The sequence below is a fragment of the Trachemys scripta genome, chromosome 6, assembly GCF_013100865.1.
Source record: "Trachemys scripta elegans isolate TJP31775 chromosome 6, CAS_Tse_1.0, whole genome shotgun sequence".
Taxonomy (NCBI): Eukaryota; Metazoa; Chordata; order Testudines; family Emydidae; genus Trachemys; species Trachemys scripta.
The window spans coordinates 79,811,507-79,883,595 of NC_048303.1; the positions used below are offsets into that span (position 1 = coordinate 79,811,507).

The window sequence follows — 72,089 nt, forward strand, 5'->3', positions numbered from 1 at the left end:
TCAAAGGAAGGCATAGGGGCAACTTTACTACAAGTGTATGATGAACACTGGAAACCAGTGGCATATGCTTGCAGGGCACTCACTAAAACTGAGTGACAATATGCACAAATTGAGTAGGAGGCTTACCTTTGGTGCATGGTTGCAAGAAATTTCATGTGTTTTCCTATGGGTAACCAGTTATTGCTGAAACAGACCATAAGCCTTTAATATCCATCTCAATAGAGGGACTTTTTTTCAATTGAAGTTATATGGATTTGCAAATAGAATATAAACCAGAAAGGGGTTTAGAGGTTGTGGACGTTCTGGCTATAGCTTTTCATAATACTGTAGCAGAAAATTATTCAGAATCTGATATAGTGCCTGTGAACCTGTTAAAAACTACCCAGTCTCTGACAAAACGTGCACTGCGTTTGCAGCAGCCATAGCACAAGGTGAGACCTTGCAAAGAGTGATCAAACTTATAACTGTTGGTTGGCTTGGACACCAAAATATACCTAGTCCATATTTTCACTGCAAAGAACTTTCTGTGATTGATGGCATTTTGCTTATCAGGAAAAGATCAATTGTTCCTAAAGTGTTACAGCCTGACATGATTATTAGAATTCATGAAGGACATTTAGGAATTGAAAAATGTAAAAAAAGTATCAGAGAGAGGTTGTATTGACCTCAAATGAATGAGGATGTGGAAAAAAAACAGTTAAGAAATGTAAAACATGGCAAAAATTCCAGACTAAGTCTGCAAAGGCACCTGTGCTGGTACATCAGGAAGCTTTAGAAGCCTGATATAAAAGTTGTTATTGATTTATTCTGCTATGCTGGCAAAGATTATGTTTTGATTTTAGACTATTACTCAGACTTTGCAGAGATTGCTTTAATGGAAAATATCACAGCAAAGCATGTAATAGCATGCATTAAATCAATATCTACTGGACATGGTATTCCTGCAGTGGTAATGTCAGACAGCAGTCCACAATTTGTATATTTGCACGTTCAAAAAATGTGCAATAGACTAGTAGTTCAAGCATATTACAGTGAGTCAAATGGTCTAGTAGAGAATAGTGTAAAAGTAATAAGAAGGCTAGTGAAGAAAGCAAAAGAATCTAACTCAGAACCTTATTTGGCATTGATTAACTATAGGACAGCATCCTTGAGACAGGGGTTGCCTTCTGCAGAGATTCTGTTTAACAGCAAAGTAAAAACGGACTGCCTCATTTTATAGAAATGATCTTAAGAATGAACATGATGTAAAATGGTTGAAGAAAGCTGATAAGCTAAAACAAAAACTGTATTATGACATGAACTAGAGCCTTCGCAGCCTCAGGATACCATTGTATATGTGATGGAAACTGATGGGAACAAAAGACAGTAGTTGTTGAGCAGTGGCTCCTGGGTAATATGACTTGGTCACTGCACAAGTGGAGCATGCAACAGAGCAGCTGACTGATGCAGAGACAGTTCTGTTGTCACGCAGATCAACCAGACTGTAGAACACCTCAGAGACTACAGGGGAGATGTGAGAATAGGTCCCTTTAAGGACTGCACCCAGCTTAGCTAAATAGCCATATTAAGAGGAGCTGTGAGCAGTTCCAGTGCAGCCATCTAAGTAGCTCTGAGGGTATATCTACACTACAGGGGGGAGTCGATTTAAGATACGCAAATTCAGCTACGTGAATAGCGTAGCTGAATTCGACGTATCGCAGCCGACTTACCCCGCTGTGAGGACGGCGGCAAAATCGACTTCTGCGGCTTTCTGTCGGCAGCGCTTACTCCCACCTCCGCTGGTGGAGTAAGAGCGCCGATTCGGGGATCGATTGTCGCGTCCCGATGGGACGCGATAAATCGATCCCCAAGAGGTCGATTTCTACCCGCCGATTCAGGCAGGTAGTGTAGACCTAGCCTGAGTTGCTGAGCTGAATCTATAAGTCCACAGGAACAATCACTGGAGTATATCAGCTGAATGAAGCATCCACTAAAATGCAGTTTTAAAGAGACAGAAAACTATACAATAGCAATAAAACAAAGCCATACAACAAGTAATCATGTTACTAACAAATGAGTATTTAATGAATGGTGATTTGCATTTTATTACATTGTATTGGAAATGTGGTACAGTAAGAAGACAGAGTACATATTTATATGCTTTCTATTTCAGTTTGTATGAATTCTAAGCATACTTGAATGTGTATTGATCAGTACACTTCTGGTACTATTCAAATAATAAAGTAAAAAATAAAATATAGCAAAGTATGGTTTTGGATCCAGTATTGCTCCTAATTCCCAGGTGGCACCGGTGGATGAAAGCTCATTTTTAACTGCATCCTGTAAAGTAATAACTATTTATCTGTTTGACCTAGACCTTGTCTTTGTGACCTCTAAACTGGGTTATTGCCTCATGTTCTTTGTGGAGCTGTCCTTGAAAACCATCTGGAAGTTACAACTGCTCTAGAATGCAGCTGCCCACTTTCTTGGAGGTGGGAGATAAAGAGACTATATTACAGCAGTTCTCTGAAGACTGCACTAATCTCTCATTGTTTTCAGGTGGAATAGAAGGAGTTCACACTGATTGTTAAAAAACTATATATATATAGTTTGTTTCCTGACTACCTGAGAGAGAACCTCTCAGTCTCTCCCAATGTGTGTCATGACATTTGTAGCTAGAGGGACTGCTTTTACTCACAGTCCTTAAATATTGAGGGACAGAGCAATTTTAGAACCTTCAACTCTGAAATTTGCTTCTCCTATTTTCTACCAACATCTAACACCTTATGCACAAATACACTTATGCACATAGATTTGCTCACACAAGTAGTCTCATTAAGCCCAGTGGAACTACTTATATGCTTGATATTATCCACGTGTTTCCTGGATCAGGCCTCAAGTTAATTAACCTTCCAGCTGTAAAGTCCACTGGTGTGGCTTCTCTCAGACTTTTGCCTGACTGGGTGATTATGCTTTATAAATTGCTGAGTGCTGCACAAGCCTTTTCATGTAGAATATTTGGTTTGCAAATTAGGAGCCTGCTCCTGGTCCTATTCTATTATACTGTTCTCAAAATATCATCCACTGCCGAATGCATGAGTGATTGTATAAATTAAGAAATACTGGTAAAAGAGGGCTCCTAATGGATCAGATATTTACAATATCCTTATAGTTATGGTGAGTCACTGTGTAAAACAGTAGTGAAGTTCAGGTCTTATAGCAAAGTAAGCAAATTTAAATGGCCTCTTTCTAATAATCTACTAATATCAAACAATCTTCTTTCTTTCTTTAATAATGCAGACCTCGGGCGATGAAAGGAACACAAACCAATTCTTTGTGGGCTCCTTACAAAATGAGCTGCTTTATAATATGGCTTGGTTACTGTTTATTATAAGTTCTGAAATCTGTATGTTAAAAAAATGGCAGTACACTCTATTCAGAAACTTCTCTTCACTTCACAGTAAAATGTAATGGATACAAAGCTCAGCAAGAAATACCTTATTTTATTTCTGTATTGTCACAAATTTGACTGAGGGTTAGGAATAAAGACAATATGTGGGTTTTACCAAAACAGAACTCCAACTGCTGATTCTCTTACATCTATACCTAAAGGGTTCTATTGTGATTTTAGCTATTACCCTGTGATGATGGTTGTGCAAAGCCTCAGCATCCCAGCAAGGGCACTAGGAGACACTGGGCTACAGGGAGGCACAGTTATCACAAGGGGAGTATTCCCACTGCCACATCTCTTCAGTGAAGCAGCAGGCTCTCCCTTGTGCATTTGGCCAGCTCTGCAGACCAGGGTAGTGGGGACTGAGCCATGGCTCTGTCTCTTCATCATCACCTTTGTGGTATCTAATGCCCCAGAGGTACAAGCAGGGAGCAGTCCCTACACTCGAGAGTGGATGATAGCCCTAATCCTGCTTCCACTGTACTCAATAGCAAAGCTCCCGTAACCCTCAATGGTGCAGAATCAGGCCCTGTGATTCTGGCCAGCTCTTGTGTGGGAGATTAGTGATAAAAATGCTCCTTGTGCCTGCCCATTTCCTCAAGGGTCATATATGATCCACTCCAAAATTTGGAGGTTTTTGGTTCTGCCCAGCACAGTCAATGAAACAGTCAACCAACAAGTTCTCCAATTACTAGTCTTCATCAATTCATACCAGTCACAACTGCAACACAAATGTCATATTACAGGTCTGGGCAAGTAGCGCGAGTAGTATAAAGTAACAGAATTTTCTCCTCCTGATCAAAAGCCCACTGAAATCAAAGGGAGTCTTTCCATTTACTTCAATGAGATTTGGATCAGGAGGAGAAAATTCTCAGATATTTTGAATTTGATCCTTTAAGCCCTCTGATCTACTAACTCCCTCTTTGTTTTGAAAATGTACCTGTTGGTAATATGCCATGTGTAAGTCTACTTATTTAGGACCAGGTTCTGACAACCCTATTCACGTTGAGTGGTACTTTCTTCCATGAGCACACCCTCTGACTTCAATGGGACTATTTGCAGAGTAAGATACTGTTCAGTGAAAGGGAGTTAGAATCGGTTGTTGCATAGTTGGTGAATTAAAGAGCTTGTATGTTTATTAGTAATAGTTTTTAAAAGCTTATCAATGATGAATTAATGTGTCATTTCTCTGACAGAGATGATGTCTGTCTATATCTTCCAAAGAGACATTGGCATTTCGATAAGTATCTGGTTGTCATTCAGGTTATTATACTGCATATAAAACACACTAGATAAAATCTATCCCTGGAACTCCAGTCAATAGTTATTCTGGAGTAAATGCTAATGCAAATGAGAACTGAATCTAGCTCCCCTGAGTTATACCTAAGATGAATTTGGTCCATTATTCTATGGCATTTTTATATATTTTTCAAGTGCCTTGTTATAATGCTTGATACGCACCCAAGTATGAATTTGTAATCAGACTGGTTTAATACCTCTGATGTAGTGTAATGTATTTCAGTAATAAGCAATCCACAGTTCTAATGCATTTTAATATATTATAATGCAGTCTGATCTGAGTTAAAAGTAATACATTTTGGAAAATGACATTTTTTAAAGTAGAAGTAGTAGTGGCTTAATAATCCGCACTTACATAGTGCTTTACATGTTCAAAGCACTGTATAAACAATAAAAAGAAAGTACAAACTCCTTGCCTATTGACAAAATGCTGGACGTTGCCTAAGTGTGTCCCTCAATTCATGTTCACCTAAGAAAAAGTTGAGATAACTCAGCACCTTGCAGGATCAGACTAAACAATCCTGTAAAGCAGGTATTATCCATGTTTTACAGATGGGAAAACTGATATAAGGCAAGGATTAGAAGTCAACTTCTACTCAGGTCATGCACCAACCCCATCTACAGTTCTTCAGATCACACGTGCATTAGCACATTGCTGATTTCTTACTCACCCCTAGTCTTCCAACCTCCTAGAAATAGATCTCTGTTCAGTAGGTGCAGCTACATTTTAAAAAAAAAATCCTGGGGCTCAGTTTCTGCCAATACACTTTGTGCAGTCACTTACACCAACACAATATATGATTTGATAGCATTTTATGGCCACGTTGCACTCACCATGTACTTGCATAAATGACTGCAGAAGGTGCAGGTTTGCAGAGAATCTTCCTTCACTACAGACCAGCAGCAGAGACACCCTGCTATCCTGGGTAAGCATTCTTCTTTCCAACCTCCTGCACATCCAATGGAGAAGGTTGAAATATATCTGAAGGAAACACTAGTAAATGTTTCTGGAAAGTCAATCTCTGTAGTTATTTCTTAGCATCCTAAAACTATTACCTGCCTTGGGCCAGCTTCTCGGCTTTGGTTCAAGTTTCACTCAGACCAGAGCAGGGGGAAAAGAGGTAGCATTAAAGCCATCTTTACACACCCCCTCCCCAATTCTTGTGCCTCTGATCCATGGTATAAAGTAAGGCAGCCTCAGGACTGTTCTACAGTAGATGGCTACCCAAAGCCCCCAAAGATCTTTCCAAAAGCTATTGACCACTGGAGCGCAGAGTTGGCCTGGAGATGCCTTCTTTTCTTCAGGCATGTTCCTTACAATGGTCAAGGTTGGGGAGGGGGAGTGTAAGAGAAGCTATGACAGCCCTATGTTACCAGAGACTGGATTTAGTAGGGTTGCAGCAGCTTCACGCCACCGTATCAGCAGAAGGCAGCAGCAGACATGGCTAATAATCTGCTTAATAATTTTATTTTCGAGATTTAGAGTACTAAGCTCTAAGTGGCTTTTGTGTTCCATAAATCACAGCAAGTGCAAATATAAAATGGACATTAAAAAGATGCCTTACAAATGGCAGATACTGATTTCTTGCACATGGGCCAGCCCCAAAACTGGCAAGCCAAAAAGGGGCCATAAAATCCCAACATCTGCTTAGGGCCTGGGCCAAAGGCAGATTAGCCAGACCAGAGAATCGGGGGCTACAGTCTTCCTACTTGTCTGTGAAGGGTCTAACGCTCTGTGTGAGCTATACAGATACATAATAAAGTAAAACAGCAATAGTAATAATGAACAATGTACACACTCCCCAAAGTCTGGTACTGGATATCAGCAGGAATGAATTGGGGAGAAAATGAAGCCTGCTTAGGAACTCATGGGACTGATTCAAAGCATTTCTATTGACTTCAATGGGATTTAAATCAGGCCCCAGTGGAGTATTGCTCGGTGTATTTACTAGTGCTCCGAGCACCAATGGCAATTCTGTCAGCTCCTGCGGAGTTGGACTAGCAGCATAGAGCTGGTGAGGGCGGTGTAGCTTTCTGTACCCTATTCTTCTCCCTCATGCACTCACCCAAGACAAAACTGAGTGTAAAATTTGATATCTGATGCCTCTTCTATGTGGGAATTTTGTCCTGCCTTACTAGGCGGACAAATGATTTAATGGGTGTTTTCAAGCTCTATCTACTGTGATCCCAAGAGCCAGCTGGAGATATGCTCATTTTTACATTGCGTACACGTAACATGGATTCAGTGTTGACCAAGAAGCTCTCTCTTTTATCAGGACCTTGCATGTTTGACTCTCTAAATGTGTGCACAGGCTTTAGACAGCCCACATTTTTCTAAGCAGGTCACTTGTTCCCTGAGTTCTCTCTCTAAATCAGGAGTACAATGTTTATGCTTTCAGCAGCACAGTGATCACACAGATTGCGTAAGACTTTCCTCTGTGACTGAGGCTTTTAATAGTAAGATTCTCCCAGGGCTTTGTGTCTCTGCCTCCTAAAGCCTCCCTGTCAATTGGAAATGAATGAGATGTACATGTACATATTTTAAAATTTCACAGCAATATTGCTTGGTGCCTTTTGGGGTATTCTTTAAAATGAAGAACAGAACTAGGTCAGTATTATATGAAGCATGAATTTTAAAAACAAAACACTGTGCACTAGATTGAAGAAGGCAGCTGTTCCCTTCACCATTCCCGTAGTCTTAGTAAATTTAAAAAAAGGCTTTAGGTTAGGCATTAAGGAGCAAATCCAGACACTGACCACACAGGTTCTCTTTGCAGCTGTGCAGACCTGGTCTTCCCCGTCCACACAAAGAGCATGTGGAGCTGTTCAGACCAGTCCAGTCTGCACCACAAACTAGAGGGAGAATTCCTACCCTCCAACTACCAGCTTGTACGCTGCTGACCAGGATTTAGGTTTGTGACATTTGCAGTAGGACATTTATACTAATGAAGTATTTTTAATTATTATGTGGTGATGTGTGCCTGAGATTCTGAATGTTCTTTACAAACACTGAGCAAGTTCTGTCCTCCTAGACACCTCAGCAACCTCCCCCGAACTCAGTGGGACCGCATGAGTATGATTGAGAGCAGAATTTGGCCCATTGTGACTCCTTTCTCCCCTGCAAGGACCCAATAGATAAATGTTATCACATAGTATGCAGGTGTTCCACTCACTGCAGGTGTGCCTTCTTGTGTCTTGGTCTGAAAATTAGCTCTCACCTCATCTGGTGCCCCCCAACCATTGGTTGCTCATGTTGTGGCCCTTTTCTCTGTCCATGAATTGGGACACTCCCTCTTCATGACTTGACTCTCTGGCCAAGTCACTATAAAGTCCCACCCTTCCATGATAATAAAGTCCCATTGGACAACCTGTCCGGATGCTTCCTCAGATGGTCTTCCATTGCATGTCTCCAGGTCCCGTGCCACTTTTACTGTTGCTGGTAGGGCAACCCAGGCCCTCCTGCTATTCCAGGTTCCAGCCCTGGGACCCTATGACTAGGAAGCTAGGTATGCTCAGTCTCAGATCCTGTTGCTGTTGCCTGAGCTCCTTCCTACCCCACCTCTCTCTTTTTGCCTATCACTGGGTTTACCCTCAGAGCTTCTTCCATTCCCCTGGCTGATTCACTGCTCTAGCTCTCTTATAAGACTCCCTAATCCAAGGCAAGGCCCCAGGGCTTACTCTCCTCCTGACTATAACTCCTTGGTCTAGCCAACACCTTTTCCCTTTATGGCGTAACTGCAGACGTCCTCCTGCAGCCTCTTCTTTTTCTTTTCCTATCATATGATGGCACAGCAGCCTCAGCCTGTGATGCTATGACCACCACCTACTGCAATTTTTGCATCTGTAAAAGTCGATATCCTCTGATGCAGTCCTGGATCCTTAAAAAAGCAAAGTAATGCTTTTTAAATGTGATCCCACCTTCCCAGTACTCTCATCAATATTTTCAGGCTATACACTTTCACTGTAAGGCATCTCCATTTTTCATACAGAATCTTGCTCCCTTCATTGCCACAGCAGCTGCTCAACTCTTTCTTGGACTTTTCATGTGTCACGCAACCTGTCTTTGTGCTTATTTAGTAAATATAAGTAACTGTTCAGGTCACAGTGTCTTATTAGCACTCTAAATATAGTTACTTCACTTCCTTTCTCACATCTATTAAGTATACCATTATCCTCCAATTTAGGACATAATTCATAGAAACTTGCTCCAAAGTTCTTGCCATTTCTTCTTAAGTTCTATTTACTCAGAAGGATCTCTATATCAGCACCCTCATTTTTTAAGGCATTTTTTGCATCTGCCATTTCATTGCCCTGTATCCTGACATGCGCCGGAATCCACACTGTTACTATATGTACACCTAATTGTACTATCTCCATAGTTAAGAACAGTATTTCATTGATTAAGTCATTCTGGCTTTCTGAGGCTCCCTTTCTGATTACCGTTATACCTGATAAAGAGTCAGATAGGATAGCAGTCACAGTTGGACATACCTTATCCAGGTCAGTGCCAATGGTATGCCCATCAATTCAGCTGTCATAATGACCACAAAATTAGATAGCTTCATAGATCTCTCAATTCCAAATTCAAGGATACGAAAAGCCGTTCCCACTCTACTTATGTCATCACCTCTAGAGCCATCAGTATAGTTTTGACAATGCTGACCTCATTTGCCATGTATAAGCTCATAAATCTTAATCATATTTGACGGTCCTGCTCTTCCCTTTGTTTAATCACATAATTCCAAATCCACAACTAGAGAGACAACTGTCTAGCTGTAGTTTGATTTTCCATTACTAAAGATTTTAATTTCTTCCAGTCCTTCATTTTCACCCAAGTATTTTACCCACCTGTTGACTCCGATAGCATGCAGGAGTTCGTGGCACCCAGTTACTTCTTGTTTACTTAATTCCCAGCAATCCTTGTATATTCATTTAGTGCTCTTGTCTTCACTGTTTCTATTAACCATAGCCCAAAAGGTTAAATCTAACACTTTCATCCTTAAATTTATAGCCATTTCTCCAGTTGCTACCTGCAGCACACAAAATGGTGTCATAATACTTATTCCGCATGCGATTTGCAGAGTTTGGGCTTGGATTGGCTCTGATTTTTTAAGTGTTGATTTAGAAGCTGAATTAAAGACTTGGCATCCATAATTTATAGCTAGTCTTATTGATGTCCTATACAGCATCAGCAACATGTTCTTATGTGCACTCCAATTCTTCCTACAATACTTTTAAGCAGATTCATCCTATCTTTACATTTAGTCTTGATATTATCTATATGACCCTTCCAAGGTAGTTTGTTATCAAACACAATTCCTAAGAATGCAAAATTTTGAACTACCTGCCTTTTTTCTGTATAAAGATATAAGTGGTTTTCTTTCCCAATCTTCCTTTTTGTGAAGATAATTCCTTTTGTTTTAGTCAATGAGAATTTCAATCCCTGAGTATTTTCCCATTCTGAATTCCCGCTGAGTGCCTCATTAACCTGCATACCAGTCATCTGCAATGGGGTAATACCTGTTCCTGCCTGTATGTTCTCTGGGGCACCATTAATCATGTTAAACAGGATTGGGCTGATAACACTCCCCCCTGGAGTGCCATTGGTAAGTTTATAAATACTAGACAATATTGCCCCCACCCAGTCTTCTATGGTTCTATCACTCCAGAAGTCTCTTACACACCAGAACATTCTTCCTTTTATTGTAGTTGCAGATAGTTTGTACAGCAAGCCTTCCTTCCATACGATGACATATACGCTTTTGCAAAATCCAAAAAGATAGCTATCAAACTCTCTGTTCCTCATGGCTTTTTGTATTTCTCTTTCTACTCTTACAATATAATCAACTGTGCATCTTCTTTCCTGAAACCATTTTGTACACAGTTTATAATTTCATTTTTTCCTACTATGCTACTTATCTCTCATTTATGATTCTTTCCATAATTTTGCCCACACATTGTGTGAGGGTAATAGGTCTATATGCATCAAGTCTTGCACATAATTTGCCAGGTTTTCCTATTGGTATATCCACTGCTTGCTTCCATACTGTGAGTAGTATGCTTTTCCCTACATTTTATTATATAATTTCATTAAAATGCCGGTAGGTGCTTAAGCATTGCATTACATATGCTCTCTTTACCTCAGGCTGTATTTTTACTTTTGTCTATAGCCTTTCTGAGTTCCTGTATGCTGAAATTTTCATTCAGTACATCATCTTATATTCTATCCAGCCCTGTAGGAGCTCAGTTTTCTTCAGCAAACATACTTTTTTTGTTCACAAAACTCTTTACTTTGATTTGTGTCACTACTATCTTTTTGAAACTCTTGCTAAAATGTCTGCTTTTCCTAAGTTAGAGTTTTCAACTTTATCATTTACTATAAGACCAGATATAAATTTGTTTTAACTCCATATGCCATTTTATTCTTTTAACTTGTTTATATATATATATGAAGTGTTGAAATCTTTGTCCATTTTCCACAATATTTCCTCCAACTGTTTCTTTGCCTTTTTAATAATTCTTTGTGCCACTGCTTTACATTTTTATAGCTCATTAAGTCCTTGCTATTCATTGTACTTTTTGATTGTTTGTATACCTTATTTCTTTCTTTACGATATTAATTCCATGAGGAAACTGGATTTCTGAGTTTGTGGCAATTTGACATCTTGCTTATAGCTAGGTTGACTATCGCTACAACTCCCTTTATTATATTATCATGAAATTCCTCTAAATTATCACTTATACAATTGGTACTTAGATACTCAGCACACTTACTCTTAAGAGTCCCCAGTTGCTTTTCTAAGGCTCCAGGTATGAATTCCTTCAGTGTTTTCAACATTACCTTGGCCGTGATATGTAATTGGCATAGAGAAGTGATCACTTCCCATTCCATTTACTTTATAGATTTCCCAGCTGTATTTACTTGCTATATTGCTTGTTGCAATTCTCAGATCTAAACATGAAAAGGTTCCATCCATCCACCTAATTAAAGCTAGTAGGTGATTCACTATTGAGCATTACCAGTTTATGCATGTCAATGAACTGTTTGCCATTATCATCAGTTTTCCTGCTTCCCTACAATTCATTAAGGTTATTAAGGTCTCCTCAAATAATACATGGGCCTTTGACATCCTTAACTAACTCCTCCAATTCTGGATTGTCTAGTTTTTCACATGGGTTGTAAACAATATAAATTCGTATAAAGGTACTATTATTCTGCAGAAGAATCTCAGTGTTGTACTCAACACTTAAGTTCTATACATCTATTTCAACATAACTAAGACCTTCTCTTTATAAATATACAGAGCCCTTCACCTCTTGATATTTCTCTATCACGTCCGATTCATCATATCCTGGAAGTCTAAACTACGTTTTCTCACTAACCATGTTTCTTGTAGATATATCATGTCAGGTTTGTCTTCCATTTCAAAAACAGTTTTCTTTAATTCCTGACCATGTCTTATTAAACTATGTGCATTCTAGCAAAAAACTGTTAGAACCATGATGTTTAAACAACACTATTACTTCCATTTAAAATTGTGTTGAATGCGGTCTATTGAGAGATTACCTATATGCAAATACTTTTCTGCTGCTTTCGTTATAATTTTAATTTTTTCAATCTTCCCTGTCTGTAAAGTACAATTAATCAATTCTATCATTAATGTTGTAAATTTATTTTTGCCTATAAGCACTACATTTTCATCTATTCTCCTTATATATTCTTTCCTGCCCTAAGCTACATATTCTTGTACCAGTAGCTCTTTCTGCTGTCACTTCCTGGCTTTTATATTCCCTATTCCAGCTCCTCCCCCAGCTGGGTTTCATGTGCAATTAGTGTTTATCAATCCCTGGCTTTGCTCCAGCTGCATCGTATAAAATTAATTGGCCCCTTCTGGTCCACATTAATACACTCAGGGTTTGTGTGGGATGGACACTTTGTCACACATGGTATCCCTTTCAGTACAAAGATTAATGGCCCAAGTATATACAGGCAAATCTCCTAATAATTTCAATAGGGATGTAGCCTGAGTAAGGATTCCGGGACAAGAACCCATGCATGTCAGTATAGGGACTTATCAATCATCTCCAAAGGAAAGATTAATTTTTTGGGTAGGGGAGAATCACACACATCGACCAAGGGAATATTTTGGACATGAAATAAATTGAAAAGAATGGGCATCTAAAAAAAAGGACGTTTTCTTAAAAGCAAATGACTCTGATTAGAAAAAAAATCCACTGAAATGCAGTTCAACAGTTAAATCTCCAAGCCGTGATTGAAGTTTGAATGTGCAAAAAACTCACAGAAAGTCATAGCTCACGAAGGGCCTGCTCCTGCTCTTTCTCCCTTTGAAGTGAATGGCCAAATTCCCATTGATTTCAATGACAGCAGGATCACAATTCAGATATGTAAACTGGAAAATTATTTATTACAGGCTGTGCCTGCATGCCAATACAGAAACAGCCAAGCTGAATCTGGAGAAGTACTATACACGTCTCTGTCTGATTCAAGCATACAGGGCCAAATTCCACTCTCACACTATGGCAGATTGCACCAGTGGAACTGAAAGTCCAGGTTGACTCGCTGTATTATAAAGCTCCTAGAGTACGACACTTAGCTATGAAAGGGTGCTTATTGCTGAGATGGTTACTCTAATACCACTGGGGCTCAGAGTCACAATTTCTTGTCAGGAAGCAGGTGGGGGAAGGAGGTAGGAAGTTATCTGTACCAACCCTATATCCGGTGCAGATTGCTTCCTCTAGGCACATTAAAATGGCCATAATCTGGTTAAATCTCTACTGTGACACACACATCTACTGGAAAAACCTTTCATATCTGTGTTCAGCTGGTGCCCATTAAGATTAATCATGGAGTCATGCTGAAAATAAGCAAAACAAAACCTCACGAAATAAATGTCATTGAATTCCAAACATCAGACCAGCCAGTGCAGCCACAGTGAGTTTATCTTTTGCCCTCTTCAGCAGGCATGCAAGGCCTGAAAACTAAACACCTGCAGACCCATTGTGAGGGGCAGACGTAGCATAGAAATGTTGCTCCAGTGTACTTAGCACCACCTGCACCCTGCAGAACCAGTGCTCCACAGCGGCATATTCACAGGCATCATTCATTGGAGGGATGGGCACAAGGCCAGTTCTTTCAAGACTTCACACACCTACATATCACAAGCTCTGAATGAAGGGTTGAGGGTAGAATATACTGGTGCTCCAAGCCCTGACGCTGGGTTATGGAGAGGTTCCTACCCCCCAAACTGCACAGACAGCCTGCTTTTTTGGTGGCTTTTGCAATGGGGCCTGGGATTTGGCCCTGAACAAAAAAATCTTTTGAATGCTAAAATGGGCATTTTATTAGTATAGAAGTGAAAGAGAGTGATAGCCTTTAGATCAGATTTTCACAACTAATCATGAAGATTTACCAGTGCAGGCCTAAAAATCTATTCATTCATTTTAATATGGTGACACTTCATAAAGAAAAATGAAACTATTTTACTCGTCCGCCCAAAATCCCAAAAACAAACAAACAAAAAGCCTCACTTGCTTCAAGTGAGTGGAATTTTGCAAGGCTGAGTTAGCTCATTAGACCAAAAAGTGATTTTTATTTCATTTACAATAAATTATTTTATTGCATTTTTCCAATAAAGCTTTGCCGTAAGCGGCCAGTTCCTCACCTGATGTAGATCAGCACAACTCAGGTGACCTGAATAGTGCTACACTGATTTACACCAGCTGAGGACAAGTCCAAGCATAGCTTGGCAAGCTTTATAAAGCTAAAAGGAAAGTGCTTGCTCTATATTTAGCTACTTAGAGACAGGGAGGTGTTTGTGCATAGATAAATACATACAGCAGTTTTAAAATTACAGAATACTAAATGTTTGGAGGAACTAAAATAATTAAATGCAAGACTAATTGTACAAATAACATTGCAATTGGTAAAGTGACCAGAAAATTCCAACCCTTAAAAACATATATATGTTCCACAGTTACTCAGTAGGTGGCACTTAAAAGCTTAGATGAGCTTTGCAGTCGCCATTTAGGTACCAGCAGCAGCTGAAGCTGAAGTCAGTCCATCTCTGAGAGCAGAGCGTGTGTGTGTCTGGAGGGAGATTGCAACCAAGCCAACAAAAGCATTAACCACGGCCCAGGCACACACAGAGAGAGAGAGCGGGAGACAGACACACACTAGACTAGGACCAGAGCAGCAAGAGTACAGGCAACAGAACAAGGATCAGACAGCAGCAGCCAACAAGACACAAGAGAGAAGCAGCCGGCTGAGTTACAGCTCCTTTATTTAAAAACAGACAGCTTTCTCTCGGAGAAAACCCACAACAGAAAGGCTGTACTGCTGGTACTATGACAGGCAAAAACTGAAGAGCATTTGACGGAGTTGTGTTCCTTCTCAGGTAATCTTCTTAAATCATTTTTCTACTCAGCATTGTATAAGAAACATTAGCTATATATTAACAGTAGGTGTTTTTTTTTTCTTAGCCAAATCCAGCAGTCCTTCCTGAGGCAAAAGTCCCTCTGAAGTCAATGGGAATTTTGCTTGAGTGAAGATTGCAAGATTTTGTCCTAACTGCATGTCTCATGCAGATGACATGTTATGTTATAAGTAATGGTTGGGGGAAAAAAAGACCAGAGCTGGTGACAAGAGTACTGGCCATCTGTGGAAAAATATTTCTTAGTGTACTGGGATATCAGTAATAGCTTTGTAACAACATTTGAAAAAGATTTTCATTCAAATATGATGGGCTAAATTCTGCCCTCATTTACACTTATGCAACCCATTGGTTAAAAAGATGTTGCTCTAGTTTAAATGAAGACATTTAACCATATATGATGGAAACGGGGAGGGGGAAATGTTGAGAATGAATCAAATAATAAAAAAGATTTTCTCTTTTCCTAAAGCAATAGAACTAAATTTTAGACAACTCTTGAGTATTCCTCTCGCAGGCTGGCTATTTTTATTTTTACTCAACAGCTCACCTTATTCTTATTGCTTTTTCTCTGTAAAATGTGGGCTGCTATATATGCTGAAATACACAATCACAATGGTGTGTGAGTTCAGGATAGAGCAACAAGATTTAAGTAATATCCTTAAAAGTATTTTTTTAAATACACACACATACACACAGTTATATGCACTAAATATTTATTTGCCTATATGTATATACACAAACTATATATATATATAGTCCATGTATGCACACTATATATATATATATATATATACACACACACACACATAGATAGATATCATGAAATGATAAATGAAACTTTTATGGTTGATCTTTATGGCTACCTTTGCCAGGGTTTACAGATTTCACTGAATCGAAAGTAATTACAGATCCTACAGTTTGTAGATTTGGGTCAACTGGCCATTTTGGTGTTTCTTCACTGATTGACGGCTTTTTCTGGGGTGTAGGGAACTACCACCCAGGGTTCTAGTTACATTTACTGCATTTTATTAATCAGTCCTTGGGGACTGACAGGTGTATCATTGCTAAGGATTGTTAAATGAGTAATACCACAAGATTCCATCCTATCTCCCATTGTATGTGGTCACTTCTAACCACAGGAGAATTTCAGTGGTTCAGCTGTACATCTATTGCCCTACAGAATCCTAAAGTCTGGGAAAACATTTGAATGATAAATCCAGCTATTTTATCCTCAACCCTAGGAAGACAGAAGTCTTACTGTTCAGTAGATGTTGTTGATAGCAGGAGGTCTCTTCTTTGTGTCCCTATTTGTGTAGGCGTGTGGTCACAAAGATTAAGAACCTTGGAATCACTTTTAATCATGTCCTCTGCATTGAAAGCCAAGAACCGAAGTGATTTTCCCCCAGTTATGCTGCACTTTTGTTTATTCCAAGATGGTCTAATAGCAGAAATGCATGCCTTTGTGACCCTGAGGCTCAATCACTGTAATAATCTCTTCAAAGACCTCTCAGCAAAGATGCACCAACATTTGGAGTTTGTTCAGTAGCATGACTGCTCACCAGTTTGAGCTATTATGATTATATTACATCTGACCTGTATTCTCTTCATTTCTATTCTTTAAAGTAGTGTATTCAAATGTGAATTGGTACTGCTTGTTTTTAAAGCTTTTGTTGGTTTTGGCTCTGGCTATACATTCAAGACCTGTCTGCTCATTGAACTTTGTGTGAGAAATATTTGTGCTCAGACACATCTGACCATTTGAAGGTCCCACCATTGTGTCCAAAGCTAGCAGATGACCACAATTTTGTTGTGGTATGATGCGGAATGCATTCCCCATTGAAATCTCTTTTGTTTCCTCCCAGCACCCTTTTAAAAAGCACCTTACTATCTTCTTGTTCAAATGTGATTTTACAATGACCATTTGAGGGTCTCTATTTATTCGCTCCCCATCAATTTATTTTTAACAAGACCCTTCATTGTGTGTGTTGATAATTCAAAAGGGGCATCATTTTATTATACTGTATTTGTTTGTATTTTGCTGTGCATCTCCATGAACGTTTTTGCAGTAGGGGCGAAACTTCTAAAATCAGTGTACACATTTCTGCACTTCAGCCCCAATTTGCATATATGCATCACAGCATTTACACTCTTTAGTTGGAACTGCACTCACGTCAGAAGATTTGGTCCAATAGTTTACCGCCTTTACCGTATATTGACATGCTATTCAGTTCTCCAGATTTTTTTCTTTTAATACTTTTCATGGTGCTTTAATTAAGCAAGCATCAATGTTACAGACTAGATCCACGAGGAAAAACAACCACTGTGCATTTGTGAAGGCTGTTATATGATTTAGAAATATAGACTCTCCCCCCCTTCTCTTTCTTTTTAAACACACATTCTAGTAAAAGGCACTTCGTCCACAGCAAAATGTCACCTTTTAAAAAACAAATTCAGTCTATTTGGTTATCTTCAGTTTCAGCATAGCAAGAAAAAAAATGGGGTCAGCAAACAGCTGTTTTCTGGGGTTATATCAAAGTTTCACACGCAATTAGGGACCAATTAAATTATCTTACTCTAATTACTGTAAAGACAGCAAATAAGAACTTCCAGGTGAAAACATGTCTTTAAATCTAAATTGAACCTGGATCTATTTTCTGTTTGAGATAATTAAAAAAAAAATCCAAACAATAATCCCTTTCCCAGATCTTATACAACGCTTGAATAAGATGTAAAGAAAAAGAGAAGAGCAAAGTTCATCAGCACCTTAAAATGAGGACTAAGAAACTTATACTAGTGACATGAAGACTCTAATTTTCCTCTCATACAATGAAAGTCAGCAGCAGCTCCTCTGGAGGAAATTAATTTAACACCAGAGGAAAACTGATGTAACAGAGATCAATCTCCCAGATTTCCTAAAGGGTGGGAGTGCTGCCAAACCCTGTAGCAGTGAAATGCTGCCTACCTAATAGTTATTGCAGTTAATGGGATAGTTTCTGGTTGAGACTGGATCGGTGGCACTGAAGTGCTTGCATCTTTTTGTATTCCTGCTTTAAGATGGATGTGCAGGAAGGCAACAGCATGCAAAAGGCAAATCCATTTCTGGGTTGTACAAGGTGCTTCCATTTAATGTTCAGTAACTCTGACTTAAAAATCAATGTCATGCACAGTTAAGATAAAAATAAAATAAAATAATGTAATTGTATGTTTTTCTTCTCCAAGCAAGTTTAACTAGGTTTTTATCTTATTTGAAAAAGTCGGTAATTTCAACAGTCAAATATCAGCTACAGCTGATAACTGAAATATTGTTATATTAAAAATAAGTCCCAGTGGAGAAAAATGGTCTCCTTAAAATCTGTCAAATTCCTTCAACCAAACATTGAAAACTTCAACAGAGAATAACTGGGAAAAGATTTTTTTATATATAAATATTTAATTTACTTATTTATATTTACTTATCATTTAGTCTTAATGATACTATTTTGCTCTTAATTCATGTGTCTTCTTTCTTGGTAACGTTGGCCGAAATGAGAAAAAATATAATGAAACATACATATACAATATTTACCTGAAACACAGAGAAACCACTCAAAGTCTAAACTAACAAACTGGTTTTTATTATTCTTTTATTTTTAGTAAACAAATAGTCTTCAGTCTTCTGAAATTCAGGAGATGTCAAAAGGAAGAGTCGTGGGTTTTGAAAATAAATGTTGAAAGTGTTTGCTTTAAAGTAAAGAAAAATATAAACTTATAAAACAAATTCAACTTTGCCGGTTCACTCCTGCAGTTTGGCAGAGAATAGATTTGTATGAACAATTAGAAACCCCTTCAGAAACCCATTATTGCTATACAACAGTCTACAAATTATACCCAGATCTTCTCTTAAAGCCTTGTTTTACAAACAGCTTCAAAATCTAGTTTAAATCACTGCATTGATTGTTTGGTATTTTGTCCAGGGGTTTTATCTAGTGAAATTCAGATATTAAGACAATAGGCCAGGTTCCAATACTTTATGACACAGATAGTATAATTGACTTTAATGGGACTATTCTGGAGTAAGGTTCTATTCAACATGAGTAAAGGTATCAGAAACTGGCCCAGTGTTCATGGTAGTCATCACTATCTTCCTAGCAATAGAAGATAAAATTTGTTATGGTTTTTCATAAGAATGAACCAAATCCTGTAGTCCTATCTCTAACTATTCTGCTTCCAGTGAAGATTTGGACCAATAGTTTTTTGTCGTAACAGTAAAATTAAGCTATTCAGGACTAAAGGACTGTGCGGTTAGAATAAACAAAACTTTTGTAGTTTTTCTGCTATTCCCTCTAAGGAAAAGAAAGTAGTCTGAAGTGTGTGTGTGTGTGTGTATAATGTATGTATAACAGTACATAGTTGCCAATTCTTGTGATTTTTATCATGAGTTTCACAATATTTGGTATTTATCCCACTCTAGTCAATTTGCCTAGATGCATAAAGTTACACATATTCATAAGTGTTTGCAGGATCAGGGCCTAAAATTTAATCCTGCAGTCCTTATTCTGACAAAACTTCCACTGAATAAGGATTTGACAGACTGGCATATAATAAATAAATTTAACAGCATTGTATTTGATTTTGTAAGGGCCAAATCCTGTTCACTTACCTCAACTTCAGTTTAACTGGAATTACTCCTGAGAGAAAGGCAAGCAGGATTTGGCCCTAAGTGTTCAATGGACTAAAGTGCTGATTCAGCATGGTACTTAAATGTGTGTGTAACTTTAAGAATAGGAGTAGTTCCATTAAATCAATAGGATGTCTCGTGGTTAAAGTTAAGCCTGAGTTGAGCTAAATCAGAGCCAAAACTATTAAAGATCTTTTTTTTTTTTAATTTACCAGCTTCAGAAACTAAAAATGAACATGGGGTTTGTTAAACAGATATTGGACTGGTACTCATTATTCTGGATAATATTAGTTTGCCTTTTGGTTTTGTCATTTTATGAAATCCGTTCATATTTACATATGCATTTCAATAGTGCTCAATCCTCCAATGCATGGTGCACTCTGGTCACAATCTAACAAAGCACTTAAACATGTCCTTATCTTTAAGTCTCATGCTCATAACATGAGTATCATCTTTGACTTGGACCTCTCTCTTGGTCTTTACATCCAGACTATGTCTAAATCTTGCCAATTCTTTCAGCATAAGATCTCTAAGATATGGCTTTTACTATCCATCCACACAGCTAACACTCTTGTCTAGGCTATAATCATCTTGAGTCTCAATTACTGATACATGTTTCTCTCTGACCTTGACAAACATAATCTTGCCCCACTCACATTCATCCAGAATGTTGGAGCAAAAATCATTTTCCTACGCTGTTGCTTTGACCATGTCACCCGCCTCTTTGAATCCCTCCATTGGCTCCCCTTTCTCTATCACATCAGCCAAAAGCTGCTTGTTTTTACTTTCAAGACCCTGCATGGCCGCACCCCACCCTACCTATCATCTCTGATTCACCATCAAGATGTTGACTCCCACCTCTCGTCAGCCCACAAGGCCAGCCTCTATTGCCCACTTTCAAACAATCACCTTCATATTTTCTCTCACGCTACCCCTCATGCTTAGGAGGTGCTCCCCATAAACATCCATAAAGCTACCTCATTATCCTCCCTCAGAACCCTCCTTAAAACTCTCCTCTGCCTTAATGCCTATAAAAATGCCAACAAATAGGCTGCTGGTATGCTGAGACCACAGCCTATCATGCTGACCAATATCATCTTTGTTTCCTTGTATTTCCATCTCTCTCCATGTGATGTCTCTTACACTTAGATTGTAAGCTCTTTGGGGAAGGGACTGTCATTTTGTTCTGTGGTTTTACATCTCCTAGCACAATGAGGTCCTGGTCCATGACTGCAGCGCCTAGGTGCGATGGTAATATGTGGTAATACAAGTAACAGCAATAACCACAAATGGCCTGGTCCTGGGTTAATAACTACTCAAGATTTTATTATTACAACAATATCAATTTAGAATACTTTTTTCATTTTACTGAGGGAGCCCACCCAAAAAATGTCTTCTGTACAATATTTCATAGGTGTTCAAACAATTTTAAAGACACTAATTTGGAATATCATTTCAACCTTTTTTTAATCATACAGGTGCAAACTTTTTTTCTACACAATTAAACTAACCTCAGGAGAAATGTCATGAATTGGAACTGATTGTTCTGTGGATATTTTATCCTTGAAAAAACATAGAAATTAATGACTGCTCATTGAAAACATGCCAGTTACTTTGCAAAATCAGAGCATAGCTTCTGTAATCAATGGATGATATAGCTGCTGGGTTCTGCCTCCTTTTAATGCTCGTTTGTCTTTGAGACAGCAGTGTAGGGCTCCTGTTTTTAAAAAAACACTGTTTTATTTGCACATTTTGGGACAGATTCTTCATTGCAGTATAACCACTATATTTTGCATTGTGGATGAAATCGGCTATAAAGCCAGTGCATCCAGCCTGAAAAGATCATCCCAGTTCAAGAGAGATGCTCTGGTGGCTTGGACAGGCTTTATGTTCTCCCCTTCCTTGCTGGTATCAGAGCAAGGAAGATGGGTGGTAGCTGAACAAGAGTGTGTGTGGCCACTCCAATTCATAGGTTTTATTTAAAGGGATTATGCTCATCTAGTCCAATCTGCAAAATACACACATTTTTACCTGTGGTTTTGACCCCAAGGGGCTGTTATCAACCCTTTGGCTGCTCTAACTTAATACAGGGGGACCAATGCCACATAAATCAGTGAAGTTCACAAGTGAGCTTCAAGCAACTTTTGTACCCCCTTCCTTTCAATTTGCATTGTGTGCATTCAGAACATAGGTAAGCCTTCTGAGTAGTTTGCGTTTGTGCATTTTATAAAATATGTGGAGTAGAAGACATTACTTATTCTCAAAAACCAAGCAAAAATTATTGAAGAGAGCATCCCAGACAGAAAATGGAATGTTTGGGCCCAGAGCCTTATCATTTTGATTTCCCTATATAGAAATTAATGCTGTCCACTGAGAAACCAGATTATGTTACTACCTCTGTCTGGATTCACACGCAAGCCAGTTAGTCAGTATTGCCTCTCCCATTTACTGCAATTTGATTGTGACTACCTTTCATCATGAACCTTGACCAACCCCAATCCTACTTTTGCTCATGGTCCCTGAACAAAAGGTCTACAAACCTCCACCCAATCACTGATCCAATTAGTAACTCCCTTCCTCATCCCACACACTTGGTAATTTTTCCAGTGACTACTTCAAAGCAATTCTAAACCCAAACTAATGATGATCTTTCCAGTGTCCAATAATAGAACACCATTCGGTCAACATGACCCAGCATATTCAGAAATAATCACATAATTTCTAATCGCTGCACCCAATAACCTAGACAAAAATCACTGATTTCCTTTTTAATTACATTTTTTTCACTCTTGCCAGCTTTTTTGCTAATGCATGCCTTATACCCAGTATTCAGGAACAATGTTCAATCAGACTAAGTGATAGCTCTGATTTCACAAAGTACTTGTAAGCACATACTTACTTCCATATCTATGCAGCAAAACACTTTTGCAACTGCTTAAATGCTTTGCTGACCTGGGACCTAAATCACTTGAACAGACTCTCTCTTTATTTCTATAACCTCAATACTTTGTGGGCACCAACCATCTGACCATTACCTCCTCTCCATGATATACCAACAAGAATATCAAAGGGTATTAAATTCTAGGACACACAAAGAAGATTTGGTATTAGTTGATCAAACAACATGCTCATTATTCTTAAAGATGTTAATGTAGAATTCTCTGGCTTTAATTTAGCTGAACACGAACACTCCTGTGTATTTTCCCTAGCCCATTGAATAATACATAGGAGTGCCTGCATAAACAAATGTGCTTGGGAGATCTCCTATCACTTTTTTTAAGAAAAATTAACAAATATTGACCAATGACAAAACTCTAAAGCCTAATGCATTTTTAAAGATACTAATCCTCCCATTCCCAGGGTGCCTAACCACATGCTCTTTCCACCCAAACATCAGCACTGCTGCGGTGGTTATCCCAATCATGCATTAATATATCTCAAAAGAATGTAATTACTCAAGCTGGAATTGGTGAGAACATAGGGGTTGACAACTGTACTTATGAAAAGTACCAGGGGATCTTTAATGACCAGGGTTTTTGTTTGTCATCTGATCTGAAAGATGACATCTCCAAAAACTGTGCCCCTCTCACCACGCTGTCATTCTCTACTGGCTCGAAGGACACCTAACAAGTCACCGGCTCCCTTTCCTGCTGCATCTTGAGGTTTTCAATCCTCTTGCTGATCCTGCTTACTAGCTTGTGAGAGCTGACAGCATAAGGTAGAATGGCTGCAGGCAAAGAGAATGCACAGCAATACCATTAAGAGGTTCCTGGAATACATGTCATTCTAAATTCTATATTGCATAGCAGGCATTAAGAAAACCCAGAGAAATCACAAGTCAATTGGCTTAATGATTTTTTTGCACCACTTAAATGATCTGAACAAAGCACAATCATACCATAGCTTTGAAGTCCCTCTTCACATCACCACATGAAGGATTTTGTTACACTTAATGTCAGACACCAGGAGATGCCCCTCCTTTACTATACAGAAGGTTAGCTCCAAAACAGTTGAAATACATATGAAATCTACACTTTGCAAAGGTATATTAATAATAAATAAAAGAGACTTTTTTTAAAGACCTTAACATCCATTGTCCAATAGCCTCCTGGAGAGCATGGAGTTGCAATCATGGAGAAAAACTTTAAAACATGGTAGATATCAATATATGGATTAACAAAAAACAATTCTAAAAACAAGGCAACTTGCCATAGTAGCTAATCAAAGCAGGAGCTGAATATGACAAAACACTCAGGCAACAATTTTGTTTTCTGTCTTTTCAGGCAAACTAAATGCATGAGAGAATTTTAATTACTTTCATTAGGTCTTGCACACTATACACCATGTCTCAACCTGATGTGACTTCGCTAGTAGCTTTGTATTGTACTTAAATGCTCTGAAAAAAGACAAAAGTTATTTTGAGTTAATATTTTCTCCTGGCTGAGTTTCTGCTCTAACATACAACTACATTGCCATTAGCATTGTAAAGATATTCTTTCTGCTGATAAAAATGGCATGAACAATCCCTCTGCCAGATCTTCAGCTGGCATGAATTGGCAGTGGAGCTGTGGTTTGACTTCAATGGCGCTATGATGATTTAAACCCACTGAGGATCAGGCCCCATATATTTACAAAACATTTTACAAACACCACTAGAATTAAACATGCTTTTGACAGGCACAGAATCTTTGGGTTGTAAGAAAAAAAAACTATTTTAGCTGTTACATTTTCCCTTTAAAAGTGTTACGTTTCCACCTGGGGCAAAAAAAAATTAAAATTCACTATTTTGTCATGAAAACAGGAGCAGAAAAATATCATTTTTGTCATGGAAATTTCTGTTCACTGATAAATATGGTGAAATTTTGCCTATTATTTAACAACCAAATGGTCATGAAAACCTCTGCTTATAACTGCTCACAAGTGAGGTCCACTTTAAGATAGTTTTGGCCATTTGCTGTATCTTCTCTTTATGTTTCTGCCTTAACCTGTCAGCTAGACTTTTTTCTAATGGATTTTAATACAGCAAAAAGACAGTATCTAGATATGGCTATATTAAAATAATAAATGTACAGTTAGGCACAATTAAGCATACAATTACGTACACAAATATGTAGATCTATTTTCACTAGTATGATAAAGGCCACAATCTTCAGATCTACCCATATGTTTGTGCTCCAAGGTAGATGTTTAGATTCTTTGGCACTAAAAGGGAGTCAGTAGTACCTTTGCCTTCATTGACTATGGGATGATTCGTGTGAGTGCACACTACAGAACTGGAGAAGCCAATAAGAATTCCATTGGCAGAGTGCTTGCAGAATCTGGTTACTTATTTACATCCACTGAAGTGCCACCTTCTGAAAATATTAAGGTGCTGGCAAGCAGAAGTGCCTGCCCGATTAGTGACATATTTGCTTGTTTTAAGCATGCAACTCAATATGACAGGTGTATACCCAGAATGGTCTCTGCTCTCTCTCGGCTACCTGTATTTGTGTCTCAGCAAGTGTATCTGCATGTCTGACTAGTGTGTTATTTACATTTATTTCATGGTCAAGAACAGTCCTTGGAATCATCTTGTACTTTCTGGGCTGCCTATTCCTTAAACATGCAACCACTCCGTGGCTGTCTTACCACTGAAGCAAAATTTCTGTCTTCTCTAGTCCCCTTCTAGATCAGAAAGACTATGAAAGCAAAGTTATTCACTAAACACACATTTTATATAATTCCATCTCTAAAATTCTATTTGGAAACTGATGAATAGGGCTAAACTCATTATGACAGATGGAAATGAATTAATCACTGTACTGGAAGTTTCTGGTTGCCTAGGACCCAGTGATCATCATCTGATTACATTCAATATGGGCAAACACAGGACCCTTCCAACCAGTAACGCACACATTTTATACATATTGTATACACACACAGAGAGAGCTCCAAAAGGGCTAATTTCCCAAAGCTGAGGAAAAATATGAGGAAAAACTGACTAGAAGGAAAATATTAATGAAAATTGAAAACATGAGTTCTAGATGGCCCAAAATCCACAATTCCACAATCAAGAAAGAAGACAACGTTGACTGAAAGCCCATTCTGGTTCAGTGGAAATGTGAAGGCAATAATTAGAAATAAAAAAACAATATATAACAAACAGAAAAAAGGGAAATGAATAGCAATCAATGTAAATGAGAAGTTATGAAGTATAGATAATTGATACTTAGGATGAAGACATAGAATCATGGGACTGGAAGGGACTTTGAGAGCTCATCTAGTCCAGTCTCCTGCTCTCAAGGCAGGACTAAGTATTATCTAGAGCATTCCTGACAGACCTGCTCTTAAAAATCTCCAATGATGAAGATTCCACAACCTCCTTGGCAATTTATTCCAGTGCTTAAACACCCTGACAGTTAGGAAGATTTTCCTAATGTCCAACCTAAACCTCCCTTGCTGTAATTGAAGCCCATTGCTTCTTGTCCTATCCTCAGCAGTTAAGAATAATATTTTTTCTCCCTCCTCCTTGTAACAACCTTTTATGTATTTGAAAACTGTTATCCTGTCCCATCTCAGTCTTCTCTTTTCCAGACTAAACAAACCCAATTTTTTTTTTATCGGGGAAAAGTCCATGGCTAACAGGAGTAAGAACAAAAGGAGATTTTTAAAGTATATTAGGAACACAAGAAATCTTAGAAGTAGTATAGGTCCATTACTAAATGGAGATTGTATAACTGTTAATAATGATCCAAAGACAGAAGAAGTGTTCAATAAATATTTCTGTTCTGTATCTGGAAAGCAGGAGGAGGATAATGTGCTTAGATCACATTTGTACTTTCCAGTCTATTAGTAACCAAGGAGGATGTTAAACAACAACATCTACTAGGGATAAACATCTTAAAAATCAGCAGACCCAGATAATTTGCACCCCAGAGTCCTAAAAGAACTGGCTGAGGAGGTCTCTGGCCCACTGATCTTAATTTTTAAGAAAACACATGGGGAAATTCCAGAGGACTGGAAGAGTGCTATCATTCTGCCACTATTAAAAAAAGGGAAAACAGGATGGCTTGAATACCTAAAGGCCTATTAGTCTAACATCAGTGGAAAAGCTGATGTGGGATTTTGACTAATAAAGAATTAAAGGAGAGGAATATAATTAATACCAGTCAACCTGGCTTTATAGAAATAGGTCTTTTCAAACAAACCTGGTTTCATTCTTTGAGATTACAAATTTGGTTAATAAAGGTAACTGTGTAGATGTAATAAACAGACTTCCTTAATACATTTGACTTAGGACCACGCAACATTCCGATTTTAAAAATTCGAACGATAAAGTATCAATAAAGCACATGTTAAATGGATTAAGAACTGGATAGCTGACAGATATCAAAAAAATAGTTTCCAATAGAGAATCATCATCCATAGGGACTTAGGGCTTGGTCCACACTGGGGCGGGGGATCGATATAAGAAACGCAACTTCAGCTACGAGAATAGCATAGCTGAAGTCGACGTTTCCTAGATCGAACTAAGTTTACTTACTGCGGGTCCACGCAGTGCAGGCAAGCTCCCCCGTCGTCAGCGCTTCCTCCTCTCGGTGAGCAGGAGTTCTGCAGTCGACGGGGGAGCACTTCTGGGATCGATTTATCGTGTCCAGATGAGACGCGATAAATCGATCCCAGAAGATTGATCTCTAACTGCCAAATCAGGCGGGTAGTGTGGACCTAGCCCTAGGCTCAGTGATCTAGGAACAAAGAATGCAGGCCAGACATACAAAATGGGGGACTGTACCTGGGAAAGCCATGACTCTGAAAAGGAGTTATGAATCATAGTGGGCAAGCAATTCAACATGAGCTCCCAATGCAATGCTGTGGCAAACAGGGCTAATGCAATCTTTTGATGTATAAACAGGGGAGTAGTGAGTAGGAATAGGGAGGCAATTTTACCTCTGTGTGTGAAATTGGTGAGACCAATACTAGAATACTGGGGATACCAGAACAGCATATATATTTTTAAAATGATGTTGAAAAATTGGAGAGGGTGAAAAAAAACTCTCAAACATGATTTGAGAGCGGAGAAAGTACCTGGCAGTGAGAAGCTTAAGGAGCTCCATCTGTTTAGTTTATCAAAGCGAAGACTGAGAAGTGACTTGTCTACTTGCATGGGAAAAAATACCAAGTACCAAAAGAGCTCTTCAATTTTTTGATCAAAGGGATAACAAAAAACAATAATGGAAACCGAAGCCAGACATTCAAATTGGAAATAAGGAGCAAATTCTCCATCTCTTGATGTCTTAGAGACATGCCTTTCTGGATTATATGCTTTAGTCAAACAAGTTATTGGGCTCCACGCAGGGGTAACTGGGTGAAATTTAATGGCCTGTAATACACAGGATGTTAGACTACATGATCTAAGGGTCCCTTTCTGGCCTCAAACTCAATTAAACTATGAACTAGCTTTCCTTTCTTCTCTGCTTCCTCTTTTAAGGAAATTGTCAGCTCTTATGCCTGCATAAGTCTCACTGAAATACAGAGAAGTTTTGTATCATTCAGGGCCTGACAAACACCCATTGAAGTGAATGGGAATTTTTCCATTTTTTATAAATGGGTACTGTGTCAGTTCCAAAGTCAGCAAGATTTATCCCTTAGATAAACCCATGATTATAGCCAAACTTTCTCTAGTTCTGGAACTACCTTAGTTAACTGAACCTTGGATCCCTCTTTACACATGGAATACATTATTATTATTATGACCAGATTTATAGTTAATTGCTTAGGGAGAGATTTTTGGTGACAGGTAATCTTGCTGAACTTCAAGGTTGACAGAGAAATCACTACCAAGTATACCGTGCATTATCATCCCTTTGATAGATTTGATAATATGATTCTTTTCTGGTAAATGTAGAGAAATATTAGCATGCCAAAATTACAATGTGCAATAGATAAAATCAGAATTATAAATCTTGAATTCTAAATGAGCATGCTCATTTAGGAAATAAAACAATATTTTTGAGGTAAAACCAAAGCGGTGAAAACCCCCAAAGGCAGACTATGAAACACTTAGTGCTACTAATGAAATATTAGCACTTATCCATTAGTTTTAAGTTTTGCTTCTGAAAGATATGAATTGTACCACACTGGAAACAAATTCTCTATCCACAGGGGAGGTGTAGCGTGGGCAGAAGGATAAGTTCACACACACTGGTCTCCCCATCAATATGCTTCAACAATGACCTGAAGTACGTCTATGGGTGAGAGTGTAGCTCCAGCTCCCTAGTCAATTCAGTCTCTTGGTAGACAGACTGTCAACAAGGATGTCAAACAGATGGGGCTATGTACATTTGCCTAGTACTAGTAACTGGACTTAAAGTTACGCATTCAATTTGCAAAGGCCACCAGTTAAGCACAAAATAGCAGTAATTTTCATGCTTTATCAACCTGCACTGGGTTGGAATCTAGAAACAATGTTGAGATGAATTGCTCTATAACCCATGATCAGTCCTTTTGAGTCATTATGTATTATTGATATGCCATTACTTCAGTCATTTTCTCATGTCTCTTACCATAGAAGTTATAAAGCATCTTCCCCATGGAAAGCTGTATTAATATTTTGTTACATTTTCCTTCCTAGGTTTTCCCCCCTAGTTGAGCATCACATACAGTGAAAAGCATGCCTGAGCAAAGCAATGATTACAGGGTGGTGGTGTTTGGAGCTGGAGGAGTTGGCAAAAGTTCCTTGGTCTTGAGGTTCGTGAAAGGCACTTTCAAAGAGAGCTACATTCCTACCATTGAAGACACCTACAGGCAGGTGATCAGCTGTGATAAGAGCATATGCACTTTGCAGATTACCGACACTACAGGGAGCCATCAGTTTCCAGCCATGCAGCGTCTGTCTATTTCCAAAGGACATGCTTTCATTTTGGTTTTTTCAATCACCAGCCGACAGTCCTTGGAGGAACTCAAGCCCATCTATGAACAAATCTGTCAGATTAAAGGGGATGTGGAAAGCATTCCAATTATGTTAGTGGGGAATAAAAGTGATGAAAACCAAAACCGAGAGGTGGAGAGCAGTGACGGAGAAGCCATGGCCAAGAAGTGGAAGTGTGCCTTTATGGAGACTTCTGCTAAGTTGAACCACAATGTGAAAGAGCTGTTCCAAGAGCTGCTAAACCTAGAGAAACGCAGGACTGTGAGTTTACAGATTGATGGTAAAAAAAGCAAACAGCAGAAAAGGAAAGAGAAGCTGAAAGGCAAGTGTGTAGTCATGTGAAAATTGCACTGTTATGAAGCAACCATGTAGTCTCATTCTTTCTGACAGAACCCAACGTGAAACCTATAGACAATGAGGAACCATATGAAACCCTATTTATTAGTAGCTGTTATGAAAGAAATACAATAGATTTTTTTAAAAGAGGAGTTTATTTGCTGTGAAAAAAAACCTCCCAACAACTCAAATCATAGTTAGAAAATAAAACCAAGAATGAAGAAAGTAGGAAAGGATTTCTAATTTTAAAGCAAATAAAAGAAAACCAATTAATTCCTTATTTACAATATACTGCACTATGGAAGAATTGGATGCCAATTACTTATGTTTATTATGCTGTTTGCATATAACTGTAATGGAAGGTGATGTATCTACATAATGCAGATTTAGAAGAGAAAGAAATGCCAATGAAGAAATCTAGAATGTATAAATGCATGTTGGATAACTTATCATAGCCTTCAAGAACGCTGGAGATAACACAAATATTTTTCTGTACAAGTCTTGATGCTGACTGTTCAGGGTTGGAGGGTGTGGGAAAGAAGATAACCCTGGAGCTACCAATTTATGAACTATTGTACATTTGGGGAAAATAAAGGGGTTATGCAGCTAAATGTGATATTGATTCTCTCCTCTTACCATATTATGTTCCTCCTTAGTATTATGCTGATGAGCAGTGTTTGAACTGAAGGATGGGAGGGGGGAAAATCTCCTTGGGTCAGCTGGAGATCGTTCCCTCCTCTCTGGGCTCTGCTAAACCGTCATTTCCAGGGATGGCCTGTACCTCTGTCCCCAAGATATTTCCGAAGACCAAATATTTGCCTTTGGAGCATGTCAGTTTATATGTGCAGATACAGAAAAATTTTCCCCCAGGGGGACATACTCTGGACTCCCTCTACAAAGGCCTCTGTGGAAATTATTCAGTTCAAACATTGCTGATAAGAGCACAATATGATTGGTAAATGAACAGATTGTTTATGAAGTTGCAGGCAGGTGTGTGTGAGAGAGAGGAGAATGATTTTGCTCATATTGCCAGATTTGCCAAATCAAACTTCTGTATAATTACTGCATCTGAATTAGAAATTTGCCTGCATCTTATGATAAACATACAGTAAACTATTAGATTTATTGCCTTTAAATTGGCAAAAGGGGGTTATATTTATTATTTAAATTTGTGGTCTGAACAACTGAGACTATTCAGGGAACCATATCTGGCAGTCTTTACTTAGAGAGAACTTTTATTGGCCCCGTCTCTAGTGGCATTAATAGAAGACTTGCCTAAGTAAAGACTACATGATTTGGCACATTAACAGTTCAGTCAAAAAGTGAGTTACAATGCAATACTAGGTTCACAATAGAGAAAACAAGTTACGACCTTTTTTTTTTTGAGAAACTGCTTTTTTGCAGTCCAAGATGGAGAAAAAGTGTATTTAATGTGAGTTATTTTGAAATCTCTCCAAAGTTTTTTTTTAAATACACAACATGAATGATTTGCTCTATATCCTACAACTATCAGCAAAATGAAGACCATCAAAGATGAAAAAAGCACATTAACTTTTCTAAAGGATATGAAATTGTATATTCTACAGTTTGAACCTTTCTGCTTTAAAACAAAAAGCGTTCACTGTATTTTTCGCAAATGTATATGTCAAAAGCATATTATTGGAAAATGCAGTCAGGTACTAGGAAAATTAGCATGCATGTTACATAATAAATGTCTTATAAGAGCAGTTTAAATGCAGTATTCACTTTAGAAATAATTACCTTGTTGTTCTTAAAATGATTTCTTGTTTACCTTCCAACTTCCAAACAGAAATGCAACCACTTAGTGGATAGCATGGGTAGAAAAGGATTATAGCAGGCCTGCTACCAGCACTGCTTTTCTCAAAGAGAGACCTTAATTGTTGTAATTCTCTCTAGGCAAAATCCTGGCTCCACTGAAGTCAATGGCAAAACTCTCACCGACATCAGTGGGGCCAGGATTTCACCCTCTGATTTAATTGCAATAGATGTAGAGAATTGTAACTCTGCTACTAATTCCCAGCTGCAAGAGCTACTGAGCCAGTTTTTCCTTTTAATCCTTAAAATAATCACATATGACTGAATAAGGAAAAGAAATGAGAACTGGAGTGAGTATAACAAACAGGCTTAGACTCTTCCTTCACCTTTTCATATTCACATTAAAATGAAATTCAGGTTTCTCTAATCAATTCCTAAACATATAAAGGATTCTGGAATTGTTTTATATTGCTGAGTGGATTCTCTCGCAGACAGGCTATTGAAAAAACCAACAGTATTTGAAGAACAGTGATGTGATGCATTTATCAGTGGTATATTTAGTGGGAATTACATAGATGTTTACTCTGTTTGTGAGCCAATAGTTTAAGTGGTTAAAGATTCTCATCTTCCTAATTTTGGACTTCATTAACAAAAATGGAAAATAAAAGAATGACTATGTTTAAGAAATATTGTTGCAGCCAGCAACAAATTAAAAAAATGGGCCATAGAGCTCAACCATTTGATAATTGAACTCCAATTGATGCTAATAGACATTGTGAATATGTGTCAAAGGCACTATTGTGTTTGACTTGTGTCTGAGAACTTTTTCTGGCATGCTACATTTATATGACAACTGTATAGAAACAAACTAAAAAGTCACCTTAGAGACAAAGAGCCTTATTACAATATTACTTACTTGCTTTTACTTTGATGAAGTTATTCATGATTTACACTAGTAAATGAGATCTCAATCAGGTTCAAAGGGTATGACTATATCAATATTATTGGACCAAATACCATCCTTGACTTCAGTGGCGAACAGAGATTAGCTGTTCTGCAGTGAGAGTAGAAATAAAACAAGTAAAACCTGTTTCTGTTAGGCTTAAGGACAATTTCCTTTGATTCCCAGTTGATTCCTCTCCAACAATATAATAAGCCATGATTTATTTCATGCTCTTGCGTGTATTAAAGCAAGGCCAGTATAGAAGCAATATTATTCATGGACCACTGACTCTAAAATAACATTTTATAACCTTGCATTGCCATTGCAGTTTATAATACTAGAATTTTCATATCTGTGAGCTGGTCAAAAATATTTGTTTTGCTATTACTGATACAGATGTTCTTTTTCTTTATAGAACAACCAAAAAAAAAAAATAGGGAAAATAAAGAGAAAATACAGCTTTGTTATATTTTGTGTTTTCCTTTGAAATGTGATACCAATATACAGAAGCTCTCTGAAAATGTACATAAACAGAGCATATTGAATGCAGTATTGTAGCTTTGTTGGTCCCAGGATATTAGAGAGACAAGATGGGTGAGGTAATATCTTTGATTGGACCAATTTCTGTTGGTGAGAGCGATAAGCTTTCGAGCTTATACAGAGCTCTTCTTCAGGTGTGGGAAATATAACCCAGCTATATACAAGGTGGAACAGATTATTTAGCATAAGTAGTAAACATACATTTCAAGGGACGATTCAAGGTGAAATGGCCCCTTCCCACCTCTCCAGTCTTAGGTGGGAAAGAAAAAAAGCTGTGGGAGTGGGGGCGGAGGGTTAGAGTAGGTTATAGATTGTTGTAATAAGCCATGAAGTCAGTGTCTCTACTTAGTCCATGATTTTTGGTATCTAGCAAAGTTATGAATTTAAACTCCCAGGCTCATCTTTTGAAGGAGTTGTGCAGATTTCCTTTGAGGATGAGGACTGAGAGGTCACATATACAGTGATCGCTTTGTGAAAAGTGTTCACTCACAGTTGCTATGGTGTTTTTGTCTTTTATCATTTTTCTGTGTGAGTTCATTCTACAGCATAGTGATTGTCTTGTTTCACCCACATAGTTGTTATTTGAGCACTTAGTGCACTGGATGAGGTACACTACATATTGTGATAAGCATGTGTAGGACCCATGGATCTTGAAAGGTATGTTGTGAAGAGTGTTGATTATCGTAACAGTGGAGAGATGTCTACAGGTTTTGCTTATGTTCTGTCAGGGTCTGGTGCTGCTTTGAGTTCGTGTGTCCTGGTCTGTAGGGAGCTTGCTTCTGATAATGAGTTTGGAGAGGTTGCAGGGTTTTTTGAAGGCCAGAAGAGTGGGTTCAGGAAAGATTTCTTTCAGGATGTGATCCCCATTGACAATGGGATGTAACTGTCTGATGATACTCCATATAGATTCCAGTGTGAGGTGGTAGATGACAACTGGAGTTGAACAGTAGGCAGGGGTTTATTGCTTATTACAGCAATCTATAACTCATTTAACCCTCTCCGCTCCTTCCCCTATGACTGGAGAGGTATTAATGGGCCCCTTCACCTTGAATGGTCCCTTTAAATGTGTGTTGTTTACTTATGCTAAACAATCTGTTCCATCTTGTATTTAGCTTTGACACTCTGAGTACCTTTCCCAGACCTGAAGAAGAGCTCTGTGTAATCTTAAAAACTTGTCTCTCACCCCAACAGAAGCTGGTCCAATAAGACCCACCCTGAGCATATTCAAGACCTGTAAGATCTACAGTGAATTTCAACACCATGAAAACATGATATTGACAAGTCAACTATTCACAAAGCATGAATTTTATATATGTATGTGAGATATTAAGATATATAGTTATCATCCAAATGTATTTATTGCCATTTCATTATCTAATATATTTTATTCAAAATTACCAATATAAAGTCAATTGAACATACAAGTTTCTATGTTTCCAGTGATGTTCTGAATATAAGCCAGACAAAATAAAGTTTTAAATTACAAATACATGCTTGGAAAATAGCCTTCTTTATTAACTTTAATAGATTTGGTTCATTCGTAGTTTGAATGAATTTTTCTTGAGAATGGGCAGTGTGAAATTCCCTGATGTAAAATTGATTTATACAAATATTTGGCAATTTCCCCAAATTTGTAGCTGTACAAATCAGACTCCTGGAAAATGTCTGAATAAGGGCAACTATTTTATGTGCATTATGTGCCAATGACCATGTGACTGCTCTCTTACCTCCCTCCCTGTTCTCTTCCCATGTCCTAAACATCTCCTGCCTCTGGTATTTGCTCCAAAGTTTTCCCTCTTACAATGACAGATCTATAATTTCTAAACAACTTACTTCCTACATATAGCCCAACCAGGTTGTGTGGACTTCAATGAGCCACTCTCCAGGTCATCAAAAGCAGAGCAATTCTGGAAACTTCTTTACATTCAATCATCTCGAAAGGCTCTCCTGCATAATATCAGTCATATGTCCAGTGACTATGTACAATTTTGAGACATATAACATGGATGCTACTATTACTCCTCCCCTCCTATGTAATGGTGCTCCCCCCACCTGTGCCAAGAAACGTGGTATGGCAAAGGAAATATAACCACATCACTTTTTAGTGGCATGAATTACAGTATAGTGCATTTGCAGCATTTTCTTATTTTATTTATTAGAGTAATATGCTTGCTTTGAAGTCTAACACTTAAGTTACCTCACGAGAGAGATTTATTATTTAAATAAGCAAATGTAGTTTCTAAACAAGCATTCATTAGTACACAAAAGACAAAAGGATTAAAGTGTAGGTGTCAATTTTAAAACAGTAAACAAAAATGCACAGTTGACGTGTTGTTCAAGTGCTGAGTTTTGAAGGTAAAAAATCACACCACTGTGAATTAATTTTGAAAGGAAACTAAGATGATTTTATCCTTAGGAAAGGATCATCCCTAAAATTCTTACTTATTAATGTTTGCTTCTGATAACACCCACAATGTGGTAGGCTTGTTCCACAGTGTTTCCATGTGCAACCATATTTCATATACCTACCAATCTCTTATTTCGGTCACCATTTACCACTCTAATTTCCTGTCAAACCATATACTCCTTGTGTGAGTATACACTGCCCTAGGATGGATAAAATCCAATTTTAAAAAAATCAATTTTAAAATTTCAATTAAATACATGTTTCAGAGTGGTAGCCGTGTTAGTCTGTATCAGCAAAAAGAACGAGGAGTACTTGTGGCACCTTACAGACTAACACATTTATTTGAGCATAAGCTTTCGTGGGCTAAAACCCACTTCATCAGATGCATGCAGTGGAAAATACAGTAGGAAGATATATACACAGAGGACATGAAAAAATGGGTGTTGCCATACTAACTATAACAAGAGTAATCAGTTAAGGTGGGCTATAATCAGCAGGAGAAAAAAAACTTTTGTAGTGATAATCAGGATGACCCATTACCAACAGTTGACAAGAAGGTGTGAGTAACGGTAAGGGGGGAAATTAGCATGAGGAAATAGGTTTTACTTTGTGTAATAACCAAGTAGTACATGTTTCCTGCCACTTTTTAAAGAAAGTCAAACCATTGAACTGGTAGAAGTCACTGGCTAATCACCTGCAACAAGTTTATGAAGAACTACACCCAATTTTGATAGCAGTAACCTCTTCTGTGGAAGCAGAGAAAATATTTTCTTCATTTCATTTGATTCAACTAATTCAGTTCTCTGACTAGCTCAAAGTTAAGAAACTGATTGGGAGTTGAAAAACCAAGAAAGCTTATTTTCCTCTTCCAATCTATGACTAAAAACTAGATGTGAGAGGATGAGATCTACTAGTTCTAAAATCTTGAATGGCATGCTGACCAGGAACAATCAGTTCAATTCACTAACTACAGTTAATACTTCCTTTGTAAATTAGTTAGCTTTAAATACCAAATATGATTTGCTAAACTTTTTCCTTATGTATCAAGCACATTTATAGTAATTTTATTTAACAATATTAAAATGCTGCTTTGTGCGTTTCTAATTGATTTTGAATTTCCTTCCAAACAGATATTGACCTCAATCACAAGAAAAACATTAATGACCATCTATACAAGATACACAATTTTCTAACACAAAAAAATGTAAACGTTAAGAATCTTGATAAATGTGAGTTAAGTTATATAATTGCTTAAATAAATGTGTGTAGATGTAGTGTGTCCTTCTGGTTAGCAAAAGGCAGCACCTTTTTTAGGATAAAAGCTACATTTAATAGCAAAATCAACATGTTTTAAATCATTACCAACCAATGAGAAGCAACCTCTTTTTAGGAAAATACTAAAAAGTACAAATACAAAACACATTTAAAATCAATTATTTAAATCAAGATTTTCTGCTTGTTGATTTAAATCATGATTAAAATTGGTGACTTAAATTGCTTTGTTTTAAATCAATCCACCATGCTCTAGCCTCATTGTAAAGGTCATGAACACTTATATTTAAATGTCTCATTTAATTAATTGCTGTCATAATTGTGTCCCACTGACATTCCATATACATAAGCATGCTATTTTCTAATCTGTCAAGTGCATTTATTTAATACATGGTTTTCTATTTTTTCTTGTCATTATCTATCGTTCTTAACATTAGATATTTGTGAGCAGCTCCTTATTAGCTATGTATCTATCCAATCCATCAACACAATATCTAAATGCCAAGCTTTTAAGGGTGCAGCCAGATATCTATAACAGTCTATGTACAAAAATGTTTTCTGAAAGATCACCGTGCCCCTGCTGTATTAAGTGTGTGCACTGGTCCGTCACTGCATATAGTGAACAAATGAAGAACTCATAGTAGAAGTGGAAGTAAAAAGATTTCTTGCCTTCCAGTAAGATATATTTAGGCCTCATTCAGATGCTGCAGGACAGGTCTAACATGCCTCTCACCAGCACAGCTTTCGCCTCACCAGCTGGCACTTCACAGAATGAAAGATTACAGAAAACTGCTACACAAAAAATTCCATTTAATTTTCACAGTTTGACTGGAAAAAACAGGATGTCAGGAACTGGAGGTGCCATTTTGAGTGCAGAGGATGTGGCAAATATTCTTCTCCATACATAGGAGGATCTGGAGGAGGGGGGTTTCCTCTAGAGATGATCCACAGCTAGATTATCCTGAGAAAGACTAAGATCATACCACAGTACCACTCACTACAACATACGCCTGAGCTCCAGCTGCACCTGCTCTTCTATCTCTAGCTTTTACATGAGCTCCCAAGTACCTCACAGATGAAGCATTTTCCTTCCCTTGACTTTAAACACCCCAGCCAGTACTATAATTAGATTGACAGCAGCAGCACAGGCAACCTGCAAGTTTTTTGGCACTATTACTGGCCACCACTGTTGCTTCCCTTCCTCATTTGGTGCAATGCCTGCTGCTAGTCAACCAAAGTGAGATTTTCAAAGATATTTAAGTATATAGGTGCCTAGCTCAGTGGTGCTTAACCTGCTTAGGGGTTTTTGTAAATCACACTAGGCAACCGCCTCTATCTTTAGGCACCTTTTAAAATCCAGCCCCTAGTAGCCCTCTGGTTCCCAGCCACCAGCCCATAATATGACAGGAACTTGGGTAGCAGGAGAAGGATATAAATAAATAAGTAGAAAAGGTCAATGCCCTCAGTTAAAGATTTTTACTTACAATGACTATTTCCTCAGGAAGCACTGAGAACAGATCAAGATGCTGACTTTATTTTCAAGTGGGGGGAATCAATAGTCATCAGACCAAACTGCACTAATGTTTGCGATGATAAGAACATGACATCATATGTGATATAGGTAAGAGGAAGGGTTATTTACTCAGGGAGTTATAGTCAGCACACAAAAATGATTACACAAGGGGAATGTAAGCCATTGCACATGCACAAAAACCATGCTCTCCAGCCACAGGATTTAGTCCCTTTCTTTTCAGGAAGAAGTTGGTGGGCTAATTAATTCATTCTCACCACTCAGCTAATTTACTTGCTGTCTTTTATGAGGACCAGGCAATCTTCAAGCTCTCACCTGACCCCTGGCCTCAGCCAGGATGCAGTTGATTAGTCACAGCTAGACCCAACATCTCTTAAAGGGCTGGCCACCCAATTTATTTATTGCTATTTCTGGAAAGCACCCATCCACATGGAGCCATTTATATAGAATCTATTTAATTTTGAAAAGATAAAAGAAATATGCATGTGGTCTGACAGCAACAAAACTTTGGCAAAATTCAACATGAAAACTGCCTACCTTCCAATTATAATTGGAGACATCAATTATCAACTAATTAGAAATTACAGAAGAGAGAAGAATGGACTTGGATCCCTCCTCACATCCCCACCATAACTGACTGATTATCATTAAGGGACCAGTCTTGGTCTGATTCGATCAGTAACTTACATAGGAACAAGGTAGAGAAAAATAAGATAGAGAATGTAGCTGAAAATACTAGGTCCTTTAAAAGTATTGATATTTCTTTCCTGGGAAGCTGATTAACTAAGGGGCAGGTGATTGGGGGGGTGTATCCATCAATGCCTGGGCCAAAGGGCTCCCCTTGGCGGTTCCCTCCTCTGAAGTTCTCACGGGGGTGGTGAAGAAGTCCATGTTTCCTCTCAGCATTTCCACAATTTTTAAAACACACGTTCTTGGAACGAGATGACCCACTTCCGAACAGATCACCCCACCCCAGAACTTCTCCCAATTGGTCAAATCTCCTCTTGGGGTGGTCCTACTAGGGCAAAAACCACCTAGAGTGACCAGATCACCACACTAAAATATCGGAACACATTGGGGTGCCATCAGCCCCACCCACAGTCCACTCCCGCTCCTCCCAGGCTCCTCCCCCACTCTGCCCAATGTCCCACCCCCCTCTTTGCTTGCCCCCCCCACCACGCCCTTCCTCATCCCCTGGCCTGCTGCTGGCTTGCTGCGTCCCTCCTCAGTCCCCACTGCTCATCTCTCCGCCCACTTGCTCACCCACCCGCCACTCGCCTCTTCACCCCCCTGCCTGCCACTTACCCCTACGATGCTGACTTCCCCTCTGCCGGGGGGGTGGTCACCTACCCTCCTCCTCTTCCTGCCCCTGCACCTCCCTCACCCAGCCCCCATTCCACCCCCTTCCCCCAAGTCCCCACCCCTGCCCTGCCTCTTCTCCACCTCCTCCACTGAGCGTGCCACGTCCCCTCTCCTCCCCGTCCCTCCTGGAGAGCTCTAAGTGCCACAAAATAGCTGTTAGGCGGCAGGAAGCACTGAGGGGGGGGAGGAGCAGGGACATGGTGTGCTGCAGGGAGAGGGGGAGAAGGAGGCGAGGAGGGGGGAGCTTGGCTGCAATTTTTCCCTGTAGGTGCTCCAGTCCCGGAGCACCCAAGGCGTCAGCGCCTCCCTCCTGCTCACCTCTTTACCTGAATATCAGGACACATGGCATCCTGATCGTACATTGATAGGGACATGGGACAAAGGGTTAAATATCGGGACAGTCCCGATTTTATCGGGACATCTGGTCATCCTAAACCCCTCCCAACTGGTAGAGGATGGTGAAAGGAGTTCTTAAAGGTGTCACATGCCAACACCTTGCTTCCGGTCATGAGTTCATCTTGACCCCGGAAGTAATACCACAGAGGGGTGGGTCCTAGGGTGAAAGGTGGGCAGGGCATGACAGGTCAGGGGACGGGCCAATGTTTGATTGATGGTAGGCCCCTTACACTACTGGCACCATTTCCCTGGGATGTCCTTCCCCAACACCAGCTGCTTTAGGAATGAGGGAGAGGGGATGTTGAATGGATGCATAGATGTTATGAGTTGAATGCTTGGGGGCGCCTCTGCAAATTGATGAGGTCATCAGTTCAGCCCTTTGACACAATAGAACAATTGTTGATTCTGCACTGGCTCATTAAGGGTTAAATTCAGATACAATTGTTAAGGGCTAAGTTATGGCCACCATGTGCAGATCTGCCAGAGGAAAAGGGGCTATAGGAAGCTTCTGTTCCCACCATGCACCCATGGAGAAACAAGGAATTATTTGGTTGCTCTGAGAACAATCCGTGGGAGTGGGAAGCCAGCTAGCAACCCTGGAGTGCAGCAGGGGCACAGCTGTACCTTTCAATAAGCTACTGAAATGTGTGACAGATGGCAGAATGAGGAACATCTGAGCTCTGTTACCTACTGCATCATAACTGCAGAGTTCCAGTACTACTTCCCAATGGAGGTTGTTGGTGATGCTTTTCCTCCCTCTTCAGTAGCTCTTGGACCCCTTCTTCTTCTGTAAGAAGCAAGAGAAGCTAGTAAGGGAGCTCAGCAGCCCAGGAGCTGAAGGTTGTTTTCCAAGAGGAGGGGAGTTGGAGAGAGGGAGCAGATTAAGCTGCTACTTTTTTTTATTGACAAGAGGGATTTATGGTGAGAGGGAATACAACCTCCCAGCCTGCAAAGAGTGCAACAGCTCTCTCCCACCTCCCCACTGCCCTCCTGTGAACAATGTAATAGCTGAGCCTGCTGCTTTCCTTCTCACTTGTCCCCTAACTAAAAACTACTTTAAATTCCTGGGATCACTTCCTCTCTGCTTCTTGGAGGGGAAAGAGAGAGAGAGAAGAGCTGCCAATATAGCAGAACAGGGAGGCAGAAGGAGAGGCTGTGTGCAATGTACTTGGTAATGCAGTACCTGAAAATTCACAGCATGGCCATGCCCTGCACAGAGCAGCACTGGAAGAGTGCAGACTACACTTACAGAACAGCATTAGCAATTGTTCTCCTTCAGCACTCTCCCCCCCCACCCCTCAGTTATTGCCTGCTCTGCCACTAAACAATTATAATTGCTGCTGGGAGCCCTACTCAGGTGGTGCTATTTAAGGAGGGGGGAGAAGGAGCACCCGTTGACCAGAGAGCCATAATAGAACCCTAGTGACTGAGAAAAGAAAGCACATGGTACACTGATGAAATACTCGGATGACACAACCATAATCTGGGAGAAACTGAGGACACAGAAATAATACAGATCTAGAGATATTCAAAACATCAGCGGAGCACAACACAATGAAATTCCTCTCTTCTTCATTCAATCCAGTGCTAGCTATTAAATGGGAGGGAGAAACCTTGGGGAGATGTAATTCTAAATGAGACTTAGAAGTGACAGAGACAGTAATTTGCAGTGTGACATGACAGCAAGAGAGACCAAGCAGTTTTGGGCTGTATAAGTAGAAGCATCAGTCACTGAGATTGGAACTGCAGCATGGAGGGCGACAGCAGCTCCTGCAGACATATTGGAAATAGCTTTCATCTAGCTAGGTTGGGTAACAGAGCAGTGGAGCCACAGCAGCATCAGTGCAGTGTAGCCATCTAAGTAATTACCCATGGTTTTGGGTGGGCTTGTACAACCCAGGCTGAAGTCTGCATTGCCATAGCTTCACTGCTCTGAAACCTGAGCTGGCTAGATTAAAGATAGCTTGGGTATAGCTACATGAACTGCACTGTAGATATATCCTTAGTGGCAAAATGCCTTTCTGTATGACTTGCATTAGACGGTATGGGAAGCAGCATTCAGTTCTGGGCACCTCTTTACCAAAAAAGTGTTGACAACCCGGAGAAAAAATTGATTTCGGAGGAAAGATTCAAAGAATTACAAGATGACAAGATAGCAGTCTGCAACTACTGGAAGGATGTTCACCAGGGAGAAGGGAGATTAATTATTTAGTGTAGTGCAAGGGGGCATAGCTTGTAGTAAAAGGATGAAATAAAAGAAGGAAAAACAATTGAACAGAATGTCATGAGTTTTTGTTGTCTTGACAAAAAAAATATTAGGTTATGAGAGATATCTGAGGAAAGTGGTAAAAGCCCATCATTGACACCTTCAAAACTAGATTGGAGCAAGCACTAGTAAATATGCAACAGGGAACAATCCCACAAAGAGAGGAAGGTGGACTAAATAATTTTAGAGTCCCACCCCTTCCGATTCTATAACTGCCTTTGGCATTGATTGCTTTCCAAATTTCTTTCTTTAAAATTCATATCTGATTTTGGCTCTGATCCTGTTTTGAAAGCATAAGTGGGACTTAACTGGTACAGATGCTTGGTCTGTGCACAGAGATGAATTTTCATCCTACCAGGATGGGTGTACAATATGATGTAGCCAATAAAAAAAATAATTGTGTTGCATTTTTCCAGTGTAGAAAGAAACAAAACCAATTAATTTCTTGGTATTCATAACATAGTATTGGGTTTGCATTATCTTCAAAAATTCACCAGCTCTTACACAACAAAAAGATGATTACTTTGAAAACAAGTACATAACTTTCCTTTCAGGCAGATTCTGTATGTCATGATGTTAATAAGAGGAACAACAATAAGAATTTAAGCCTGCAGTGAATTTTCATAGCTCAGTCATAAAAAAAACATGAAAAATATAGTTTGTAATGGAAACTCTGACAGCTTCAAATAAAATTGTCAGTCATGGCAGTGATGTAGTAGCTACTAGTAAGAACAAATTACATGAAGAACAAGAATCTATCAGGTAAACAATCAACAGGGACAGAGGGAACATATCTTCTTAGATGAAATGTTGGTTTTCTTCATACATCAGTCACATTTAGCCGTACTACAAACAGAATTACAATGACTTTAGTGGAGTTATGTCTACTTAAACCAGTGATGGATTTAGCCTTGAGATGCACAGAATGGATCAAAATCTGATAGCAAATGAAGATGTAAATGATATATATTAATAAAGTGGGATAAAATGGGTGTGGGGAAAAACAGGTAAACTTTACTAGACTGGAAAGCTGGAGTGAAAAGCAACCAACACGAGTGCAAGCTTTATTTTATACCCTGGGCAGGCTGCTTTTTTGTTACAATCCTGCAGATTTAAGAGGTGTATATATATATGGTTATAACTGTCTTTTATCAGTGTCATTTCTTTAGAAGCTAGAAATAAGTGTTGTTTTATTGGACCTTACAAGTTGAATTAGTTTAAGAGAGAAAACTTTAACATTAAAATCTCTTGCTGAAAATAGTTCTAAAGCACATTCAATGGCAATTAAAATTGGAAGTTCAACAGAAAATATGCAACTCAGTCATTGTATAGGCAGTATTACTCATCCATTCCCCCATGAATATATTTTATGCTTTGAAATGTAATTAAAATATGTATTTAATAGCACACAAAGTATGCATTTGAATAGGAATATCCTGAGCTGCTTATATTTTAACTTTTCAAATATTTTTTTTTAAATCCCATAGACCAAATTCATCCAAGATGTAACTTCAAATAAATTTGTCCCTAAGTTTCTTGCTTTGGCTTAGAGAAATGATCCATATATATTCCTTTACTTGGATAATAAATAATAGACTTTTGATTTTAAAATACATTATTTCTCCAAAACAAGTATTTAACGTCTCCAGAATGGATACATATGCTTGAGAGTAGGTACATCAAACTAAACCAGAAGAAGGATGAGCTTGTGGTTAAATCACTGGTCTGGCACTCTATGAACAAAGTTAATTTCTCAGTTCTGCCACAACCTTTGTGTGACCTTGAGCAAATCACAATCTCTCTGTTCCTCATGTGAAAAACTGAGATAAAGATAATACTCCTTTTGTCTTGTCTATTTAGATTGAATGCTCCTTGAACAGTTACCAGAATAACTGGTGGTGCTGCAGGTAACCCACCAAAACTCCTACTCTCCCCTGTAAGGTTATCTTATTTTTAAAGTGGAAAACCTGGAACACTGTTGAGAGAATTATTTGGGTGGGAGGTAAAGGAGCTCGTTGGCCAAGTAGGAAAAGGAGCCCCCCCACCCATACCATCCCCACTCACTGGGTTGCATAGTGAAGGACAAGGCAGGACATGACTGTATTTATCTCTCTGTAGCACCCTTACTATTGTCTCATAGTCTACTCAATCAATCTAGCACTAACCCTGCCATCCCCTGCTCAATGTCACCATTTCAGCCACACCCTTGTTCAGTAATTGACTCCATTCCACCTGCACTTAACCCTGCCAGTGCAAAGCTCTCCCCTTCCAGCCTAGAACCTCCCCAACCCCCAAACTCTTAGAAATCTCTCCCCATCCTCACCACATAACTATACGTCAGGAGGAGAATCCATGCTCTTCCTAGGTAACCTCTCCACACCTCAGAAACCAACCCCTTCCCTTTTGAATCCTTTCCTATCAGATACATCCAGGCTCAGAATAGCACCCCCATCTTTCTCCCCTTCTCCCATATTCACTCTGTGACACAAATCTACAGGCTCAGAACCCTTTCCACTCCTGCCTGCCATCCACCACCACCACACCAAGATCGGAGCTCCCCTCCCCTTACTTATTGTTGGGCTTGAAGAAGCTGGAGAAGCAGCACGGAGCCCTGTGGCAACAGAGCCCTACATTCTGATGTTACCCAACAGAAACCTGCATTCCCTGCTCTGTGCCTCTTTCTTTTGCTTTTTGTAGCTCACATGCTGCAAGGATTCTAGGGCCTGGGCAAGAAGCATATGCAGATAGCCATGTAACTCTGCTTCAGATCTCAGTTAGTTCCATGGAAGCTTATATTGCTTGCTGTATGCCCCCTCCCTCATCTACAATAGTCTTTATGTGCTCCATCCTCAGTAAGACTCCCTGGTGGCAGCCAGGTGCACTGCATCCTGCTGGGGTAAAGCAGTTTCAGCCCGGCCCAGAGTTTCTGGTGCCCACAGGTGGTACTGCCCTTACCTGTACATCAGCCACATTACACAGCAGTGGCATTATTGGTGGGGCTTAGCCTCATTAACTCCAATGACCAGCTGCCCCTATATTTGGGGAAGGGACAGTCTGTTGCTATGTGAACATACAGCACCTAGCAAAATGTAGTCCCAATCTTGGTTGAGGCTTCTAGGAGCTACTGTAAACAAACAAACAACAGCACAGGGACAAGGAGTGTGGGCCTCCTCACTGCACATAAATATTGTTATAGAACCTCTTTCAAGAAATTTTGTGGGGGGTTCGTAGGTTTTTTTATCATGTGTAAGATGTGACAAAGATGGTTGATTATTATTTGCAGTGTAAAAAGAACTCAGTTTTACAGGGGATTCTTTCTATTTCACAAAACTCTGCAGTTGTTGGTTTTATATTATGACTTTCACACAGGAGGTCCTTGATATATGAAAGCTGGAGTGTTAGTTTAGGACCAGCTTTCCAGACTAGGTAAATATGTACCAAAGAATGTTCATTAGCAATTGAATTGTTTTAGAGTTGCAATTCCATGTTTTGTTGCTTTTAAAAATCAGTGATTATGTTTGTCAATCTTCAGGACCATAAGGCTTAAGATATTTGTGTCAAAAGAGATTGCAAATTTCCTGTTTCTGATTCTCTTTTCTTTCAAAAAAGAAAATAGGAAAGTAAAGGGCAAAGAGAAAAGTGCTGTATATTGTTGAGTTCTGCAGAATTTTTATTTGAAGTTCATTATCCACTTTTTTTTTTAATTAGAGCTTTTGAGCATTTTTGCTGCTTCTTAAGAACATAGGAACGTAAGATCAGCTATACTGGTCCATCTAGCCCAGTGTCCTGTCTTCCGACTGTGGCCAATGCCAGGTGCTACAGAGGGAATGAACAGAACAGGTAATTATCAAGTGGTTCATCCCTTGTTGCCCATTCCCAGCTTCTGGCAAACAGTAAGTATTTGTCAAAGTTACTGGGTCAACATGATCACCATAGTTTGTGCTCCACTTCTGTCACGGGAGGACCAGTTCCCACCATTGTGATCTGCTGAGATCATTTTGTTTCCTTTCACCATATATGCACCTTTGTCTCAGCAATTATATGAAAGATATTGTATTCAGTCAATCAGTAGAATGTTTGCCTACTTTACCGTTGCCTTTTTATTTCTGTTCTACTTATGGCAGTTCGTGTGACATGTGTTTTGATTACTTCACAGTGAACATGTTAAAACATAAAAAACAAAACAAAACACCCCCCCCCCCCAAGAGCTGTATGAATGCCACAAGATTCAGAGGCCTAGGTTTGTTTGGACAAAGATTCACATATCTGGATTCTTATTAGGAATGCAAACTATCTATGGCCATCTCCAGTAAGTCTGATTCCACTGCCTGTGTTGGGCTTGATTCACCACTGTCTTGTACCTTACATATGCCTACAGCAGTGCATTGTGCTGGTAAAATATTGTTAAATGAGAATGTTGAAGTTTTCAGCCCACTTTGCACTCCTTAGGCAAAGATGTAAATGATCCACCAAGTGCATAATAGTAGAGAATCAGTCCCTTTCTCTTCTTGCACAGACAATTTGTTGTCTCTTTGCCAGCAGGTTTCTTTTCTACTTAGGGTATGGGAAGTGCATGATGATGGAGAAATCAGTGGGACTGTTGGTGGCTCATAGGGATCATAGGAAAGAACAGGGGCCAAGTTATGACATCCCACATCTCCGTTCCTAGATGGAGCATTCTTATCCAAACTTTTTTGACCTTAATAAAAAGTTTTTGGTTTGGAGTTCAGTTGAATGGGTAGGCAAAGAGTTGGGTCAGTTCTTGTTTTAACCAACTACTTGGCCTAACCCTAATTATTTAGTATTAGGTAGGTGTTAAGCCTTCCTCAAATACTTTCAAATTAATAACCTACAGACTCTGACATTATCTGGGATGCTTAATTATCAATTATGCAGCAGCACAATTTTGGGCATAAGTTCATTTTAACTCCTTTTCTGCAGTGATATTAAATGCAATATACTATATATAGTAATAAAGGGATTCCTCTCTAGCCATATGAACATGTGCACCTGGTAGCATTTGTGCAGAATAATGCAGACTTTTGAACTGAAGGGAATAGTATATTAAATGTTTTGCTAGTGATGGGTAAATGTCAAATAGATCATTGGTTCATGTAAGGTCTCTAAAATTTCTCTTTATGCTGACTGGAAGTCTCAAAGAATGCTGACATCTTTCTCATTAGATTTCTAGTTATTGTTATTTTCATCACAGTTGGAAATATGGTACTGCAAAACAAACAAGCAAACACCCAAGAAACCAGTTGTTCCCACTGCATTGCTCTATTTCCAGTATTGATCTTGGTCAAAACCAAGAAATACAAAGAGAGGAGAAACTTAAAAAAAAAAGTTTGTTAGCCTTTGTCAAAGCTCAGAGGAGCTCATATTCATTTGAGGTGAAGTCCTAATCTATGTGAGCCTGATCAAAAACCCACTGAACTCAATGGGAGTCTTTTTGTTTATTTCTGTTGACTTTGGCTTGGACCCTCTTTCATCCAAACCAGCCTGCTTATCTCTCTCTGGTGTCACTCTTATTTACAACTCTGAAAATCACTCTGATTTACAACATCACTCTAATTAATTATGGATTTTTTTTCTAAATTCTCTTATGGAATTAACATTTATACTCTTGAAGCAAAGGGATGAATAGGAACATTTTTATTTTTACTCGCTACTTGAAGATAAAGGCAAAATCAATAGAAATGCCACCATTCCCTGCAGCTACCCTTTACCCCAGACTTGGATCCTACCTTTCTCATGCTGAGATGCAATTGAGTACTTTTGTCAGCTTAGTGCTGTCCCCACTGAGCAAAGTTGAACAAGTCAATGAAAGCAAGGGGTGTATTTGTATGGTGTTGAATTACTTCTTCTCTAGGGACTGAGATGAAACCACCAAATTTAATTTGCAGTCATGCAAGAAGTCTAAAAGTTGTGTAAACATGGCACATTTTGGAAATCAAGACAATGTCAAGACAAGAAGGATTAGGAGATGTGGGTTACTCCCAGCTCTGCTGCAGAAGTCTGTTGTTAACTTGGACATATTATTTACATGTCTGTGCCTCGGGTCCTCATCTGTAAAAAAGGGATAACAATACTCCCTTTTCCCACCCAGGGCCTTTCTTGTGTACTAAACTGTAAGCTCTTTGGGAACTGTGTGTATGCACAGCACCTAATACAAATGGTCTCCAGTTTCTGTAGGGGTCTCTAGATACTATTATAATAAATATAACAAGATTGGTGTTAATGGAGTCTTTTAATAGATTTAAAAATACTTTTTTAAAAAACTTTCTTTATAGCTGAACTGGCTTCTACTGAACTACTTCTACCCACATATAACAAATATTTGGAACGAATTTTGTAAAGATGGAAACCTGAGATTTTTATTGCAAACTAGATATTTGGGCAGTAGTTACCCAATTTGCTCATGCACTCATGGTAACTCTAATCTAGGGATCTCAAACTCAAATCATCACAAGGGCCACATGAGGACTAGTACATTGGCCTGAGGGCCGCATCACTGAAGCCTTTTCATACAATGATACAAAAGTATAGTCAAAAATGAAAAAAAATGAAGAATAATATAGTATGCTATTAAAAGTCAATGTATTAACTTTTTTTAAAACTGTAATGCAAAAAGTCACTGCTAATTTTGACAGTCATTTCATTTTTGGCTACTTAGCCGGCAGTGTTTTGTATCAACCAGAGCATCAATATTAGATTTGATGAGGAGCTTAGGGATAATGGCAGGATGACAAATGGGAATGAGGAGATAGATATTACCACATGTGAAGTAGAAGCCAAACTCGAACAGCTTAATGGGACTAAATCAGGGGGCCCAGATACTCTTCATCCAAGAATATTAAAGGAACTGGCACATAGAATCATAGAATATCAGGGTTGGAAGGGACCTCAGGAGGTCATCTAGTCCAACCCCCTGCTCAAACCAGGACCTAATCCCAACTAAATCATCCCAGCCAGGGCTTTGTCAAGCCTGACCTTAAAAACCTCTAAGGAAGGAGATTCCACCACCTCCCTAGGTAATCCATTCCAGTGCTTCACCACCCTCCTAGAGAAAAAGTTTTTCCTAATATCCAACCTAAACCTCCCCCACTGCAACTTGAGATCATTACTCCTTGTTCTGTCATCTGGTACCACTGAGAACAGTCTAGATCCATCCTCTTTGGAACCCCCTTTCAGGTAGTTGAAAGCAGCTATCAAATCCCCCCTCATTCTTCTCTTCTGCAGACTAAACAATCCCAGTTCCCTCAGCCTCTCCTCATAAGTCATGTGCTCCAGACCCCTAATCATTTTTGTTGCCCTCCACTGGACTCTTTCCAATTTTTCCACATCCTTCTTGTAGTGTGGGGCCCAAAACTGGACACAGTACTCCAGGTGAGGCCTCACCAATGTCGAATAGAGGGGAACAATCATGTCCCTCGATCTGCTGGCAATGCCCCTACTTATACAGCCCAAAATGCTGTTAGCCTTCTTGGCAACAAGGGTACACTGTTGACTCATATCCAGCTTCTCATCCACTGTAACCCCTAGGTCCTTTTCTGCAGAACTGCTGCCTAGCCACTCGGTCCCTAGTCTGTAACAGTGAATGGGATTCTTCCGTCCTAAGTGCAGGACTTTGCACTTGTCCTTGTTGAACCTCATCAGGTTTCTTTTGGCCCAATCCTCTAATTTGTCTAGGTCCCTCTGTATCCTATCCCTACCCTCCTGCGTATCGACCACTCCTCCCAGTTTAGTGTCATCTGCAAACTTGCTGAGAGTGCAGTCCATGCCATCCTCCAGATCATTAATGAAGATATTGAACAAAACTGGCCCCAGGACCAACCCTTGGGGCACTCCGCTTGAAACCGGCTGCCAACTAGACATGGAGCTATTGATCACTACCCATTGAGCCCGACGATCTAGCCAGCTTTCTATCCACCTTATAGTCCATTCATCCAGCCCATACTTCTTTAACTGTTTGTGCTTCTTGTTGTTATTTTGAGAAATGTTTAGGGCAGACCCAAAAATGCTTCGTGAAATTTGAATTAAAGTGTGTACTGTAATGTCTTCTGAATATGAAATCTGACAGTGAATTCAGTGAAAGTGAACTAATAAAGTGGATCAGGCTGGTTAAAGGGATTAGATATGGAATACAGTGCCTTTCGTCTCCGAGTCACCTTGCCCTGGAGGCTAAAAACATCTGATGGCTATTCAGTAGCTTACATGAACTGAGTTAGTGGTCTCAGTTAAGTTCATAGCGGATGAATGTCCACATCTCCAGAACCATTACAACCTCTGGCTTTTTGATAGTCAGCAACATTCTTATCCAGTTCAGGTTTTGACCACCAGGGGAAGCTATATATATCCTACTTAGCAAAAGATACAACTGTCTACAGAGCAGATGTTAATAGTTTTATCTGACATGCAAGCTCATTTTACTATGGATAATTTAAGGAAATCAAACTGAGTTTGTCTGAAGTTTAAGAGAAGGGATACACAGTAAATATTACATTTTCTTGCAAAAGTAGCATGGTTAGAAAGCCCAAATTATTACTATTATTTATTTTTATCTAGTGCGTAAGTGTGTTGGGCATCTCAAAGCTGTATGATAAAGATAAGTCCCTTCTATAACACTTATAATCTAAGTAGATAAAGATTAAAGGATGTGGGGAAAGAACTGAATTCCTTTGTTGGTCCTTTCTTTAACCTCTTGTCTATATTTTGTTGATCCTAAAGCCTACATTTACAGTGATCACCTCAAAAACTAGCCATTTTCCCCCTTTCAACTCCTCCCACTCCCAAACATAAAATTATAGGCTCCTCCCTGCTTCTCCCATGCAATGGATTGGGGCCTACACATCTCCCATGCCATGGACTGTTTGCAAAAAGTCTCTCCCTTTGCAATGAAACATTTTAGTAGAGATTTTGAACAATAGATTTCAAATCACTTCCCATAAGATTTATCCCATGCGCTTTAAGCTGTGTTGATTTATAATAGAATTAAAGCTTGTGCTCATGCCAGAATTTTTGTAACAGGTGGTGTTTTGAAAGTGAACAAGTGTTAATTGTTTATCGAAGTGGTAAGATCTTTAAAAGACCATCAATACACATAAAAAAGTTGTTGCTTTTGGAAAAGACAGCTATTATTTAAGCTGTAAAGTGACAGGATGCAGTATACTCCACAGTCATCACAGATGGACTCATGGCACTTCATGATCTGCCTGGCACAGCCATAATCAGAAAGTACTGGACCATTAGTGTACAACTTTTCCCACAAGGCATATATTACTCTGACACTGTAATCTCCAGGAAAAAAAATGCATTTCACCACTATGATTAAACTATGGTAATTTATTATATATTTGCAATGCAATATGGTTTCCAGTAGAGTTCAGATCCAGAACAGCGGAGAAACTGGCTGGGGGCCAGCAGGTGGAGTAGAGGGACCAGAGGATCCAGAGCCTTCAGGGGAATATAGCTTAGTGACTGGTGGACCAATTAGTGGCAGGTGTTGTTTGCAGTGATCATTGGTTACATTAGGTAATGTTTTATTAATGCAATTTTTGTATTAAAGAGCGGTGATGAGTTATCTCAATTGTTTGTGGCATATATGAGGTAAATTATACTATAAAGAGGAAGACTGTAATTATTATGCTTGAGCAGATGAGTTGGGTTTATTATTTACATAATCCTATTATGCAAGCTCATTTCAACTTCCAAGGACATCCTCTTCTAGTAGAATTTGGGCATTGCTAAAGGTAAGATAGCAACAGGCAGAAAGCCAGGTCTAACAGCAAGCACAAGACCAGTATTTTCAATGCTCTCATCTGTAGATTAACCTAGGTTGTTGTCGTTTATTCTTGCTTTTGGAATTTCTCTCTAATAAAGAAAAGTTTTTATATATTTCTTCCCTGGGAGGTGGTTGATGATGGTTCTTAACTTATCTGCATTGATTCACCCATTCTTATAATCAGCATTTTGGGAAAAATACAGAAAATGCATCACTTTCATAAAGTTTTATGGCTTCTACCATTTGCCTGATTTTACCAGTGTATTGGTGCTTGTGCTGTTATGTGCACTGCAGCTTAGATGAGCTAGATCCATATGGATTCTTGCATTTCTGAGCAATAGTTGACATTTAAAAATTTTACTTGATAATCTGTGGTGCCAAACATACATTTCTGTGTCTTCCTTTCAAGAACTCAAGATGTTATTTCAGTATCTCATAGGCGTTTAAATGAAAAGTCTATGATATTTTTTAAAACCTTTCTTCTCTCTCTGACTTACACTTTGGGAACCTTACTTCCACAGATCAGGTATGCAAATTCATCTGGAATACGTGGGAGAATGTAAGTTTGTACGGCATTGAGAATTGACTTTTTATTTCAAGGTGCTGACTTTCATAATCAGACCTCTTTCTCACTGATCAAAAAATTCATCCAAGGACATTAGTTTAATAATAATTCAATAAAATCCATTTGAGGCCATAATTATGAATCCAAAAGAATCCAGAACAAACAATGCTACAGAATGGCCCACCTAGTATAGAACCAGATGATGATAGTGAATACATTTGGCAATGATCAATGCCAACTGATAAGTGACAAAACAGTTGCAAATTTACAGATCACAAAGGGAAGCAGTGGTGGCATAACTGTGAGGGGGGAAATAGTTCCTTAACAACAGTGCTATAAACCTGCACCCTAATATGTTAACGATAATTGATCTATTGCAATGGAACAAAACATACTATGCATTGAACTTTTTTTTTTAAGTCATTGATTTGAAGGGATGGTGCTTGTCAAAGCAATATAACACAGTGTGTCAATCTATTTTAAGAGGAGAAATGCTAACAATGAACAATAAGAAATATGGTCGAGAAATGGGTGATCCCAAGTTACATCATAAAAAGTAACTGAAAAAAATCAATTTGTGCATGTAAAAGTGATATAAGTCCATTCTGCAAAATCAATTGTTTGATTTGTATTTTATTCCCCTTTATTTCGATGTAGTTCTTTGAGATATATTTTGTTGCTTGTCTTAACTTGAACTGGAGTGAAATCAGTGGTGATAACTATGCTTCATTTCCCATGCTAAATGCACTGCAAAATGCATTGCAATGAATTTTTTTCCTGTCCGTTTCTTGCTCAGGGCTGGTCCACACTAAGCCCCCAGTTCTAACTAAGATACGCAACTTCAGTTACGTGAATAACGTAGCTGAAGTCGATGTATCTTAGTTCGAACTTAAAGGTACTTACCACGGGTCCACACGTGGCAGGCAGGCTCCCCTGTCGACTCCGCCTACTCCTCTCGCGGAGCAGGATTACCGGTGTCGACGACGAGCACTTCTAGGATCGATTTATCGCGTCTAGACAAGACGCGATAAATCGATCCCAGAAGATCGATTGCTTGCAGCCGAACCAGCAGGTAAGTATAGATGTACCCTCAGTTAGTTACTGAGCTTAGGTCTTAAGTTTGCCCTTCAGCATACAGCAAAATGTAAAGAAGTTTTACACTTGAAGAATAGTCAGAACAAATTAAAAATCATGCTGATAACTTAAAATTTTCTATTTATTATTTATACAAATAACACTTGATTGCTATAACAATGTGATTAGAGAAAAAAAATCTATGTTCTCCCACTTCATTATCAGTAGTGCCTAATGGCCAGGGCTCTATTGTGCTAGACAGAAGAAAGACACAGAACAAAGAGACAGTCTCTGTCCCAGTGACAGCTCATTACCTTTTTGACAGGTGAGGTGCAAAGCACAAATTAGTTATTCCTGCCCCAGCCCAATGAATAATTGAATAGCTATTAAAAGCTAATCTTATTTACAGTGAAGAAACAGCAGACAGACCTGGGAGCTGGCGCTGCCACGACTGCCACTGCTACCCAGGCTGGCACCAGTAGAGGGGTGGAAGGCGGGACCCCTGTGTCCCCTGTAATCCCTCTGCATTGCAGGCTTTGCTAAAATCCTGCCCTGGCCTCACCAAGCAGGGGTTACCACAGCAACGCCTTTATAAAGTGGCTCCTGGGTGTGGTAAATTGCCATGGTAACAAAGCAGCTTCTTGAGGCACTATTAGCTATCCCAAGATTTTTGAGCCTCATGCAGCACTACATTCTTCAAACTTTCTGGTGGTGTGTGTCACTAGTGGAGAGAGTGAATTGTAACATTCAAATCAAATCCCAGTTTGCCCTAAATCTGTATATATTTATCAATGAAATAAAAAAGAATATGCAAAATGTAGTTTGTAGTTTTTGGGAATTCTTGGTTAGGCCATGCCCCACTCACCTGGGCTAACAAGCTGCCCCTGCCCTGTTTTGAAGAGGTTACAATCTAAGTGTAAGGCTACAGACAACAGATGGATAAAACAGTGATTTCTGGAGACTGCAAACCAGTGAGGGATTATACCAATAACAGTGCTCAAAAACTGTACATATAAAATTATAAGGACATAATGGAAGCCAACTTTTGAAAATTTGATCCTTAGAAATGAATACTAGACAAATTTCAAGTACAATAGACATGGTCAGCTTCACTTATCTTGTATCTGAGATTGCGCACAGTCAATAGTTATTTTATATCATACCATTCGACCAAATTTCCTGAGATTTCCATAAAAAGATTAACACCTTATAACTAAAGCTGGGTGAAATTTTTCAAGGTGAAATTTTTTTCAACCAAAAAATGCGAGTTAAAGTCAACTCAAATTCACTGAATTCTTTTGGCTGAAAAGACAACAAAACATTCCAAAAAATAGAAATGTTTCATTGGGACATAATGGAAATATTTCAATTTGAAATGCGTTTTTCACAATTACCCTGATTTTATTAAAGATTTTAAATAAAATAAAATATTCAGTTTTGGGTGAACAAAACACTTAATTCAACCTGAAACAATTTTTTCAACTTTTGTTTCACCAAAAAATAAGTTATTTGCACAGTTCTATCTATGACACCCTGAATATTATTTTCTTTAAGTATGATAGCATCCTACAGCATTAGACCTTAACACTGCAGTATCATTATTGTAAGATGTAGTGTATTGAACCATTGCTATAGAACTTCTTATCATAAAAGTTATCTTCCAAAATATGGTTTTAAAAAGGCAAACATTTCATATATTTGGTACTCTATAGGATGTGGTCTCTTTTATATAAAACAATGATAGCATATTATATAATTAATACTAGAAGTCATTTCTGAAAAAAAAATAGTTCAGACTTTCATTAGGGACATTTTTCTGACCTACTTAAACTGGACATAGTGACTATGATGTATGAGAAAAATCCCCACCTGGCAACAGTAGTTGCTATGGTGATAACAGTGTGGGCAGGAGGAACTGTGATTCATTGTATTTTTAATGCTTGAGTTCATCATCTTCACAGAGGAACTGCATCTGGCCTAGGATTACCTTTCCGGCCTTTTTGTTATCTCCTGTACGGCCACTTAGGGGGCAAATAAACTGCCTTTGGACATCTTATTTAATACAAATTTATTACACATTGGAATGGATAAAAGAACTGTTTTTCCTGAAACACAGTGCATGATCAAATGAAGGAAAACCTCAACATTCTATACATTACATTAATGTCATATTGACAATATAATAATTATAGGTAGGATTCAGAGGGAAGAGTAAGCACTGTGCCTTGCCTGATAAAAAGGAAAAACTCATGGCTTTCATTCCAGAGGTCTGCTGCTTCAATTGTAACAATAAATAGATTTTTTAAAAGGTAATTTATATTGAAAGTTGATAAATTACACCACTATTCCTTGCTAGTAGTTTAACATTTTTAAAACATGGATATATCTATGGGAAACACACCAGGAAAGCTGGAGGGCATCAAGATTTAATATTTTTCTTTGTTAATTGGAAAATTAAGAATTTGAGTCAAATATTAGTTTTATTAATTTTACAACAAACCAAGCTTTAAAAGGAAAACTCTTGAAAAAGCAAGGTTGAAGTGGAACACAGTTTGATGTAAAGGAAGGGGTTGGATTCTGAAACAGTCTTACTCTTCCGATCACGGGCACTCATTTTCCAAATGTACCCTATTCCACAGAAGTTGTAGCTGTTGGGCAAATATCTTCAGGTGGACAATGCTCAAATATCACCAAAGCAGGTACAGTAGATGGATTTTTTTTTAACCTCTCGTAATTAGTACAATACATAAATTCTTGCCCATGCCTACGTTTATTGTGCATGCCCCTTACTTTTAATTATTGTGCATGATTAAATATAATTGCCAGTGTCTTTTAAAACTGTAAAATACATATAGCCTGATATCATATGCTTAATTATACAATGATCCATTGCCTAGAAACAGATTAAATATATTATATCAGTTCTTTATAAGAAAGCATAGACTAATACCATTCTGTTAACTTGCAATGAAACACAGAAAATCTACAATGTACAGTCCACTAAATATTATTGATGCTTAGAGAAGCAGGCGATTATTTATATGACATTGAAGAGACAGTAAAATGAGTTTTATAATTGATGACCACCCTGGAGGTTTCTCAGGGTTAACTATTATAGTTACTATTGCTTTTAATATCCATAATATTAGCTCTTGTGAGTTTCAAAAGGAGTTAGTGTCAGTGTTCTTTTATATTGCCAGAACACTTTCTAATTTTGTATGCCACCACAAAGCTGATGAGATATTCTGGATTCAAGGTCAAAAAGATGAATGTAAACAGTTCTTACAGAGTTTTCAAAGGTTCTAGTTTTCATACGCACTATCAGAGTGCCTAGGAAAACAGAAATTACTTTTTTTCTGGTTTTATGATATCTGACTTTCTTAGAATACCTCATATAAATCATACCTGTGCTTTTAATTCAGTGGTTTTGACTAGTGATTCAGACAGCAGAGCAACATTTTGTAAAATACCATTCAAATACCAAATATCGCATACAGCACTCTGAGAACAGTATTGGTCTTAAAGAATGACAACTGTAAATATTGATCAACATTCCATGATCAGATGCTGTTTCATTAATATGTTTCTAAAGACTTAAAAATCAAGGTGCAATGTTGCTGATGCATTAGGTGGCCATTTAATTAGTATGGAACCAATGCTTCAACACTGGTGCTAAATAGCGCTGCTGTTACCAGTGCCGCCTTCTACATATAATGTAAGCATACATCATACTTTGGCACTGAAAAGCCTACAGGACTGTTTGCAAGAGTAGCCCTGGTATCCTAGACAAATTGCAGCTGGAGTAATTATATTTGTCTATCTAAATTCACTTCTTCATTGTGCAGTTGCTCTGCACTGTAAGTAGCTGACTTTTAGACCCCGGCAAAGGAATTTCAATAGCAGGTATAGTGAACCATCTGTGTATATGTGATAGTCTTTGGAATCATTCTAGATGACAGATGATCTACAAATACACGTTATTAATTATCATCATTACTGAAAGAATCACGTGTTAACAACATCTTTTAAAGTGCCAGTTTGAACATTTATTCTCACACAGAAAACACTGAGTTTGAGTTAGGATTGCTACAATGCATAGTCCACCAACGCAAACTGTAAAAAGCAAGGAAATAAATAGTTACATTATTCAATTGCTCAGCTATGCTTCAATCATCAGCTCCCATTCCCAATCTCAGCTACCTCCCTTCAACTACCCACAGCCCACATACATCCACCTTCCTAGTCATAATGGCTTCTGTCTGATCTGCTTTGTCTTTTCTGGTAACATAAGTCAGAAGACACAGACCACATTAAAAGGCATAAGAATTCTTTTCTTCTTTCCCCTTTCTGCCCTTCTTCTCTCATTGTTGCCAACATTCATTTTTGGCATCCAATTGCTCACTACAACTGGGCTATTCTCTGTTACTGTACTGATCTGATGCACATGCGCGCGCACACACAAAACAAAACACAACCTTATTATCCCTACCTGTGAACAGTGATTTTAAATCTTGACAATGATTTTGCTTTCTGAAATGCTGATACAATGCAACAGGGGCCAGTATTTTAGTAGAAACCAGAACACAGACACGGAATAAGCTAGAGAGGAAGCATGGCCTTCTAAAGCACTAGACCTGGATTCAGAGATTCAGTTCAATTCCCAGATCTACCACAGACTCTGTGTGACACCTCGGGCAAGTCACTTAGGGCATGTCTACATGTACGGCACTGCAGTGGCACAGCTGTACTAATGCAGCTGCGCCACTGCAGGGCGTCTGGTGAAGATACTATATACCAACAAGAGAGAGCTCTCCCGTCAGCATAATAAAACCTTCGCAAACGACAGAAGCTATGTCAACGGGAGAAACTCTCTCACGAACATAGCGCTGTGCACACAAGTACCTATGTCGGTGTAACCTATGTCGCTCAGGGGGTGGTTTTTTCACACCCGGAGTGACATAAATTATGCCGACATAGGCTGTAGTGCAGATATGGCCTTAGTCTCTGTGGCTGGATTAACAAAGGGATTTAGGTGCCTAACTTCCACGCTAAGTTGCCAAATGCAAAATTTAGATCTTCAAAACCCCACCTAAAACTGTTGGTGCCTAAATTCCCTCAGTGCCTGCATTTCCACTGATAAAGTCCATTAGGTGCTTACCACTGTGCATACACTCAGCCACCTAAATTCAGACACTTAGGCAACTAGCTCATACCTAAGCCCCAGTGGGATCCTCAAACTACGCATTGCCCTATCTATCTCACCTGCAGGGCCCAGTCTAGTAGGCATTCTCAGAGGCTACCTAACATATTGGGCACAGCACAAAGTACAGCTGGAAGAGGTTGTGGTGGTGCTGCCCAGTAAGCAGAGCGCTCACTCCAGATTAGAAGACCTGGGTTCAAATCCCGCCTCTGCCTAATATGAGCTGGGACTTAAATGTCTGCCTCCCAGATTGCAGGTGAGTGCCCTGACCACTGGGCAATAAGGTATTCTGGGGTGGTGCTCTCTCAGTCTCTTCCTATTGAAGCTGCATGTATACTCTCTCTCCCCATGGCGAAGAGATGTTGGTGGCCAATAGCCTACTTGAGCCCCTTCCAGTCAGCCCCTAGCTAAGGTGAAACACATTTCCCTTCCTAACCTAAGGGACAGGGGAGGCCTTTAAAGGACAGGCCATGACCCCTTTCTTCCCACGTGTCAAAGGATCCTTGCCTTCAAGGCTATGCAAAACACATTGGCATAGGGACTGTCTCTTATTCTAATTATGTACAGCACCCAGAACAATGGGACATGATCTAAATTGTAATCTCTCATTGCTAGTGTAATAAAAATAATTCTAAATTAAAGTAAAGTATGAAAATCATGTAATCCATAACTCTATAGCACTTGTGATTTTCCAAGAGCCTGTTGCTGACAGATGAGGGAATACATTTTTTCAAATGTTGGCTGAAAAATAACATCACTTTAAAGACATGCCATACTCAATTATATGGCATCATGTCATAAGCAAATCTGATACAATCTGACATACGCAGAGGGTTGTGAGCAACAGAATATAATGCTAAATGTCAGGCAAAAGATGTGATCCATCAGAGATTTGTTGTATATCACAGAACTCCAATATTAGCACCCAAAATTAGCCAATCAACTATTTTTAAAGGATTAGCAAGTATATCACAAGAACATAACTATTACCCATATATTTTAAATTTGGTTTCTCCAAAACCTTTTTAGATGCATTATGATGATCTAACAGAATACAACTATTAATACCTCTCCTATAATTTGCATTGTCGTGTCAAAATCAAAACAGCTGATGGCACCTGGACACAGAAGCCAAAAAACAGACTGTCTGGGTAAAACCTGGATGGGGGAGCAACCCTTTTAAATGTTTAATTTGCCACAAACTCACTATGAATGGAAACACAGATGATGATGATGATGATGATACAAAATACAGTAGTCTACAACTTTCATATCCATTGTTCTGCTGTCCACCAATAAAATTCACCACCACTGCATCTGGGAGGATGACACAATATTATAGAAAACAGGTATGCAGATTTGTACTTTTGGATCTAAATTTTCAAAAACTTTAACTTATTTACACACAAAATGTGTTGTTGCACCTGAAAATGGAATAAAGAGTGCATGTCTGTTTGGTTGTAATTATTGTTTTGTTTTGAAAGGCACAACCAACTTTTGATGCACCCTAATGGGTGAATCTACTTAATCATTCACTAAGGTGCAATATTTGCTCCTAGTTTTGGCCCATGGATTTACATATTCGAAAGAGTTGGGAACTGTAAATGCAAACATTTAAAACTATTTTCAGAAATAATAATGTACAAGCTTTCCATGTACAAATTTCCATGACCTGAGAACTCTGTGTAAGCTCAAAAACTCGCGTCTCTCATCAAGAGAAGTTGGTTCAATAAAATATATTACCTCACCCAGTTTGTCTCTCTGACTCATTTGACATGCACTGAAAAAGTATGTCCGGATTTACTGCTCATTAAAGTCAATAGCCATCTTTTCCCTGATTTCAGTGGACACTGAATTGGGCCCTTATTTCTTAATTAAAGTTAGCTCAGTTGGAGATGACTAATTTAGCTCATTTACATGACTTTCTCCCAATTTTTTTTTCATTTAATTGGAACAGCCAACAACCTGCTAACACGACTCTTTTTGCAAACATAGTTATGGAAAAAGAAGGTTTGATTTGTTTCCTAAAGGGTAGAATATGTTGGTATGATGCCTTTCCTTTGAAATCTTGACTTTTGTTCCACTTGGTGTAATTTTTACAAGCATAAACACACCCAAAATTTGATGAAATGCAAAAGTGAATGACTATTTTCTTCCATGTTATTCATCTTATGGTTACTAAGAGAATTTTTTTACAAAAAAGGAGCGAGTGGGCTGACCCATAGATACATGTTCTTTATTAAAACTGTCTTCCCACCCATTTCTCAATTTATGAAAGAAAAATAAAAAAGAATCCATAGTCAATAAAAATTCAGTCAGATATGCACTGCTCTTGTCCTCTTTAATGCATTTGACTTCAGGTTTTCAATTTTTAAACATGCAGTAGTGTTCATTCATAGGCAAGTGCAGCTTCCATTCATTCTATGATGGTAATCAACCTAAGTGCTCCCCTTTAAAGCTATTAGGCAACCTCACTGTAAATGAGAAAACAAATATTTCATAGCAGAATTCATTACCATCACCAATTAACCTATTAATCAAACATCCACATAATTCCAGAGAGTTAAAGATGTTGGATTGCAGGATTGTGCATGAAAGGAGGCACACAGGAAATAAATGTTGGAGTAATAGTGTCATTCTCTAATGCTGATAAAGTTGTAAAAAAGTGCTTATTACACAGAAGACTAAGAGATACCAAGTTCATGTATTTTCCCCCAATTTATGACTCTCCCAATAAATTGCTAGCAATACACTTGCAAAAGGCAACTTAGTATTTCATTTAACAAGTTTCCTTATACAAATTGTCAACCTAGCTGAGAATTCACAGATTCTAAGATAAGCTTAGGTGAGATTTTCACTACATTTCAAAATAACTTCACTTCCCCATGCATAAGATTACTGGAGATATCTTGCTATTTTCTAAAATAAGACAATGAATTAAAGATGCAGTAGGGATTTTTTAAAAAAATAGATAAAAGGTGGGTCAATATTTCTCTTTAGAATTGCCTGAAGACTGGACACTAAGACGTTGGTATATGTGCTGGAGCAACTCATCAGTAAATTGTACACTGGTGACTGGTGGGGTGGGGCTGGGAGTAGCGAGGGGGACAGGGTCTTTGATAACCCCTCACTAAAACATTGTAATTCTAACATTATATTTGGAAGTATTCCATTAAATCTTGCCAATGGCAATCTGACATTTAGTCACTCACTATATACTAGGCTTCATGCTAAAGTTATACAAGCAACCAAATAAATTAAAAAAAAAAAGTATTGTAGAAACATGATGCCACAAGGGGATGATTTTTAGGGCTTTTTTCCCTACCTTAAAGGGAAGATTGCATGCCTACCGATTAGTAGATGTTGATGTTCCATACTGTAAAATTTTATTTTAAATGTCAGTTAGACCAGGCATCAAAGAGCTAACCTGGAGGAAAAAATGTCCAGACTTCCAGTTCAGATCTGAAGGGAGTAAATAAGGAAGAAGAATAAAATTTTATATCAATGTTATAAGAAAACAGAAAGATAGAGAGGAATGCTAAATGTTCCAGGAAAAAATCTAAAACAAACAAGCAGACCACTTCAACATACTGAGCATCATTGATCTAAAAATCAGTTCTAATGATATAATAAATATGCCACCGATTCCCATAGCATATGAATGCCTGGAGAGGCGAAAGGACATTTCAACCTCTAACAAGAGGTAGTAAAGGAAGGGTTTCCTGGAGTCTGCTACATTTGCAAATTTCAGTCAAAAGGGCAGTTGAAGGAGTCCTTTCCCATAAGTTGTATTGCCTACAGAACTGTGAGCCATTATTAATTATATTCATTATCAGTAGCACATAGAAGCCACTAATCAGGAATCAGGACACAACCATGAGAGTGTCACGAGAGGAGGTTTTGGAATTAATTGATAAACTTAACATTAACAAGTCACCGGGACCAGATGGCATTCACCCAAGAGATCTGAAAGAACTCAAATGTGAAATTGCGGAACTGTTAACTAAGGTTTGTAACCTGTCCTTTAAATCGGCTTCTGTACCCAATGACTGGAACTTAGCTAATGTAACGCCAATATTTAAAAAGGGCTCTAGAGGTGATCCCAGCAATTACAGACCGGTAAGTCTAACGTCTGTACCGGGCAAATTAGTTGAAACAATAGTTAAGAATAAAATTGTCCGACACATAGAAAAACATAAACTGTTGAGCAATAGTCAACATGGTTTCTGTAAAGGGAAATCGTGTCTTACTAATCTATTAGAATTCTTTGAAGGGGTCAACAAACATGTGGACAAGGGGGATCCAGTGGACATAGTGTACTTAGATTTCCAGAAAGCCTTTGACAAGGTCCCTCACCAAAGGCTCTTACATAAATTAAGCTGCCATGGGATAAAAGGGAAGGTCCTTTCATGGATTGAGAACTGGTTAAAAGACAGGGAACAAAGGATAGGAATTAATGGTAAATTCTTAGAATGGAGAGGGGTAACTAGTGGTGTTCCCCAAGGGTCAGTCCTCAGACTGATCCTATTCAACTTATTCATAAATGATCTGGAGAAAGGGGTAAACAGTGAGGTGGCAAAGTTTGCAGATGATACTAAACTGCTAAAGATAGTTAAGTCCAAAGCAAACTGTGAAGAACTTCAAAAAGATCTCACAAAACTAAGTGATTGGGCAACAAAATGGCAAATGAAATTTAATGTGGATAAATGTAAAGTAATGCACATTGGAAAAAATAACCCCAACTATACATACAATATCATGGGGGTTAATTTAGCTACAACAAGTCAGGAAAAAGATCTTGGAGTCATCGTGGATAGTTCTCTGAAAATGTCCACGCAGTGAGCAGAGGCGGTCAAAAAAGCAAACAGGATGTTAGGAATCATTAAAAAGGGGATAGAGAATAAGACTGAGGATAGCTTATTGCACCTAATATAAATCGATGGTACGCTCTCATCTCGAATACTGCATACAGATGTGGTCTCCTCATCTCAAAAAAGATATACTGGCACTAGAAAAGGTTCAGAAAAGGGCAACTAAAATGTTTAAGGGTTTGGAACGGGTCCTATATGAGGAGAGATTAAAGAGGCTAGGACTCTTCAGCTTGGAAAAGAGGAGACTAAGGGGGGATATGATAGAGGTATATAAAATAATGAGTGATGTGGAGAAAGTGGATAAGGAAAAGTTATTTACTTATTCCCATAATACAAGAACTAGGGGTCATCAAATGAAATTAATAGGCAGCAGGTTTAAAACAAATAAAAGGAAGTTCTTCTTCACGCAGTGCACAGTCAACTTGTGGAACTCCTTACCTGAGGAGGTTGTGAAGGCTAGGACTATAACAGAGTTTAAAAGAGAACTGGATAAATTCATGGTGGTTAAGTCAATTAATGGCTATTAGCCAGGACGGGTAAGGAATGGTGTCCCTAGCCTCTGTCTGTCAGAGGGTGGAGATGGATGGCAGGAGAGAGATCACTTGATCATTGCCTGTTAGGTTCACTCCCTCTGGGGCACCTGGCATTGGCCACTGTCGGTAGACAGGATACTGGGCTAGATGGAGCTTTGGTCTGACCCGGTACGGCCTTTCTTATGTTCTTATGTTCTAACCATGCTAGGTACTGAACAAACATACAACTAAAAACACAGTCTCTGCTCAAAAGAGTTTATACTCTAAGTAATGCCTAATGGCTACTGATGAGGACAGAGTTTTAGGGGCACAAAGCAACATCTGCCATCTAGAGGAAGAAACAAATGATTTGTAAGGAATTAACCCTTTGTCAGGCCTTCTCATGATCTGACAAGTAGCATTGTGTGAGGTGGGCTAAGTTGTGATGGGGCTGGAGGCTGCACTAGTTCTTTTCCTAATCCCTTTGTGAAGGGGATGCTAGGGCCACAGTAGCTACTAGAACCAGTAATTTACAAGGAAGGATTTGTTCCTCTTATCTGATGGACTCACCCAGCCAAATTACTTCATCTGGATGATGCAAATTGGATTTGGGCCATATTATGGAAGCTGCTTGGGCTTTTAGTTTAATCTTTCCCTTTTAATGTGGCAAACTACATGCATTCTTCTTTCATTATAGTGTTCAGAAGTTTGCTCTGAGCTGCTCACTTCTTTTGTCATATCAATTGCGTTGTACTGTACATTATTTCTATGCTATTCATGTCTATGTGGATCTTTCATAACAACTGAAGTGATCACACATCCTGTAAGTGTTATTTTTTAGGCCTCCTGACTGCTGTGTGGGTTATTTTCAGCACAGAATTCAGAACAAGATACACAGTATAGATTAAAGCAATATCCACAAAGCATATAATCATTCTGAGACTTTCTTAAAGTACAATTGGATCCCTGCCCATAGCCAGAAAGTATGGATTTTTCCAAGATCACATTTCAAAACACAGCCTCTTTTGACTATCTCAGTAATGCTAGCTTTCACTCACTGACTGAGAGCTGAATAGCTTCCCCTAGCATTTTATTATTTTAAACGTGGGCTATTACTGCCCTCAGTTCAATTACAGAATTATTTACAAGGGTAGATTTTACTGATTGGACTGTGCTGTAGGCACTTACATATAAGCCGTTACTTCTTATTTGAATAATTAGGCAAAAATGTTAATCAGGATTAATGGCTGTCATTGTTAAACAGAGGATGATTCTGTCTACTTAGAATGTGTTACAGCTCACTGGAAAGAGAAAAGTGGAAACTTAATTTTATCTAGGGATGGGACAACGAATCCAAGAAAATAGTGGCATGAAAACAGAAAAGAAAGATCTCAGACTGTTGCTCTTACAGCTAGATGTATCTCCCACATTTTTAGTCCATTTTGTAACTCTGAACCCAGGCCAGACTGTCCCCAATGTGATGGCTGCTTCATACAACTCCCTTAATGCATACTGGCCCCAAAGCCAATGTAGCTGTGTAGGGGGATCCTTTGGTGGCACAGAGATGGTGCGCTGGCTCCTCTTGGCCAGGGTCTCTGCATCCTATTGATCCCCATGTCCCTTTGGGGGCCACTGGCAGCCAGTGTAAGTGAAAGCAGCAGCATTACATAAGGGGGTTGGCCTGATGCACACCCAGCCCAGGAGCGAAGGAGTTCAAAGATGGTTTAAAAGCAACTTTTCCAAACTAAGTTGTGCTGTATGCTTCTTAGGCCCAGCCAAGGATTTCTCTCTCCCCCCCACCATACCCAGCACCCTTTTCTCTCTCTTCTATCAACTATGAGCGTCTGCCCCCAAGTGGTTGTCTTCTTTCTCTGTGCCTAGTCCCTTCCCTTCTCTTGCAGGCTTCAAGACTGTTCTGAACAGCAAGCTCTATAATTCTCCATGAGAGTCCCTCTCCCCTACCATCAGCCAACACGCATCTTTTAGACCACGGCTGTTAGAGGCCATTTTTATTTTCTTTTTCCCATAATTACACTTCCTGGTTTAGAACATAAGAATGGCCATACTGGGTCAGACCAAGGGTCCATTCAGCCCAGCATCCTGTCTGCCAACAGTGGCCAATGCTAGGTGCCCCAGAGGGAGTGAACCTAACAGGCAATGATCAAGTGATCTCTCTCCGCCCATCCATCTCCACCCTCTGACAAACAGAGGCTAGGGACGCCATTCCTTACCCATCCTGGCTAATAGCCATTAATGGCCTTAACTAGATATTCATGGAGGTTCTCTTTTAAACCCTGTTATAGTCCTAGCCTTCACAACCTCCTTAGGACAGGAGTTCCACAGGTTGACTGTGTGCTGTGTGAAGAACTTCCTTTTATTTGTTTTAAACCTGCTGCCCATTAATTTCATTTGGAGGCCCCTAGTTCATATATTATAGGAACAAGTAAATAGTGTTTCCTTATTGACTTTCTCCACACCACTCATGATTTTATGTACCTCTATCATATCCCCCTGCCCCCCCGTCTCATCTTTTCCAAGCTGAAAAGTCCTAGCTTCTTTAATCTCTCCTCATATGGGACCCGTTCCAATCCCCTAATCATTTTAGTTGCCCTTCTCTGAACCTTTTCTAATGCCAGCATATCTTTTTTGAGATGAGGAGACCACATCTATATGCAGTATTCAAGATGTGGGCATACCATGGATTTATATAAGGGCAATAAGATATTCTCTGTCTTATTCTCTCTCTTTTTTAATGATTCCAAACATCCTGTTTGCTTTTTTGACTGCCGCTGCACACTGTGTGGATGTCTTCAGAGAACTATCCACGATGACTCCAAGATTTCTTTCCTGATTAGTTGTAGCAAAATTAGCCCCCCCATGATATTGTATGTATAGTTGGGGTTATTTTTTCCAATGTGCATTACTTTACATTTATCCACATTAAATTTCATTTGCCATTTTGTTGCCCAATCACTTAGTTTTGTGAGATCTTTCTGAAGTTCTTCACAGTCGGCTTTGGTCTTAACTATCTTGAGCAGTTTATTATCGTCTGCAAACTTTGCCACTTCACTGTTTACCCCTTTCTCCCGAACATTTATGAATAAGTTGAATAGGATTGGTCCTAGGACTAGTGGTGGGGAACACCACTAGTTACCCCTCTCCATTCTGAAAATTTACCATTTATTCTTACCCTTTGTTCCCTGTCTTTTAACCAGTTCACAATCTGTGAAAGGATCTTCCCTCTTATCCCATGACAATTTAATTTTCAGCCAGGACTGTAGCAGTGAAACAAAATCCCACAGAAGGGGTTATTCTTGTGATGTTTTCAGCACAGTTGAAACCAGGTAGTACTAGAAAAATCACCTGGGAAGCCACGTTTTACAAGATTTCCAGATTCATCCCCAGAAAAGAGAGGTTCAAAGGTGTTCAGAGAAGCTTTGGATAAACAGCTGAACTTTACAGAGATTTTTAAACAGAACTTCAAAATCTTCTCAATATAACAATACAAATGACACTGTGCTTGTGCACACCACGCACATAAACACAGAGAACTCAACTTACAAACATGGGTGCTTTATTGGGACCGTGCTTAGTTCCCAAGATGTTGGGTACCACAGAGGGCTCTCTAGGAGCTAAAGTAATACACACAGTGAAAAATAATAAAAACCTAAGACAGACAGATCTCATACTTGTATGTTTAAATTAAGAGATAACTAATGCACTTTTTATTTATTATGACAATTTAACTTGTATCTACCTCAGTGTCTACCAATTACATGCTTAAGTGCTTATTTGAGCATCCAAATATGGACCCTGGTCATCCTCTTAAGGTGTCTTTTGAGAATAGGGCACACAGTAAAATAGTAAACTGAAACAAACAGAATATGTAAAGGCAGGATGATTTATGGGAAAAGATACTACTGATAAGACACAAGAAAGCATTCCTTCTGCAAAATGAAAGTTGTAAAATATTAGCATTTTATAGGGAATGTGACTAGTGTCCTATTTTTCCACTTAGGTTTTTCTTTTGTACATAGTGATCAAAATATATGATATTTCAAAGTGTGCATCAGCAATGAAGTAAGAGTCAGCAACTCTGTCTGCAATAGCTTAATAGCCATGACTGGATCTGCCAAAAACCACCCTTACTAGAGACAAGAACAGGAAGACAAGCTGATACTGGAAAAAAATTCAATGAATGGTATAATGAGTACTGGCATCTATACTGTGAACCTCGCAAATAAGTGACCACAACCAGCCAAATCCAAAGCAGGAACAGATTAAGAAGAAAGGGGAATGGGTGTAACTGAATACTACAATCAATCAGAAGATGTAGTGCCAAATTACAGTTGTAGCCCCATATATTGGTTACTATGCAGAGAAATGCTGCTATTTTTATAGATCCCAGTTTTTTCAAGAGATGCCAGTCTCTTGGCCTAAAATGTACATAAATGAATGCAAATACAATGGGATAAGACTATTAAAGTTTGTGAGAACCATACCATATATCTCTCCATAAAAAAGGAAGAAATATTGAATAGGTTAGAAATATTAATGCTGGCTAAATAGTATTCAAATTGTTTGATGAAATTTTTAAATCAAATATCATTTACTCCTGTTATTTACCCAGCTCCTACAAATGTATATATTTTTAAAAAATCACAATGGTTTCAGCAGCTGCATTATCAAAAGGAATGAGAAGAAAAAGAGCTATTGAAGAGCAGTGTACCACCTTGCCATATCTTATTTTAAGTCATATTGTTTAATATAAAAATATTGACTTTGTAGGACTGGCCAAATTCCAGTCTGGGTAATTACATCTGCCTCCTTCAGTTGTCTCTATTTCATTTGAACATGGTATGTTTCATTTCCTGTCCTCAGCTGCTGCTGCTATGTGCTATTAAAGAGACACTACATTCCACCTCAATAACTTTTACATACCCTGTCAAGGCTGTATCCCCACTTTGAACTTTAGGGTACAAATGTAGGGGCCTGCATGAAAACTTCTAAGCTTAACTACCAGCTTAGCTCTGGTCCGCTGCCACCATTTCCCAATGGATTCCCTCCCTGGGAAGCCTTGAGAAACCTTCACCAATTCCCTGGTGAATACAGATCCAAACCCCTTGGATCTTAAAACAAGGAGAAATTAACCATCCCGCCTCCTTCCTCCTACCAACTCCTGGTGAATCAAGATCCAAATTCCTTGGATCTAAAACAAGGAGAAATTAACCATTCCCCCTCCTTCCTCCCACCAGCTCCTGGTGAATACAGATCCAACCCCCTTGGATCTAACACAAGGAAAAATCAATCAGGTTCTTAAAAAGAAGGTTTTTAATTAAAGAAAAAGGTAAAAATTATCTCTGTAAAATCAGTATGGAAATTAACCTTACAGGGTAATCAAACTTAAAGAGCTCAGAGGACTCCCCTCTAGTCTTAGGTTCAAAGTACAGCAAACAAAGATTAAACACTCTAGTAGAAGATATATTTACAAGTTGAGAAAACAAAGGAAAACTAACACGCCTTGCCTGGCTATTTACTTACAAGTTTGAAATAGGAGAGACTTGTTTAGAAAGATGTGGAGAACCTGGATTGATGTCTGGTCCCTCTCAGTCCCGAGAGCGAACGCACTCCCAAACAAAGAACACAAACAAAAGTCTCCCCCCACCCAAGATTTGAAAGTATCTTGTCCCCTTATTGGTCCTTTAGGTCAGATGCCAGCCAGGTTACCTGAGCTTCTTAACCCTTTACAGGGAAAAGGATTTTGGAGTCTCTGGCCAGGAGGGATTTTATAGTACTGTACACAGGACAGCTGTTACTCTTCTCTTTATAGTTATGACATACCCATAATGGGCAAAGTAACATAGGGAATAATATTTTGGCAACAGAATGGGAGCTGCATGAATATACCAATGACTGATCTGACCCAAAGCTTGTAAAGTGTTTTTCACTGTGGAGGGCCGAAGTGGAGAGAGGTTATACAGGAATCAATAGTATGGGGTGTAGAGCCATCAGGTGTAATAGGGCAATCTTTCCAGCCACCCTCAACTCCCTCTAAAAGAAACTCTGATGTATCATTTGGGTCCAGAGAAAGCACACGGTTTATCTTAGAACAGGGACCTTTTTCTTGGGATGATGTAGTATGGGAGGCTGAAGGGCTGTGGCTGTGGAATGTATCTTCCCCCATGGCAGACCGAAAGGGACATACATAGAAAGTCTCCCTTGAAAGGGACATAATGTTGGCTTAGAATGACAGAAATTGATTTAAGACTCACTATGGAATAGGTCATGTCATCACTCTTGCTTTATTCAGAACACTCCCTGCTCCTGTGCTTGGTTTATACATGCACCTGAGAATCTGGCCCATTCTTTTCCATTTTTTTTGCTGGTCTTATGCTTCTTCAGTTCTGTGCAGCTTCCCCACCTGCTCCATTTCTGAAATGGCAACAGTTACTGCTTTGCCACTGACATACAGAACGGAGCAGAGCAGTCATGGTATCTTGCCAGGATATCATTAGTAACTGGTCTGAGCTGGGCAAAGAACACCTAGCTGCAAAACTAAGCTTGTACTGCAATATAGAATATCCTTGCTTATACATCTACAAAAAGACATCATCCAGTCATCATCCACTGAAATAAACCCTAATTGTTTGTACTGCAATTGCTGATATTGCAAGAAACACTGAATGTGGCACTTTGCTACCATCAAAGGAAAAACTAGCAAATTCCTTTAAGTGATAAGCATCAAATAAATTAGTAAGAGAAGAAAAACAACAACCCTACTCTAAAAACAAATTATATACTTATATATGAACCTACTAAATTTAATGAATTCCATAGGCTTTTCTTCCCATATAAAATCTGAGTTTCAGATTTGTTTTTAAACTAAGGCCAATCTTGTGCCTACATTTTCCCCAATAAATTTTGCCTTCAGTATTGATAAAAAATGTTTTGCATGCAGTATAAAAATCTGCCTCAGGCCTCCATGTTAAGTGGTATCACCAACATTGTTTTAATATACTCTTCTATTTTTCTTCCAAAAAATCTTTTACTTTATTCCAAAGGGGGAAAAGGATGAGTGTCTCAGATGATACACTGACCACATAATACTTAATGTGTATGAGTTTTGCAATACAGTGGCACTACAATTTTTACTAAATCCAGTTATATCAATTCCATGGGTGGCAAGTTATATGGGCCCGTGGTGCCCATGCTCCAGCAATATTCAGGGACCGGCTCCACCAGTGTTTGGGGACGGGTCTCCCCCTCTGCCCTGCCTGCCGCCCCCACGCACCTCCCCCGAGCATCCTTGCTTGCGCCCTGGGCAGCGGGCGGCTGCCCCCTGCAGTTCCATGCTGCACTTCACTCTACCGGCTCCCAGCATCAACTGCTGCCGCAGGGTCCTATTGCCCCCCAACCACTAGTGCCAGGGCAGGCTGACCCAGGCTGACCCTGTCCCGACCCTTCCGCCTCGGACAGACGGACTCTTCCCTTTTCTGGCGGGACCTCCACC

General features: G+C 39.0%; 1 protein-coding gene across 2 annotated transcripts; it reads left to right on the plus strand.

Annotated features, from left to right (window-relative positions):
* The first annotated feature begins 14,762 nt into the window (after window positions 1-14,762).
* Window positions 14,763-33,457, plus strand: DIRAS2 (DIRAS family GTPase 2). 2 transcript variants are annotated; one of them, XM_034774589.1, is made up of 2 exons: window positions 14,763-15,144; window positions 29,448-33,457. In XM_034774589.1, the coding sequence occupies exon 2, from the start codon at window positions 29,487-29,489 to the stop codon at window positions 30,084-30,086; it is 600 nt and encodes a 199-aa protein (XP_034630480.1). In that variant the 5' UTR covers window positions 14,763-15,144; window positions 29,448-29,486; the 3' UTR covers window positions 30,087-33,457. The 2 variants fall into 2 exon arrangements, with proteins under 2 accessions (XP_034630480.1, XP_034630481.1); XM_034774590.1 differs by lacking the exon at window positions 14,763-15,144 and adding an exon at window positions 28,976-29,067.
* Window positions 33,458-72,089: the final 38,632 nt, after the last annotated feature.

Coding starts and splice junctions, on each gene's coding strand:
- DIRAS2 (XM_034774589.1), top strand. CDS start 29,487: ATGCCTGAGCAAAGCAATGATTACAGGGTGGTGGTGTTTGGAGCTGGA.